Source organism: Athene cunicularia, assembly GCF_003259725.1.
Source record: "Athene cunicularia isolate RWA chromosome 2 unlocalized genomic scaffold, athCun1 chr2_part1, whole genome shotgun sequence".
Taxonomy (NCBI): Eukaryota; Metazoa; Chordata; class Aves; order Strigiformes; family Strigidae; genus Athene; species Athene cunicularia.
In genome coordinates, this window is record NW_020799095.1 from 133,852,651 (window position 1) to 133,918,390 (window position 65,740).

The 65,740-nt window shown below is 38.5% G+C and overlaps 2 protein-coding genes across 8 annotated transcripts in view; one reads left to right on the forward strand and one right to left on the reverse strand.

Moving 5' to 3' along the window:
- OXR1 (oxidation resistance 1) overlaps positions 1-24,722 on the forward strand; it is a 244,979-nt gene extending 220,257 nt beyond the window's left edge. For 4 of the 7 annotated variants that reach the window (XM_026843730.1, XM_026843731.1, XM_026843734.1 and 1 more), the window contains 6 exons: positions 9,247-9,327; positions 12,596-12,721; positions 13,417-13,569; positions 21,151-21,246; positions 21,860-21,933; positions 22,708-24,722. In XM_026843730.1, the coding sequence (XP_026699531.1) occupies positions 9,247-9,327; positions 12,596-12,721; positions 13,417-13,569; positions 21,151-21,246; positions 21,860-21,933; positions 22,708-22,843 (666 nt within the window). In that variant the 3' untranslated portion in view covers positions 22,844-24,722. Of the gene's footprint in view, positions 1-302; positions 405-9,246; positions 9,328-12,595; positions 12,722-13,416; positions 13,570-21,150; positions 21,247-21,859; positions 21,934-22,707 lie in introns of those variants that run through there. The other 3 variants (XM_026843735.1, XM_026843736.1, XM_026843733.1) reach the window with 3 other exon arrangements.
- A 4,590-nt stretch (positions 24,723-29,312) lies between these two features.
- Positions 29,313-41,049, reverse strand: ABRA (actin binding Rho activating protein). The gene is made up of 2 exons (XM_026843619.1): positions 39,566-41,049; positions 29,313-33,260 (listed from the first exon to the last, which is right to left on the reverse strand). Exons 1-2 carry the CDS (start codon positions 40,315-40,317, stop codon positions 32,783-32,785), a joined length of 1,230 nt encoding a protein of 409 aa, XP_026699420.1. The 5' UTR covers positions 40,318-41,049; the 3' UTR covers positions 29,313-32,782.
- Positions 41,050-65,740: the final 24,691 nt, after the last annotated feature.

Here is a 65,740-nt window from a genome sequence, read left to right on the forward strand (position 1 = left end):
AAGTATTGTGTAAGAAAAATTAAATTGTTCTGTATCTTTAAATATTTTAGCCTTTTTAACAAACTAGTGTTCTGCAACCACACTTGAATACAGGCAACCTTCCTCCTTCTGTATCGTCATCATTTGCGATACATCCCCCCACTGTACAGTCGTTCATTTGTTCCCTGCCATGTCAGTCAAATGTGTGCATCTAGCAAACTATCCTGTCACCGTCGTGGGGCTCTGCCTGTGCCTGGAACTGCCAGCAGGTACAGAGAATGCTTTCAAACAGCCTTGAATGATTTTTTTTTTTTCTTTTTAAATTTCTTTGTTAGTTTCATTTTATATTTAGAAAGGAAATGTCTCGTCTTTGGTATGGGAAGAAGGGAAGAAAGCACCAGCCAATTAATCATAAATATGCTCTGGTAATTTTCAGTGTAGTATGTTAATTTCTGTTATTGCATTCTTATAAATTTGTGGTGCAGAGACAGTTTCTGGAAGTTTAAATTTTGAATGTGTAAACAGGATACTAAGTCACAAATTTTCATTACTTTTAGGTGCATAACCTAATTGCTGGTATTCCATTGGCATTAGATAAGAGAAACTACTTTGAACATTAAGAGGCTCAGCAGTTTTAGGGTGGTGTTTTTGTCTTCTTTTTTTTCCTTTGGAGTAACTCTTTTTTATTTTAAGAAAAATGCGATTTACAGCTAAATACCATGAACAGTAGTTCGCATTGGCATTTAATCAGACAAGTGTAGTTACCATTTGATTATACCTTCTCAGAAGTCATTCAGCATTTTGAAGGTGTGATAATACTTCTGAACTGATAAAAATTAGGATGCTGTAGTCCCACTCTCACATTTATAATGAAGGGGAGAACAAATACCACTGTTTCTACAGTTTATTAGATTCATGGAAATAACTGTAGTTGTTTTTCCCCCAAAAGACTTAAATTTGTAGTAGTATGTAAAGGAAATGTTTCTCAGTGAGACTTGCAAAATGGTAACATCTTGGGGATAGGGAGGAAGTGGTCTTGACAATATACTTGTGTTTTTACCAGCTGGTAGATCTGGAAGATATTTTTTCATGCAGACTCTGCCTGCAACAGGCTTTTTAATGTCTTAAGAGCTACAGATCTCTGGGTTTTGGTGCATACTTCTTTCAGAGGTGCTGTTGACTTGGTTTTTATTTTTATCTTTATTTGTAGCCAGGTTACTTACAGAATATGAAATTGTCACGTGGAAACAAATGTGTGTTCCTAACTCTTAAATAATAGACTTCATTTTCCTCTGTGGCAGTGGATTGTAGAATGGAGATGCAATTCCTAAATTAACTCAGATTTTATTTGAGCATACACTAGCAATGTAAAAGGTATCTGAAGCTTACCAAGAGTGTCTTCTTTAATATAAAAATATGTAGATATATCATGTTGCCCAGGTAATTAAAAAAATGGTAGTATTCCTTGTTATAATTGTTTCCTTTGGGACCAACACTTCATTTTAGCCAGAGTCCAACTATGCTAATAAAAGTAATAGTTACCAGCTCTTAAGGAGAGATTGAACTGAAGAAGACTGTATGGGAACCTTCTTTGCTGTGAGAGAGGTAGAGAACGTGTTGGTTATTTTAATGTGTAAAACAAGTCAAATCAGAAAAAAGAGCATAGAAATATCTACAGATGGGAGTATTTTTAAAATGTTGCTATGTCGACAAGGCATGCTCTATTCTTGAAGTTGTTTTTTTCCCTTCAATGAATTATAAAGCTAATGTCCAATTGTAACCTCCTTACAGAAATGATGGAAGCAGTATTGGTACCATTACTTCTGTGTTATGCAAGACAAAGTGGAAAGCATATTAAAGAGACTGGCAGCACATACAAAGTACAGGTTTTTAAATGTTTCGTTAGTGGTTCTGAAATTTGGATGAAAACCCATCTGACATGAAATAACAAAACTGCTGGACCAAGTTGGAGTGCTTTAAAACAAGAATGTTTGCTTGAAGTAACTAAATTGCTCTGGATTATTTACCTGAAAGGCTTTTGTTATTTTCATGGTGATAAAGTAAATTTGGGCTGAGCATTATTGGAGTTCAGTACACAGGATAAGAGATCAAAATTTTGGTGATTTACCAATACATTATGCTCTGCCTTCAAAAAGCCAGTAATGTTGGCTTCCCACTTTGTTTAGTAAATCTGTTTGATACTTGCTGTGTCTTTTTATTGTACTTCAACACAAGAGATGCCAGTAAGTTTCGAGAATGTCAAAAATGCAGGCAACCATTCTTCCTGTCAAAGCACTTTAGACAAAAGACATCAGACAATGCAGGAGAACAAAAGGTGGATTGCTTTCTTTGGGAATGCTTGCCAGAATGCTTTGCAGAGCTTCCCTAGGCAGTGTAGCCAAAGGGGACAAAACCAGCGAAAACTTCTCTTTGGCTTTTATGTTCTTAAGATATTATGCAAAGGGGATTAAAGTAGTGTTGATTTTAATAGCTTGAATGATTTGAGACTTGCACAACTTCTGAGGTTCTTGATTTATTGGTTAACTGTGGTTGGTAAGCTAATGTTTTTTGGTTATCATGGAGATATAATAATAGAGGCTTTCATGTGAAAGATGAGAATTCAGTACTTCATCCCTGTCGATGTCAGAATTGCAAGGTTGCATCAATCCAGTAGTACTGCTACAAAGATCTTTCTAAAGTTAGCTTTCCAAACTAAGTTTTGGGTTAGAGTAATAGAATGAGCTGATGATCTGAGTCTCTTCAAAATTACAAGAGCAGAGTGCAGTCCAGTACTTTCTTAGCCTGATCACGAAGCCTAGAACCTTTCCTTGATGACAGGTATTTGCCTACCCACTCCCCTAAATAATTAAGGGTTTATGCATTGTACCTTGACTAGGTCTTCCATTTAATTATTAGGTCTTACATTGTTTATGTTTTTTTAATAATTGTGAAATATTAAGCCTCACTACAAATAAATTTTAAAGTACAGTAGCAGATGAACATTTAAGAAGGTTATTATTATATGTTGCAAGAAAAGAAAATTAGTAAAGGCTTATATTTTCTCTGTATTTTTTTTAATGTTCTGTGCAATCTGAAGTTGATCCTTAGTTGATCCTTTTTCTTATTAAAATAAGAGATAAATATTTCCATACTGGGCTGTGATTCAGTTATTCTATGCATACACAGCACCTTCTTGTCATACCTGAGAGCATCTCTGCATGACACTGTCAGAACTGAGATGTAACTTTGCTCAGCTTGCCTTCTCCTGGAGTGGCAGCTTGAGATCAGGCACCAGGTGCTGTGGTTTCAGCAGCTGAACCGCTGGTTTGTCTGTTTGTTAGTGCTAAAACTTCCTTAAATTGTTTTGCAAGAGATCTGGGTTTTATTTGTAATGCTGCTACAGAGCTTTCTTTTCTTTGGACAAAATGAGTCAAGTTGCCTGGCCTGTTTTTTTAAGAAAGTAATTTGCATAAATCTAATTCTTAGTTCTTTGCACAAACACCCTAAACTTTGTTTAATGCTTACCATGTTAGTTCTCTTGCTGTTATTATCATCTCTCTCAAATTAGTGATTTCTCATGTCTTGAAAAAATTACTTATAAAGGCTTCCAGACTTGGTGTAACACTTCCCTGCAGGCTTTGGTTGCCTTCTTCTCAAGTTCATTTATTAATTCTGATTATTGCAGATATTTTAATTTATCTTCAGTATATCTTAATTACAGATTGGTAGAGTTGCTGTGAATTGAGAGCACTTTGAGACCGATACTTAACTGTGCATTCTGCAAAGCTATGGAGACAATACTGGTCACAGGGAGAATGTTGCTGTCATACAACACACTAGGCTCTTCTGTCCCTGCTCTGGAAAACGCCTTGGTGTGCAAAACAGTTCTGAGATGGCCAGTTTTAAAGGTATTGAAATAGAGAAAGTACCATGGTGCTAGCAAATTCAGGAGACTGCTGTAATTCTCTGCTCCCTCTCCTCTGTCTAAAAGGTCTAGCTCTTCTAACATTCCTTCATTGTCACTAGTAGAGTGACAGGGAGCTGAATTGGCTGAAAACCACACCAGGCAGAAAATGGTTAGCTTTGCAGTTACACTCATTAAAAATTAATCAAATCAAATTAGTCTCAGTTTTTTTTTTCAGAATGATACTTTTATAACTGGTTTTCTGATGTGCTAAACCTCATGTATTAATGCATTATTGTAATGTAATCAAGTATGTCCCAAATAATTGTATTTGTAATGGAAAAGACTGCTTCTTCAATATTGCTTTCTCTCATGCAATGTCTAACATTTTGGGAAGAAACACTAACTTTGAAAAACAAAGTTAGTGTTTTCTCTTAAAATATTCATAATGGCATTCAGTTCACAAATACACCTCTTATTTTCTTTAGAAGATACTTACAGCCTTTAGAAAAGGTTTGATCCTTTCATCCCCCTTCCCATTTACTGATAAATTGGAGGTGGACTGATATTTTCGAGTAACTGTAAATGCCCTGATAAAATTACATTGGCATTTATTTTTTCTATTAAATATTCTGGAACTTTAAAGGTGAAACTTTTTTTTTTTTTTTTTGACTTGAGAAATAATGTTCATGAAGCTTGCAATTCACCTGATTTTACGCAGATGTATTAAGATTCAAAGTAAAGTTGTTCAGCTTTCATTCTCTTTAATATTTATTTCATATTCAGTTAATCACGAGAGTATAGATAACCTATGTTGAAGAGAACTATTTATACCATTAGGCTTTCTCCATTTTTATCTTTAAAAGTAGTATTCGAAGTGAACAGTGTCTCAAGGACTAAGCTCTAAGACCCTCACTTTCTCTAGGGAGACAGTTTCAGAGTTAACAAGTAGCTGAAAGTTTATCTATACTTGATTTGATGGCAGCAGTTACACCACCTTGTTAGCAAACATGCGTTAGGTGAGTGTCTGTTAGTCACCGATGGATTTTAAACTGACAGAGGAATGCCTTTCTGGTGTAAACAGTTTTCATGTTTACAGCTGCATATAGCAGATTTATATGACTAGTAGCTGAAAGGGCTGATGTGTCACCGTCTGTGTGGCAAACTGTCCTTTGTGGACATTCAGACAATTGTAACTGCGTTTTCATGTTCTATGTTAGGAATTTTGGTTTCTGTTTTGCTCCCTGCATGTACCAGTGTAGCTTGTGAGAGTTAGGTACTCTGACATACTTTCAGAAAAACATGGTTTAGAAGGATGAGTTTCTCCAAAAGGAGAATCCTAAGCCTCTTGATTGGTTGAATCATGCAAACTCTCACTTTGACTTACTGCATTAAATATTAAAACCGTTGTGTGTTCTAAGTGGTTAACTTACGTATATGGTGTGGAGAGTCAAGCAGAAAGGCATTCACACTACAAGAGTCACGTGACTCATCCCATGTTTTCTCATCAATGTTGCTATTATGAATACAGCAGGTAGTATTAGATCTCTAACAGTATATCCCATGTTATTTCAAACTTGATTAGCCTTTGGAATTGTCCTGTGGTAGACTGTTTGACGTCCTTAACCAGAATAACTTTTGCCCTGAAGCACAGAATCTCCTGGCTATACACATTGCCTCAATCTATTCCAACCAGTGCCCAGATTAACCATAAGAGGTTTAGCTGTTGTTCTTCCCTCCTGCATTCTTTCTGAAGCAGAAAATAACTAGAGAGAGAACAGAGGGGTCCTTCAGGAACACTTTGTGATTCTCAAAGTAGCCTTGGGTATCAAGGAAGCTGGATGCTGCTATGGCATGGTGAAGAAAGCACAGTCAATAAAGCACATAGCAAACTCCTACAGGTAGGCCTGCATTTTTATTCTGAGCAGAATGCTTGAGTTGCTACAGTTTTGGGTGATTTGGCGGTTTCTGTGTAAGGACATGTACTGTATTGGAATTTGGAAAGCCTTGTCCTGTACCTTAGGGACTTAATATAAGAATTTGTCCAGGTTGACTCAGGACCTTGTTCAGTCAGACTTCAAAAACCTCTAAGGATGGAGATTCTGCAGCCTCCCAGGGAAACCTGTTCCTTAACTATCAGTAATATCAACTCTTTGAGCCATGTGATCTAGCCAGTTTTTCAGGCATATTCTTCACTCATTTGACACATAAGTGATTTGATTGCAAGGCATAGGATAGAATCAAAAGCCTTGGTGAAATACAGATAAGTGGCATCCACTGTTACCTGCTCAAAAATGAAATAATTTTATTACAAAGAAACATTCAGTACTGAAAACCACAGTCCAGTATGATGCATACAAATCTGCATTTGTCTTTCATGAATGAAAGACCTTTCTTTGAAGGTCTTAATACTGTGTGAAAAAACTAATGAAGTTCTGTGTTTAAGAATGAAAGTTCAAAGTGGAATGAGGGAGCAAGTAGCTCCTGGAATGATCAGAAGACAGCTGATATAGGGGCAAGGGGGTGAAGGGAAGAAAATCTCTGGTTTATTTAGCTTGGTGAAATAGAGAATTAATGTCACTACAAGATTCCTTTATTTTCCTTCCTTGATGGAAGATGAAACAGCATAAGCAGACTATGCTTTAAACCAGGTTATAAAACAGAATAACCTTCTAACTAATGATAGTACTAAACTTTCAAAACAGCCCTCTCGAGCCTTGCAGGGAAAAAATGGTAGCTTTTTTCAAGATACATCTTGATCAGTTCCTGAATGAAGTTGCAGAAGGTAGTTGCTAGTAGGCTTAGACATACATGACTTCATGATTAAATGAGCTACTGAATCCTGAAGTACATAACCTTGTCCAGAACAAAAATAAAGCATGTTGACCTAAACTGTAAGCATATTATAGAAGGTCAGGTACAGTAGCTGAACTGTTGAGGTATCTTAATGTACTCGTTTAAAAGCCTACTTAACTGATGAGTGAATGTTGCGGTTTGAAGCCAGTCAGCCGCCGATCGCCACGTGGCCAGCTATTCACCTCCGCCCTCCCCGATGAAAGAGGGGAGGGACAAAGAGAAGAAAAGTCATAAGTTGAATATAAGAAAAAGAATTTACTAAGAGTAACAAGGAACAACTGACAAATGTGAACCCAAACCGGATAAAATGGAGCAGTGGCTTACCAAGTGCGGCAGCAGGTCCACGGCCCGCCTGCCCAAGGAAGGTCCCGCCATGCTGGGAAGGGCACGTGCCAGAGAGCCCGCGTCTGCCCGTGTACTCTGAGCATAGCGTCACGGGGTACACCATGCTCCAGGGATCCATCCACACCATCCCTCTAGCTGTGCTCCCTCTCAGCCCAAGGAAAGTTAACTCTATACTGGCCTAAACCAGGACAGTGAATAACCTTGAGACAGTTTGTCTTGTGGCTTACTCACAGAATTTAGTATGGAATATATATATATATATATATATATATAAATATAAATAAACACCAGGCTTGAGAGGGTGGGTTCCTTGCCCTTAGTTTTCTTTTTGATAGTTTGACAATCTATGACATGCTATTTATGATGTTTGTCATTGCATACCAGAGGTCTGCCCCTATGCAGGCTTTTATTCACAAAACAGATATAAAGGTATACTGTGACGGTGTGTAACAGATTCAGGATGCCAAGGCGCTATTGCATACATACTTGGATAAGTATTCATGTTTCTCTCAGGTAAGAAGTTTATCTAAGTACCTTGTGCATGCTGTTTTGAGGATGCAGACACCCCCAGTGGTATATGACAAGGTGTGTCAGATCTTGATCACTGAGCTGAGTGTTGATCAGCAGTTCCTAGGTGCGGGATGGTGATAGGATATGCATTTGACAGGTCGAAGGCAAGATGGCATTGCCTGTAACAGTGTCTACATTCCAGTATGTGAAACAGCAACTATATAATGGTGTCGAGGATGATAAAGTAACCACACATTTATGGCCCATTGTAAGTTAACTACTGCCTCTCATCTTATAAGAGCTGAGTTTACAGGATCAACAAGGCTAAAGGGTCCTGACGTTATTGCGTTTCAGGATTACATTCATAAAGTGCTGGTGTAAACAATGTAATTTGCAATGAACTGTCATAGTAAATCAAAGAATAAAGTTAGTGTCACTTATGTGCTTGAGTGGAATACTGTTAAAGCTTTGCTTGTACCTATTTGATTGAGAATATACAGACAAACCAATACAATTTACAACAATTTTCATTATATTTAAGAGGACAGTAGAAAACTGAAAATAAATTGAGTGCTAGCAATTACTGATTATTCAGTAATAAAACCATATGTCACAAGTATTCCTTTTTCCTTGCCTTGCAGTTGCATGGGGTAGAGTGAACCGTCGCTGCTCAAGAGCCAGTCATGCATGACTGTGGGCTCTGTACTCAGGACAGTGGCGAGTATCTGGCCAAACTCCTTGTAGTAGGGGCAGGTAGATGGGGAGCTGCTGGACTTGTGGTTATCTTCCTTTGCACTGTGGTAGGCTCTGGAAGTTTTTAATACACTCTTACTACATGGGACATCCATTTAATCTCTCCACCAGCTGTTTTAAGATGCTTTCATACAAATGATGATTTTGAGTCATTCTCAAAATCACATTATTTGCTGTAGTTACATCAAAATGACTGTTGTAGTCCTTTAGCCAGCTTGTTGCACCAGGGCAGCATGTTCTAGAGGTTTCTCAGTAAAGGCTTTCTGGCTGTACACCTGCTAAATGGAGGTGCCATTTGGAGTGAATGTGTTGACAGATGAGTAGCTCCTGAAGCTTTGGAGGTGAATAGAAAGTCTAGGATAAAGATATTGTGAGATGGTATTGGGGAGTTACTAAACTTTAGTCCTGCTATCTTGCCTTTAATTGTATCTTTGCTGCCAGATAGAGTCAGAACCTACTGAGAAGCCTGAGGTTTGCATCTAGTCTTTATGCAGGAAGGCAAACCAGGTTCACAGGATTCATTAATCTGAGTGTAAAAAGTGAGGACTTTGGGCTGAAGAGCTTGGGTTTAAGGCATGCCAGATTGACTTCTAATTTAGCATCCTGATGCTGGTAACTTTATACACTCCTGTATCAGTTCTATATTCATCCTAGAGCAGTGAGATATATCTGACTGCTAGCACCATTAGTGTTTAATTTGTAATTCTGCTGTGTCTACTCATATGTCTAAAATCACCAACATACGCATTGTCCTTGCAGAAACAAACATCTTATAGCACTTCTTGTTTGTTATCATTGCACATTTTCCCTTCATTACTCTCCTCCACTTTTTTCTTTTGTGCCTTTTTACTTTTCTTCAACTGTCAGTGGAATTATTGTCTTCCTGTCTCCATATTCAGGTAGTGTCAGTGGCTGAGTATCACCGCAGGATCGATGCTCTAAATAGCGAAGAACTGCGCACACTCTGCAGACGTCTCCAGGTGCACTCTTCAGTAGTTTAAACCCCATCTCCAGTTACTAAAACATCTTTCTTTGTAGTGTCTTTTGATCAGGACAAGTCCCATGCTCAGTGGGTTTGTCATGTCTACAGCACTACAAGGAGCCAGCAGAAAATTCCTTTGTTTTGGATGTATTTAACTGTGCAATGCTATGATAGAATTGGTGATTTTTATGATGGAATTATTACTTCCAACTTTTTCAAACAGGAATTTTCTGTCAGAATTTGAAAATTTATTCTCAGTACTGCTTGACTTGGAGTGATGTGTGTTAACTTCCACTTTAGACTGGTGTGTTGTGTTAGATAGAAGCTTTCCTATAAGAATGCAAACCAGGTGAAGAATCCAAAACCTTGTTGCATGGGTGTTTAATTTTATATAGGAATCTTTCATCAAGAATCTCACAATACTTGGCAAGTATGAAGCTTCACACCTTCTGTGGAATAGGTAAGTATTTTTCCTGTTATGCAAGCAGGTAACTAAGGCAGTTTGACACAGAAAAGGTCATCACACAGAAATGGTAATGGAACTGTCTTGAAAACAGTACTTCAGATTTTTGAAGGTTTACTGATAGGGACTTAAACTGATATTTGCATTCTCTTTAGGTGTTTCTTAGTTCTCTGACATTTATAAAATTGTAAGCTGCTGCGTACATCATACATAACACTGATGGAAAGCATAGATCAGATCTCCTAGAAGCATTGAGTATTTTGTTTTCCTGTAGTAATTAGCTACTGAAACTGTAAAAAGTTTCAGTTGCAGGTTTTTTTATTACTTTGATCTTGTTTTTTTCACCTATTACATAATTGCACATAATAAAATATTTTCTTAGCTCTTATTTCTCTTTATTTAATAATCAATAATTAATTGCTTTTGAAACGTTTTGTAAGTAGTACAGTTACGTAAATCAATAATGAGGATGAACCCAGAAATTGCAGTTCTACAACAACAAAATCAGAAATCTTGAGAAGAAAAAAAAAAAAAATTCATTCCCACTTAAGAACAAAACAATTCTGATTTAGGCAGGTGGTAGTGGAGAATCCTTGCACTAATACCCTGAAAGTGGAAGAGCTTTTTTGAAATCCCTTTCACCTGGATGCCCAAACTCGAGGTTTAGGCTGACTTGAAAAATCTGATGTGATGAGCTGCAACCTATATACTCTCTGCTCTGAGACTATTTAAATTTGTGTGGTGTAGACTCCGGGGTTAGTAACTGCAATGCAGGCTCCTGGAATCTGACTACAGGTCAGTCTGCTCTGTCAAAGTTTAGAGGGAAATAAATTCACAAGTTTCAAAACTACGCTGTGTTCTGTCAAACAGATACCTTTGACCAGACCTAGAAGACAGTTGCTTTACTGTAACAACAGTAATTTTAAAAAGGCAAAAAATTCAACCAACAACAACAAAAAACCCAGTCCACAACCCCCTCCCACTGCTTCAATCCAAATTATTCATGTTTTGCATGGTGCACTTTAATCAGAATTAAAGAACAGCAAAGGGAATAAGCTTTCTGCTGTACACTTGTACAATGCTGAACTGCTATGGATTTGAAGCAGTAGTATATGATGGATGAAAGTCGTTTAAGGTGGAAAAGAGTTGGATTACCAAATAACATAGCACTTCATGATGCAGTCTGTAGGTCATCTTTTTGTACATGAAACTGTGTGGATAAATGCGTATATTTTTCGTTGTGATATGGCAATTAGTGCAGAGTTTACATTGGAAATTCTTGTTACCTTCCATTGAAAAATGGAAGCTTTGAGCTTTTTGCTTGTTTGATACTTTAAGCACACCTTTTCTTGAGTTATGAATTAATATTGTAATTTATTGTAATTTGATACTTTGACTTTATAAACCTGGTTTTAAGTAGCAGGAGTCTGTTGATAGTACCTTTTTTCATAGCTCATAAGGGAGAGGAAAGGGTTATCCTTTTTTTGACTCAGATGGATATAGGTGTTTAAATACTTTTATCTGTGTTTCAGAGTTTTCTTCGATTTAGCCTTTCTTTCATTAACTAAGAAAGCTCTCTCTGCAAAAGCTTGGCAAGGTTTATCATGGTGGTATGTGAAATACCAGAGTTGTGTCCTGTATGTTTAGAATATAAGGTATGTAGCAAACACTGGTTATTCTTCTGGAGTTGACAGGTGGTTTTGGCAGGTATTTTCTTGACATTCTCAGGATTCAGGCTTTCAGTAATTTGGACAATCTGACTTTCAGTCAAACTTGATTCAGGCTGGTAAATTATTCAGATGCTTGTTAAGATTTTTTTTTTTTTTTTTGTTAGCAAATCTCTCAACATCTTTAGTCTTGCTACAGTGGCTTAAGTTACAAACTTCCTCTACTTTTTCCTGCTCCTCTTGTCAGATTTCGTTGTCCCCACAGCAAGTTTTAACTATTCATGCAGCAAGATTTATAGAAGGAAACCTGTTTGTGTCTCAGATAGTCTAGTTCTCAGCAGTGTCACTTTCAAGCTGAAGTGCTAATGAGCGTGGACTGGGGTGAGCAGCTGTTGTGTAGTATCTGATGAGGAGTTTTGTGGCCTTCTGCCACCTCCACTAAATGGTGATTTACAACTCAATTGGGTAGTTGTATGGGGCATTTATTTTACAGGATCTTCATGCATAGTGCATCTTTGCCAGACCCCAAAGCTCACTATGTAGCAGCTTTTTCCTCACCACCCTCTCCTTTCTTTTGTGGTTCCCATAAGTACTGCAGCAGATCAGCTTATGGAGCAGCAATATTCTTAGGGTTCCATTCAGATGCTTTACTCAGAATACTTGACAGCAGTCTTTCCACATGTCTACTGCATATCTGAAAAACTGTCACAAGTACTCTTAGAGTATTGATTCAAAACAGAAATGTCCATGTTGAAGTTTCAATTTCTTTTCTGTCTGGGTTTTTTAATCACATATAATATAAATGCTATGTTGGTATTAAAATGCAAGCACTGTGTAAGCTGACCTCTGAAAAGCATTTGAAGTCCTTCAGCTGTGTATAAGGACTTTTTCTTTTTTAGCATAAAACCATAGCTTTCTTTTGAGTAGCTATCTGTAATTTATTGTTAGTATCTAGTTTAAGTACTGGCTTGCTATTGGAAGCAGTGGAATCTTGGTCAGATCAAATCTAATGGATTTCTTAACTTCTGAAAGAGTTTCATAACTAAGTCAGTAACTGCATGATTTTAAACCTGCAAAGTTTATCTTCCTTGCTAATAGAATTGCAAATACTTATTTTCTTGTTGTTCTTTTTGTAGATAACAACAAGAGAAGATATCAATTCAAAACAGGCAACAAATATCAAAACAGACCTGGAGCCTGAAGCATTCCGGCCAAATCTTAGTGATCCCAGTGAATTACTACAGCCAGAACAAATCGAAAAGGTATTAACTTATACATGTCACTCTTTAGTGTTGTATATTAATGTATGACGAACACTATGACCATAGTGTAAAACACATCAGGAGGAAGACCTTGTGTGATATTAAATGCATAAACACAACACAACTTGTAGATAAACTGTTGCTTTTTTCTCGTCATAACTTTCAATACACCATGACAACACTAGTCTGTATTCATGCTTAATTCATTCTTCCTTGAAAACAGCTTGGCTTTTACTGCTTTTGCAGTTCTTGCTGTTCAGTCCAAAGTTGTCTCATTAAATGTGTTTATTGAAGGTTTAGATCAAGAGTGATTGCATTCAAAGACACAGGAACAGGAGAGCAAGCATCCTTTACCCCTGTTGACTTAAATGATGTAGTTCCCCAGTTCTGAGACACGGTATTGTTACGCACAAACAGATATGTGGTTTTACTGTCTTCAGATAAACCTTTTGGAGACCTTACCAAACACATGTTCATCAGTTGGTAAATCATTATTCTTCAGGTCACTGGTAGAGCTAGGAAAAGAAACCTGCTTGAGAGACCAAGGGTAGAAAACATGCAGGTGAAACTTCAGGGTTGGTCTGAAGTTTTAAACTACCTTTTAAGGCCACTTGTAGTTCAGAAGAACACAATCAGCTTTCATTTACATTTTCAAAAGTATTCATTAAGGAGGGTTGTTGTTACCTTGTTAACAGCTCACAAAGTCTCTTCCACCACGGACCATTGGATATCCATGGACTCTTGTCTACAGTACTGCAAAGCATGGCATGAGCTTGAAGACTTTGTATCGAACTATGCTGGGATTAGACACACCTGTGCTGTTGGTTATCAAGGACAGTGATGGACAGGTAGGAAAATGTTTACATGGAGGTAGGGGACCCATCAAGAAAATGTTTGAGGAGTATAAAGGAATAGCTGAAACTTCAGTCTGTCATGGGAGAGAAAATTACGTGCATCAAGGTGATTTTCCCCTGGTAGTTACCTAGAGGCTTTTAAAAATGTGTTTCACTGTCAAGCAGTCCTTTGACATAATACATTTCTAGGAAATACCTTAATGATGCAAGTTCATTGTCATAATGCATGAGTTTCATAACACCCAGTTGCTGAATTTACTTTTAATATTCTTTTTTTTAAATTCACTTAAAGCACGGGAAATATAGTCTCCAAAACTTTCTGATTGTGGAAGATCTCGTTGAGTTGGAATGTCATTGCCAACTGTGGCTAATGCTTCTTGGTACATTCTGTGGCTGTAGCCAACATCTCTCACTCAAGGGCTGCAGGATCTTTGCTGCGTAGTAAATTTTTGTTCTTTGAGTCTCTGTAGGTGTGTTCTATTCTCCTTTGACTGGGGTATGAATTCCAGGACGTGGATCACATCTCACCATTTGAATAGCAAACATCCTCTCTTGAGTATACTAGTAACAGGTGAACATTACAGGCAGCATGAGACTTTGATTCTTTCTGAAACTCATGAAAGCCAGTTACTGCAGTCATGAAGAATTGAGAGCCACTGCAAAATCTGTAGCATTTACTTCACTTACCTGTCTCACTTTGGTAACCACTGTTTTTATTTTCAGGAAACATGGGCTCATATCGCCTCATATCATTCAGGGGGTCTGAAAATTGTGTATGAAGGGTATGTTTTCTGATTCAAGTCACAACTTTTTTCCTTCTGTTTCCTGTCTCGGAGATCCCTTAAAAAGTAAAATCCCATCCAAATCTCTGCTGGTAGAGCACTTTTTCCCAGAAGTTCTTTAAAAGGGAAATTTTCTTCATTTACTTTTTAATCTTGAAGACTGAAACTGTGCAGTAGACTTGAGATGTCTCAACAGTCTCTTCAAATGTACTTAAGTAACTTCCCTTCTCTGATTCCCTTACTAGCTTCTCAAGATTAATTTGTAAGATACCTACTTCCTAGTACCTAATGCCTGTGTCCCTTTTCTGGTAGGGCTGTCTTGCCACCAGCATGTAGTATTGCTCTGTTGGTGAAAGTACTCAGATGACCTTCCATATATGACTATCTTGACTTGAATGTTCAAAAACTGTCATGGTTTTTTTTTTTTTTTTTTTTTTTTTTTTTGTGAAACAAACAATGACAAATCTTGTTTATCATCTTCATCTTGATGATGCCCAGGAACATGCACGAAAGTGTTCCTTGGACTTTTGAGTCATATAGCCACTGAAGTTATCGTTCACAGCATATGCCAGGTCTTACCTACGTTCCACACAGGAGTGAGTGAAATCCATGTGTATTCAGCAAGCAACATATGCTACAGAAGGAAAGTTTCAGACAAGTTTTACATGCTCAGTCCTTCACCAGTGTAGTGAATGGTGTTTTCAGTAGTTCTGTCTCTCAAGCTATTAATGAGAATTTTATGAAAATTTGCATTTGACAGCAGAAAATTAGTTTTACAATATCTTTGCTTTCAGAATCTATGGAAATTCACTGTAGAGTCTTCTTTCTACTCTTGATGCAAGGTTCTACAGTCATGAAAAATAAAGACAGTAATAGCCTACTGTGCCCTGTGATGGTAATTAATCAGGGTCATCCATTTTTAAAAGAAGCTATTGATTTTTTGAAAGAGGTTAATTTATCTTTAATACATTGTAGCTTCCTTGCAGATAGTTGTATAAAACTGCTTTCCATGACTTAAAAAGAACCTGACTACTTTTGTTATAGGAGAGTGTATCCAAAATTAGTTTACTAGCAATACGCTAAGATAAATACTCTTTATGCCCTTCCAGAATGTGCTTTAAGAAAGACCAGGTGTTTTCATATTTTATACTCCAAGATCACTGCCTGTTTTCTGAGCTATCTGGTTTGGAGAAGATCCCAAATGAGATTCAGCCTTTTTGAAGAATGACAGAATTATGACCAGATAGTTTCTTGCCACTTGCTGAACATACCTCCTCAGTCCTTTTTGGCATTCCTTGTTCTGCTCACTTTATAACGTCTATGTTTATGAAAGATACTGGGTTTGTCTTATACTCGGGTGAGGAGGTACTTTTCGTTCAAATTAGAATTGATTTCCTGGGCTATTTTCTCTGAGACCCTGTTCTTTGTTCTCCATGTTTAAGAAGACAGCCTTTATCTGATGTTGACAATAAATTGAGTAAGAAGCAAATGTATCTTGTAACTTTTCATAATGTGGTTCTTTAAAGGCTGCTAAACCTCACCCTGTTTTGTCTTTCCAAAATCTTCTCCAATCTTGATTTCTTTTTAAAAATCAGTTAACAATTTTACTTAAAGGGCTGTAAAAAAACCCAACAAAGCAAACCAACCAAACCACCTAGCTTAAACAAATAAAGCTTTATTTGTTTAAAAACTGAACATTGAAAGTTGAATCTGAAGCCATCTAAATTGCCTGCTGGAGTCAATTCTAGGAGATCCTCTAATAAAAGTGCCCAAGAAATCTATAGATATCTACGTTACAGTTGTTACCGGACTGTCTGTCTACCTACTGGTATGTGTTTCTGGTGTCTACTCTGACAGCCATCTAAAAAAAATTCACACCTAATTCCTGAACATGAGTCACTAAACAAATGGTGGTCCAGAAGTGGAATTCATGCAGTTAACCATGCCAAGGACTGTCTAGTTTTATGAATCATTCTTTAGAGTGTATCATGTACACTGCAAAAGTATGAAACGTGGAGGCTAGAATTGGGCATTTTAGGTACTCAACAACTAGCTACAGCAATCTTATCTCATTCAGAAACCCTATAATCATCAACCTCAAAGGACTAAAATAACAGCTCTTTTGCTGTAAAGCCCAATTCGGTAATGCTGTTTATAGCAACAATGTGATCTTTCAAGACCCAGTTTTGTTGATGAAAGTGTAGAATATGTACAGAGGTTGTGGAATCCCAGTTCCTGGAGGTACTCAAGACTGAGTCATGAGGATGAGGAAGGATGGTTTTGTTATAAATACAGAGGCAGAACCAGAAAATAACTTTTATAAATACATTTGAAATAAGAACAAGCAAAACAAAAAGGTTCAGCACACTGGGGAGCAGGGGGGGTTTCTGCTCTGCACCATCGGCCCCATAATGATGATGATGGCGATCATCATAACCTGCGAAAACAAACCCCTCACCCTTTAAAGTGTTTTCTGATACATATTCATGAGATGGGTGTGTTTTAGTTCGCACAAGCATAATGGAGTTTCTCAAATTTTCTCAACTTTTCTGGTGTTGAGGGGAGGTTGTCTGGTGTTTTTCACTCTATCCTGCATGCGCAATCCAGCGTTGCTGGGGGCTTCCGACAGGGGTTCCTCCAGTGCCCCTCCACACTCGCAACAACAGTCCATATGAGTCTGTGCTCATGCAAGGAAGAAAAACCCCCAACCCACACACATAGCAAAACACTAGCAGCACCCATGCTCCACATATTCAAGTCACTATATTTTTAACATGAATCACCACCATATTCTTCACAGTTGCATCCAGAGGGTAGTGGTCAATGGCTAAATAATCAGATGGAGACTGGTTGACATGCCTGTGGGACAAAATTTTTAGTGTAGAAACTGTTGTGATAGGACAAGGGGTAGTAGTTTTAAACTAAAAGATGGTAGATTTAGGCCAGATTTTACAAAGAGAGTGGTGAAATAGTGGAACAGGTTGCCCAGAGAAGTGGTAGATCCCCCATCTTTGGAAACATTCAAGGCCAGGTTGGATGGGGCTCTGAGCAACCTGATCTAGTGGAAAGTGTCCCTGCCCATTGCAGGGGCTTGGACCAGATGACCTTTGAAGGTCCCTTCCAACCCAAACTATTCTATGGAAAATATTCATGCAGTTACTTAAACCTAGAGTTTTCTGTATTTCAGCAGCCTATTTTGTTCTGTTCATGAATCAAACTTTCTTAATTTTAATTCAATATGGACTTCTACCCTGAAAGATGCTCTAAATTCAATTACCTGCGTACGTTCAGCAATTGAAGTTTGCAAAATGTTTGACAGAGTAAAGTTAACATCCAAATTTCTGAAGTCTAGCCTACTGCCCCAGACACTTGAAATCATAAGAAAGAAAAAATCTCACCTATTCTGCTTTATAGAGAATACATGTACAAAGGTAAGAAAAAAAGGAAGAAAACAAACAAACAAAAAAAAGAGTACTGGTTTCTGCAAACTCTGTCAGTAGACTACAGCAATTAAATCTTCTAACTCTTTTATCTTTTTAATTTTTAACCTTCACAGTTACAGCTAGTGTAACCATTAGTAAAGATCAGGTAAAAATGAAATACTGTTTTGAAGTTCAAATTCTATTGTTGCAGAAGATATGTATGAAGTCAGGGTTGGAGGTGATTGGTTTTGTGACACAGAAATAACATTCTTTTAAGGTTTTATTTTGTTATGTGCTAAACAACTCGATAGAAACTTGAAGATCAGGGTAATCAAATAGGTATCTAAGGCTTTGATACTTGGTCAGTTGTCTTTGAAGGACAATGAACCAATAATTCTTGAAGTTCTTATGGAAGACTTGATTTTACAAAGAATATTAAAAGCCTTTAGCCAAAACTAAGTAAAGCATGCATAGAAGAATCCCTCTCCCAGCCTTTCCACTTTGAGACATTGCAACAATACTCAAAGTACCCGCTTAGAATGACTTACTACTATGTCTAAAATGTCATTGTCTAGTCTGAATCACTTTATGAAATCTTCTCATTTGAAATACATTTCAACTGAGCCAAGCCTATTTTTAGAAAAAGGACTTTAGCAGTAATATTCTTTCTAATAGTACAACTATTGTTTCTCTTAACTTAAAACTGCTGTTTCATTTCATGTTTAACTGCCTTGTCTGTAATGTAAATTTTGAGTTCTTCACAAATTATGGGGGAAAAGAACGCTGCAAGTCTTTGTAGGACTAAATGAGTGTTATGTTTAAGCCAGCTGATTTTCCACAAATGTTGAATAACAATGTTCAGATCTACTTAGTTCCTAATTTCGTTTTCCTCTTTCCCCTCCACTCCATATTGTTGTTTTAATAAACATTCCTCACCTCACTCATGCCAGAGCTGAGATAGACTTGCCTTTTTTTTTTTTTTTAGGACTACTGTTGCTGCTCTTTGATTATATGATCATTTAATGTTCTGTGCATGATTTACTACAAATCCTGCACTGGATGTTATATTTGGTCAACTCTCACTTGAACTTTCTCTGACCTATAAGGCCATTTAACTAGGAACGGGCTAAAAAAAAGTATAAAAAGCTGTAGTTCTTAACACTGGGGACTCATTTCAAGACTACTTTAAAAAAAAAAAATGCTGAGGAAAAAAAGACAAACCAAAAAAAGCCTTCTGGATTGTAATAGGAAAACAAACTTTTCTTTAAAGAATTCCTTGATTTTGGTCTGATTTGGTGTGATTTCCCCAGAAAGCAAAACATAAATAGTAGTTCCTTTCTCTCTTAAGCCAGTTATTGCTGTTTAGACTGCGGCATAACAGAAATGTCTTGCTAGCGTTTGATCCTATATATTCAATGAAATAAATGTCTGTGCAAAAAAAGGCTTGGGGTAGTTTTCCTGTGAGCTTGCATTAAAACAGAGGTACAGAAACTTACACCTCATTTCATGGAACTTCAAGCTTTTAGACTGAATTTGCTATTTAATAATGTATCTGGAGCTGATACAAACAGGTCTTTGAAAGTGAACACCTTTAGCTGTCTTACTTCATTTCATCGCTTTGTGAGGTAAGTTTAAAAATTTCTCCAGAGAATCAAATTTTAGAGTGTAAATATTGGTCACAGGTATGCTCAGAGGTAATTCTCTTCACTTAAGGAGCAGGAGTAAAAGTATCTCATCAGTGTAGTGATATCTTGTTCTTAAAAAATACATAATATAGATGATAATATAAAGAAGCTTCTGTAAGTCCTACCTATCTTCTGCTCTGTAACACTGGGGTCTCCACAGTGACTTCTAAAATGTGCAGTACTACCCGTATCAATTTAATTTTGTTTGCTATTGTACATACTTCTTTCAAAATTATTAAAAGTTTATTGCAAGAGATGACTGCTTGTATTTGGCAAAAATATTTCAAAACATCTGCTATTGGCATGATTGATCCATTAGACTTAAGACCCAGTCTGTGCGTTGTCAGGATGTTTGAAGAAAATTTATCCCTGATAATCTTTAGAAGACTAGCAGGTTTTTTTTTTCCTCATAACTGGGCAGTGGAAGGTTGTGTCTTGAAGGCAGGAGGATGTTTTGTTTCATAATGAGCACATCATTTCTTTTCACGACTCTTCATTCAGTCTTGCTATCTTCTATTTCAATTAGAAGTTTCTGAACAAGACACTTTCTGAACCATATAACATTCCTGAAAAACTAGAAATTTTATATCAGTGGTTCTGAACTGGAACTCATGATTGACCTGGGGCAGTTCTTAGTTGTATATAATATTTTAGTTCCTGAATAGAGCTAAACATGGAAAGGAACACTTGGAAAACCTACCTGTGGTCAAGGAGTTTCTTACAACGGGCTGAAGAAAATGGTTTCTACTTTATATCCTTAACATAATCTAAGTCAAGACGCTTAGCTTTAATGTCTTATTCTCATCAGTCTCATGCTTCTCAAACTTACTGTTTAATGAGAACAAAAGCACAGAAACTTCATTTTGTTTGTTGGGTTTTTTTTTTTCTTTCTCATACAGACAAATGAGAGAGTGCTAGTGGAATGCTTTGGTACTTATATCCACTCTGTTCTTGCAGATGTTGAAGCCAGCTTCCTACTAGCAGCAGAAATACTGATTTTGGGAGGGTTGTACTTCATGGGGTATAGTTAATTTTGCATAATTATGCAGAGGAGTTTTTTTCTAGTTATTCTAGTTCCTGAGAAATTAATGCTACTTCAGAAATCCAATAATCAGTCCCATAGACCTTAACAACTGTTAGAAAGTTCTTATTCTTGAATATTATAAATACTCTTATTACTCAGCAAAAGCTTAGTTAAAATCTCTCAGTTGTAAGACACAATAACCAGTGTTTACCTGTTATTTGGATTGGAATGAATAAATTAAATGAAAAATAACTCATAATGCAGCTAGAAAATTACTGAAAATAGCCTAGTTGAAATGGAAGAGGTGTTACATATGAAGGAGCAGGACCTTTTGGTCTGAAATTTTAAAAATATGTACATTGTTTCTGAGAATTTCCAGAGTTTAGTTTTTAATCCTTTTTTTTTTTTTTTTTTTACCCTGGGTTCACTTTTTATTGAGGAAGAGTCCTCTTAACTTTTCTAAATTGTACCACAAAGCACCATGCCATATCTCAATCAATGTACTTGGGACTGTGATACCATGTAAGGCTTATCCTGTAAAGAATTCTCAATCTGGCAAGATTTACAAGCTTTTTTGTGTATCAGTTGTTATCATTAGAGATTGCAGATGTTGTGTAGTTTTGCTTAAGTATTTTCTCCTGCATTTTTTTTTTTTTGTACAGGTTTTTGGTGCACTAGCATCTGAACCATTTAAAGTGAGCGATGGCTTTTATGGCACTGGGGAGACGTTTATGTTCACTTTTTCTCCAGATTTTGAGGTAAGTAGTAATAACTTTATATGCTTTTGCTTCCCCCTTCCCCCATGCATTATATTAAAATAATTACTGAATAAATCTAACAGTAAATAATCTGAAAGATTCTAGGAGTTGGCCCAAAAAATGTCACCATACTAGTTTTTCTATGGAATCCATAAGCATGCAGTAAAACGGTAGAGTTTGCATAGTGAAAAACATGTTCAACCTGACTCTTTCATTGGGCTGAAGGTTTTTCTACTACTTAAAATTCTACCAGGTGTCTGCCTGAAAACACAAAAGCTACATTCCTTTTAAAGGGCATAACATCTAGTCTAAGCATGATTTCTTGGTGTTTTTTATTGTGTAGAAATTCTAGTGCTCAAAGATCACATCTTGGAACTGTTTTATTTTAAATGGTATAAAACATAAGAGATTTTTTGTCTGCATGTATCTGTTCCCTGAATTTTCTGTGTAAACTTGGTAACTTCATAAATTGACCTCTAACCACCCATAGTCTGTTTTTACTGATGTTTGGTTTTCCTTCTGCCCAAATGAAAAGTTCAGGTATTTTAACTTGCTAGTCTGTTTTTGTTTTAGTTTGGGGTTTTTTTGTGGTTTGGTTTTTTTTTTTTATTAGGTTTTCAAATGGACAGGAGACAACATGTTCTTCATTAAAGGGGACATGGACTCCCTTGCTTTTGGTGGAGGAGGGTAAGTTATTGTTTCTTTTTGTTTTTAGAGACTTTTAAAAATATGTATGTCTGCACTCCTTTGAAAAGAAAGCTTGGAATTGACCTCAGCTTTGATAACTCAGGATTCAACAGTTACCAGCGGAGAAAGATTTAGTATGTCAGATGTTTGGAGTCCTATGTTGAGGAAAGTTAAATAGGAGGATTGTCTTTAGCATAGCATGGTATCAGGTTTCAGCCCTGCAAGTTTATGATGGCTTGCATGCTCTATTTGCATGTGTGTCTTGGTATACTCAGAATGGACACAAAATACTACGATTCTGAAGGTATGTAAATGTGAAAACTATATGTAACTAGACGAGGCTTGAATTGAAACTCTACTATCCCCAGACATGCTAGTGTCTTTGGAAATTATACTTTGTCTCCCCCCCCCTTTTTTTCCCCCGTGGAAATGCGTAAGCTTCTGGGATGTTTCACTTATTCATTATCAGCATTCTCCTCGCGTTTAAGAGCACTGTTATGCCTTTTTCTTGACACAAATGGAAGGGGCTGAAAACTGATGAATTCTAGTCAGCTTTTTATTTCGGAATAGCCGAAAGAGGGATATTCCCAAATTAATAATAAATAATTTTTTTAAATCTTTGCAGCTTCAACTTTATCAAGAGCTATGAGGTGCTTCTGTTGAAAAGGAATTCTATAATTCCTCCTTTTTCCTGAGTTCTGAATGAAAAATACATTCATAAGTTTAATGCTTACTCCCTCAGTCTTTTGCTTTAATACATTGTCTGTCTTACAGAGGGGAGTTTGCTCTTTGGCTCGATGGTGATCTCTACCATGGAAGAAGTCATTCATGTAAAACATTTGGGAATCATACACTTTCTAAGCGAGAAGACTTCATTATTCAAGACATAGAAATATGGGCTTTTGAATGAGTATTTTAACTATTTCTACAGGGTATTGTCCCAAACCTGACATGAATCGGTGCAGCTCAAAAATCCTGAGGAGCAATATAATACACTGGTTTACCTTTTTGATTTTTTTGTAAGTTTTTGGCACATCCATCTAGTTATTTTTAAATAGCAGACTTTTTTTTTTTTTCCATGCTCTCACATCTGTAATATACCGTCCTACTTTTTCTAAGCTGTAGACACTTTTACAAAATACAGACCATGTGGACTAAAAAACTAACATTAGTTACTTTGAGCCTACTAAATTTTCTTATTACAGTTGCCTCCCAGGTTTCCCACACACATCTTTCTGCAATCCTGCTAGGGGGCTGCTTCATTGAATATAGGTTATTATTTTTGTATTGAAATTATGTCTATGAATGAAGTTGCCCTCTCTGAACCTATACAAGAAGAAAGCTGCGTGTGGGTATTTGGCAGCTGTACTGCAGAGATTGGTCTGGACCAATGATGGATTAATTCATATGGTGCCACAAAGAGATGAGAAGCCTAGCATTCCTTCTTAACACATACCAGTACACATATGGTGAAGTTAGAAGATACTCAAAGTAAACAGTGCCACTTGTCTTGTTTATTGTTCATGCTTAGAAAAAAGTCAGTTAATATGTGTTCTAGCTGCATGCTGATTGTATTAAAGACTGTTTTGCACATACTGTTAATGATCTGCAGGTTTGGGACAAATACTGACTATATTGAGCTATGTGGCAAGGACTTATAAAATAGCAGGGGAATGTAAGAATATGATATTTCCACAAAATCAAGAGGCTAAAGCAAGCAAAACTTGGTGAACAATTTGTAGCTATAGTAGGGCATTAAAAGTACAGAAACAGATGCATCTTTTTTCAACATAAAGTGTCAGATATATACTGTTATACTGTTGTAGCCGTGTAGCACATCAACTCCAAGAATATAGCTTATTCCTGTCCAAAGAAAAAAATAGTTGTTGATGTTTTTGAGTGGGTCTATGTTGTAAATTTACAGTTAGCACCAGCTCTGATTAAAATGAGATAATGTACTATAGGTAGACAATATTGTAATTCAGTAGACTCGTGGAATATGCAAACTTACTGTCATGTGACCTCAAAAAAAATGACAGGCTAGAATACAGTTCCAGTAGCTCTTGTCCACTTTTGTAGGAAAATTGATAAGCCATTGTGGCAATAACAGCTCAACAAAACCGTTTGTTTCAAAGCTTTTATTCTATGTTCTGCAAAAACAAAACAAAAAAAAAACCAAAAACAAAAAAATTGCTGTTAAGTGTGACAGTGACTGACTTTGTGCTGAAATTTCAGCTATTTCAGATGAACATTGTATATTATCTTGTAAATTAATGTTTAAAGTAGTTTTGTTATTATAGAAAAGTGTTGATTGACGGGTTGCTTATAGCACTTTAAATTATTCTAGAAATGGAATAAAAGCCAAATGGGTTGGCTTAAGTAGATGTAGTTGTATATTATTTCAAAACATTTACATCTTTGGAAAGTTCTAAAAACTTATTTGAAGACAGCTTACTGCTATGGTAATGAGAAAGGGCAGATGTTTCATCTATAATATGCTAATGCTCAATGTGAATAGAAACACAGGGCTTTGTTTCCTGTCTCTATGTATAGCTCTTTATCCTTATTAGAACTTAGTACAATGTGTAGACTGAATGTTTACAAGATAAGGAACTGTAAATAAATTGAAATGGCTTTTCTCCCCTTTGGTCTTCCACAGCAGTATTATTGTCTTTGTGGAGTTAAGACTGATTATTACAACAACAACAAAAAAATCCTGTAATGGATTTTAAGTACTATAAGGTCACAGTGATGTATAGCAAATAAATCAAAATATATGTAAAAATAAACTTGAGTTGGAGTTTATTTAGAAGCACAAATGCAGATTATTACTGTTCATTTAATAATGTTACTGTGTGTATATAGGATGCACTTGCTCATCCTTTTGGGGATTTTTGGTTTTCTGAAAGTCCAATGGGAAGTGGGTGAGAGTGAAATAGGCTGTCTTCAGCCATTTTCAAAAGGCGGGGAGGGTGTCTCAGATTATCCTTGCTGACAAAACCCATTAATTCCAGTGTTTAGTCTCTATCCTAAGATCATATTGCAAATAAAGCCTATTTTAAATGCTACTGTGAAGAATTTTATAAAGAATTATACTTTGAGGAACTGCATAAAAGCACAGAAAATACTCAGTAGCTGAATATCTCTGAGTATTGGAGCAGTCTTAGGCACTGAGTGGGGGTGGGGGATGGAGGACAGAAAGTGGAAATCAAGAAGAGTATAATAAGCAATACAGTAGCAATCATGCTTGTAGAAATACTAAATTAGTTAAGGAACAGAAAGAGAATCAAAAGTATAAATGATCATGGTAACACTGAGTGATGTGACTGGCTGTGTAAAGGATCTACTAATGTTTGTTTATCAATGAAAGAGGGTGAATTTTGTTGACTAAAGGTGTAGTTAACTTCTGCGTGACACATAAAAGGTGAGATCAAAGGCACTGTCTTGGTGTACCTCCTGTTTTCAATTCAATACAGATTTTCTGCAGTATGACTTCTTTCCATCTTTTCTGGCAAGGTTTGCTTCTGTGATTGTAAAGAGTTGAGGTTTGGCATATGCTGGAGGCTTTATGAGCTACACTTTGAAAGAGTTTGGTGCCAGAAAACTGTCTCATCATACAGTACTCAGATGAATTCATTGACTAACTTCATGTTTTGCTCAGATACCTGGGATTCTTACCACATCATCTTTCAGCTCTAAATCCTGTCTTTTGTTAATTACGGCTTTTGTAGAATCTGCAAAAGGCCATGATTTCTCACGTATGGCTTGTGCTTGCACTCTCCTACTTACCTATCTATGCTACATTAGATTTTTCTTTTTGTATGGGAGTTAGCATGTCTGCATGAAATCCAGTCTTTGAAGAGGGGTAAAAATACTACTCACTCAATTTCAAATTAAAAAAAAATAAAGTGATCTGAATACTCCACAGTATTCCTCACTCAGGACTTGAATCTTAAATCTCACTTTCATGTTCTTCCTCTGTAAATGAACACATCATCAGTGTGTTTTACTGTTGTCACAGCAATAGAGAGCTCAAGGGAGCCATAAGGAGCTCAACCTTTACTCTTTCTTCCCTTATGAGTACATGTTACTGCAGTATGAAATAGAGCTACACTCTACTGGAGCAGAGGGAGAGAGTCCAGGTGAGTGAATGATGAATGCTTATTCATAGCATGGTAATGTATAACCCAAAGTGGTCCTTCTGGCAGTCGCACTGCAGCATCGCCCATGTCAGGTCTGTTTAAGCTCTGCTTTCTTCTGTCCTGCTTACCTGATAAACTTTAATCCTTGTTGACTTTCTGTTGTAGTAGTTATGCTGCTAGCAGTACACATGGCATTGAACACTAGACTACTTCGTGTGCCCTGTGGTGACAGGAGTGACTTTAGTTGAGATGTTGGTGTGGTGCAGCATGTACATAGCAGCTGAAGGAGCTGTGGCAACAGGGCTTGCCAGTATTTGTTCTGTGTTCAGTAACAACTGAACAACTTGCCACAAATATTACACTTTCCACTACAGCTAATTTTATTTCAGTAGCCTTCCCTTGTAATACTGAATCTCGGCTGTACAGAAACATTTTAAAGAAGGAATTACTACCATGGAGGAGGGACCTGATTTCTAGTGGGTGGGATAATATGTCCAGTGAAGCATCCACTCACTTCATCCACTGAAGTAGCTGTTGTATGACTTGAAAAAATACAAAGGTGTGAAAGTCAAATTTATTTATTCTGATACAAATTCCATACTGTCACTTAAGCAATAAAGATATGTTCGGAATATGGAAAATGCACCTTACTGTACCTACAGAAGAACGTTTCAGTAGCAAACTACACAACCCTTGCAAGAGCAACACAAGCCTCAGACAGGAAAATGAGGGAGATATGTTACTTATCAGAAGAAAAGTTCTTGCAAATAAAACATTTGGGGGGGTGTGAATGTAGTATTTAAGAAAATAATATGCAACTGTAAGCTAAATGAGATAAACTAAGTGTTGCTCACTCTTAAGGGGTTTATTTTTGAAGCAAGTCAGAAATAGGAAAAAAGTAAAATCTTAAAATCTATGAAGACTGCTTCAGCCAAGCAGGTTTTGACCTTTATTATCTTACTACTTAGAAATTGTGTAGAATATTTAAATTTGACAGAGGTCACAGTAGTTTCACAGGACTGTAACAGTTACAATGTAGTAGGAGAGTTAGACTGGATAATTTATGGGGTACTTCAGTTGCTTTTTAATGAATTCAGATTTATTTTCTCCATCTATTTTTGCATGGATAAACTTGTCACATATCTTTATGTAAAAAAAGTTATAAACCTACATGAAATGCTTCCATATATCATAAATTACATCAATATTTAATATTTCTCTTACATAAGAACTGTAAATACTTTTCCAAGTTTAAAAGGCTTTTCATGGTACTCCGAGTGAAATGATGAAGAACAAATGAGACAAACCATTAGGCATTGCATATGTGGTTTTCTTATCCAGTTAGAAATGAAATACTTTGGAAAAATCAAAAAAGGTGATTTTTTTTGTTGCATCATTTTTTTTTAACATTGCATTGGGTTGATTATGAACACGAGGCTTAAATCTGCAATGAGCTATAGATTTCTGATGTATAATAGTGATTGCATTGTTACACAGCTGATCTAAGGAATTAAAGGCAAGGGGAGGTTTGAAGAGAGCTTGTGAGCTTGAAGGGTATAGTGGGTTTTTTTCCCCTTCAAATGTCATTTGATCTAATGTTACCTTTCTCTAAACGTATAATCTTGGTTTTATCCTATATGGTAAGTATAAATGCCTGTATATTTGAGGGTTCCAATATCCAAGGAGACATCATTGTTTTTATAAATACATTAGCAACAAAAGGAGGGCCAAGAAGAATCTCCATCCTTTCTTTGTTGCAGTGGGAAATGGTGAAAAGGCTGAGGTACTTAATGCCTTCTTTGCTTCATTCTTCGAGGGTAAGACAAGTTGTTCTCTGGGTACTTAGCCCGCTGGGCTGGGAGGCAGGGATGGGGAACAGAGTGAAGCCTCCATAGTCCAAGGGGAAATGGTTAGAGACCTGCTACACTGCTGAGACACAACAGTCTATGGGGTTGGATGGGATCCACCCAAGGGTACTGAGGGAGCTGGCACAAGTGCTCACCAAGACACTTTCAATTTATCAGCAGTGCCAGCTAACTGGGGAGGTCCCAGTTGACTGGAGGTTAGCAAATGTAGTGCTCATCTACAAGAAGAGTTGGAAGGAGGATCTGGGGAACTACAGGCCTGACAGTCTGACCTTGGTTCTGGGGAAGGTTATGGAGCAGATCATCTTGAGTGCTATCATGCGGTATATGCAGGACAACCTGGTGGTCAGGCCCAGTCAGCATTGGTTTATGGAATGTGGGTCCTGCTTGACTATCCTGTTTTTCTTCTGTGACAAGGTGACCCTCTTAATGGATGAGGGAAAAGCTGTGATTGTTGTCTATCTGGACTGTAATAAAGCCTTTCACACTGTTTCCCATAACCTCCTAGAGCAACTGGCTGCTTTGGGCTTGGATGGATGCACTCTGCTGGGTAAAAAATGGGCTGGATGGCCGAGCCCAAAGAATGGTGATGAATTCAGTTAAATCCAGTTGACAGATGGTCTTAAGTGATGTTCTCCAGGCCCCAGTACTGGGCACAGTGCTTTTTATCAGTGATCTGGACAAGGGGATGAAATGTATCAGTAAGTTTGCAGACACCGAGTTGGGCAGGAGTGTTGATCTGCTTGAGTGTAGGAAGGCTCTATAGAGGGATCTGGACAGGCTGGGTCAATGGGCTGAAGCCAATTGTGTGAGGTTCAACAGGACTAAGGGCTGGGTCTTGCACCTGGGTCACAAAAACTGCCTGCAGTGCTACAGCCTTGGACAAGAGTGGCTGGAAAGGTGCCTGGCAGAAAAGGACCTAGGGGTGTTCTCAACAGCCGGTTGCATATGAGCCAGCAGTGTGCTCAGGTGGCCAAGAATGCCAATGGCATCCTGGCTTGTGTCAGCAATAGCGTGGCCAGCAGGGACAGGGAAGGGATCTGAGCCCTGTACTCGGCACTGGTGAGGCCACACCTCGATTCCTGTGTTCAGTTTTGGACCCCTCACTACAAAAAGGACATTGAATGACTCGAGCGTGTCTGGAGAAGGGCAACGGAGCTGGTGCAGGGTCTGGAGCACAGGTCGTACGGGGAGCGGCTGAGGGAACTGGGGGTGTTTAGTCTGGAGAAGAGGAGGCTGAGGGGAGACCTCATCGCCCTCTACAGCTGCCTGAAAGGAGGGTGCAGAGAGCTGGGGATGAGTCTCTTTAACCAAGTAACAAGTGATAGGACAAGAGGGAATGGCCTCAAGTTGCACCAGGGAAGGTTTAGACTGGATATTAGGAAAGATTTCTTCACTAGAAGGGTTGTCAAGCATTGGGACGGGCTGCCCATGGAAGTGGTTGAGTTGTCTTCCCTGAAGATACTTGAAATGTATGTAGATGTGGCACTTAGGGACATGGTGTAGTAGTAGACTCAGCAGCGTAAGGTTAATAGTTGGATGCAATGATCTTAGTCTTTTCCAACCTAAATGATTCTTTTCTGTGTTCTGTCAGTTAAATGAAATACTGAGATTCAAGAAGCAGAGTGCCACTGGTCTGTTCTGTTGCTGAATGTGTTTGAATAAAAGTTACAGAAGTTCAGTTCTATTTACTACATTGCATAAAGGATAAAATAGGTGAGTTCCCCATCTCCTTTGTCACTGAATTACATTTCAGCTGAGAAACTTGCCTTGCAGCTTAGTTTGTCCTTGTCTCTCTTGCCCCTTGTATTAGTATATGCATTATAAGAAACAGTTATAGCATAGTCTTGTCCACAGTGACTTCTGGTGGGCACGCAGGAGCCTTCAGAATAGTCAAATGTTGGTAATATGTTGCTCATAAATGTTTAAACAAATGAAACTTCTATGAATCTCAGCATTTACTTATGTGTAGATATGCTGAAATTTCAGATCTTAAGACTGGGTCAAGATCAGTTGTTGCCTCCAAAGTAAATGCTTAACTTGCCCTAATGAACTGGAGGAAGATGACTGCATCTGAGAATGGCAGCAGTTTATTTGGTGCAAGTCATGAGTCTGCCTCCCTGCATCATATGAGGCCAGAGCAGGAAATGCTAGAGTTAAATCTGTGATCCAGTTAGCCCAGCCGTTTTGTCATCAGGCATGCAACCAGGCAAAGATGGTTCTTGTGTGAATCAAAATTGTTGGCAACAATTGCTGCCTTCCTTTTGTGTAACAATTTCTTCATTAGAAGATAGAGTAGAAGAGGCACTTCACACTTCCATGTTCCTATCAAACAGGTAAGAAGAAGTAGGAAAACTTAATTTACTCTAAAGTACAAAAGGCAGGCTACTTTGTTGGCTCAAGACTTAAGTCAGGAAGATTTTTTTTATTTTTTTTTTATTCATACTTCAGCGGTGTGTGCCTAGTTGTATTCCAGATGTTTCCCTGAAGTACTAGATGGCATAAACTTCATATGAAATCACAGGCTCTTACTACATGCTTAAACATGCAGAGTATTGAAATGCACCCCTTATTGGTATACTACAGTTTGTTTTGGTACAAAAATATATCATTCCTACTGTCTTGGTTCAGTGAATGTAAGCAGATGTATATGATTCCTCACACAATGGTGAGGTGCTCTTGGCCTTTTAAGTCACACATAAGCATAACACTGAAAAAAACATCTGTGGTGAAACTCCATGTCTGCTGTGTTGCCCTGTGGTAGGATGAGAGTTCTCACGAGCAGGAGTATGTAATTTACTTAACACTTATGTAACTTTAGTGTGTGTTCTTTGTACAGGTATTTTGTGTAAGGACTGTTTCATTTCCATGTATTCTCAAATCTTGTTCTGGTGCTTTGGACAGAGAAGCCTGCACAGGGAAGTATTTTAACTGCCTGGAAAAAGGATAGCGTACTTATATTTTGAAACAACTTACTGATGTTTTACTTCACAGAATATGCACATGTATTTCTTCTTTAGTGTGTGAGAGGAATAACCCAAGAAATAATTAATTAAGGGATTTATTTATAGTTCATGTATTCCTTTGACAACTAAATTTCCTCAAACGTTATAGACATCTGTAAAGGTCGTTATATAAAAACATAACAAATAAGAACATGCAGATAAATATTACGATATGTAAGTGTTACACTTAGAGGTCAGTTTTGCAGGTCACCTTAAGTAGTCTGAGACATTTCAAGAAAACATTGCTGAATAAGTTCCATCTTACAATTTAGATTCACAAAATACAACTGTGCCTAAAATATTAATGATTTACATAGATTCACAATAGACATAGTAATCAGTTCTTGTATCACTAACTTATAAAATATTTATTCACTGGAGCTTCAAACTGGAGTACCTGTACTCTCATAAGAAGATAGCAATACTTGTTTTATCACAGAAACAAGACGTTTATACACCTTTTCTTCTGTAAGAAGATAGTTGCTTTTCAGTTTGAAAGAATTTTACAGAGAAAAAAACTTACTTCTTTTTCATTATGCAAGTTACTTGACCAGCTGTCTTGCTCCGAATCAAATGCTTTTCACATGAAGCACATATTTATCGTTTTTACGGTAGTAGTTTAGAGAAACAGTGTTCTATATAATCCAGTAAGCATTATAGACTTTACAGAGGCTTCAGATTTGTGCGTAATACAAACAGGTTTAAGACCTAGAAGTATTAGTTCATTACCATTTACTCCTCTTCAGCATCACCTGGACTGAAATAGATTATTTCAGTGACATAAGAATGGTTCAAACACAAATGCTGTAAAATTAGGCCAGTGTTTCTGTGTAATATGAAACACCATTTTCCTTAAAGTTAGTTGATTTTGAGTTATGAACACTGTTTCCGTGACTTTTCTCACAGAGGTATACTTTAGTGGAAGATGCTGATTGTAGTCGGTCACTTTTTTGCTATATGCAACAGTAGAAGTATCTGACTATTTTATGTTATTTTTCCCTGTATTTGTAAGAACCGTATTTACGTCATCAGATGATACATTGCAAAATGTTGCATAGGAGGTATTTTTGATGTGACTATATATTCAGAACTTTTTTGTGCATTACACTGTTTTGGGTATTTTCACTCCCAACATCCATAACTCTAAATATGAAACTATCTAGTAACTTAGTTATATAAATACAATAAATATAAAACCTTATTTATAAAAAGAAAGATTTTGACTTTTATGTGATATGTAAGAGAAGGCTGTGTCAATAGTTGCCACAAGATAATACGGCAGTTATAGTTGCATACCCTGCTTGTAAAGGAAACAAATGTGGTATCCTTGATTCTTTATTCAAATAATGTTATTTTTACATGCATTTAAATAAATTAATCAGGAAATATGTGCACAAGATCACTTTCACAGATCAAACACGGTCTGAGTTTATATTGTCAATCAACTTCTGATCTGTTATGGTTTATATTCTCGATATCCCAATTTAGTTGGGAAGGTCTTGAATGTAAGAACAAGTAAAAATTGGAGTTCACTTGTAGCTATAAAAACCCATATTGCTATGGGTTTTTATAATCAACTGCTTATATTCAATACAGATTTTTCTCTTTATTTTTCATGTGGTAATTGTAATGTCTTGCAAGCTCTCCTTGTACAGAGGAAAATCCATTAAGATGCTTGTATTATCATGCAGCAGTTAAATATATATTTAGAAAAATGCTGTCTTTTTTTCTGTGTGGGTGAATGGGTGGAATCTTATCTTCAAACTGTGCTAATGCTAATAGCAAGGAAGAAGTGGAGAAGGGTTTTCCAAAACGAGTTGTTCTGGTTGTAGCATGCTTATTTTAATAAAGTAATTACGACATTATCATCCCTTCCTTGCCATAACATTTCTCCCTCAAAGTCCACCAGCCCGTGTTTCCTGGCTCTCATGAGAATCCCAACAACCTTATCTGAAATACGAACATATCTCTCAAAGAGTTCCCCAAAAGTGACTTGGATCTTGCCATCGGGCCGTGGCTTAGCCATTGATTCAATGATGAAGCACATGTCCCTAATCTCCCGGTGGATATGGGCCTCGGCTCTCTTGGCCCTTTCAGCAGTTTTGGTTCCTTCCTTTGGATGGCCATAGCCTTCATCTCCTTTGTGCAGGCGCGTGGACATGGCCAGCTCGTGGTCAAATTCCTCGCTGAAGGGATTCAGCTTCTGCGTTATGATGTGTTGGTCGGCCCATTCTTGCCATCTGTCCTTCAGGCTGTTAACGGGGCTGTATTTCCTGTGGGCTTTGATGCGTGCTTCTTCGCTAAACCTGTTTGCGCTGAAAGAAATAAAAAGGGTGTTTGAGGTTTGCATTACATCATTTAATTGCATGGTTCTGCTACTAATCTCTTGTATTAACACGGTTACTGTGTTTTTCCAGAGGAGATGCTAACCACCAGGTGGCATGAGTTCACTACTTCTAAATTAGTGCTTTGGGGTGTTTTGTCTGTGTTCCGGTCTGCACTCAAAAGCAAATTTGCTGGTCACAGCTTGATCTCATCAATGCTACCACCCTCCAGCCTAGATATGAGCCCATTTTGACAAACTTGCCCAAAATTACTTCATTCTGCATGGGAGTGAAGCAATATGTTGCTGTTTACCTGCACTTTCTATACCTTTGGTCAGACATGCAGCTCCACATTTCTGCCTGCCCAGCAGAGCCTGAAATCAGTCTGCCCTGTTATAGGTGGCAATAACTGTAAGTGTATGGTCTGGGTCCTCAGCTATTCTTGAGTGAAAAACAGAGGGTAGTGTCTAGAAAAATCTGTCCCATGTAGTAGATGTTGATGTTTAAAACAACAACAACAACAAAAAGCTAATAGAGTGCAGCAGCTCTGCCTATGCTTACATTTTTTAAGCATGGTTCTGAAGAGTTATTGAAGTCCAAAACTCATAGAAACTTAGGGCCACTGAGGTTTGTGTCAAGGTCAAAGGATGATGAAAGACCTTCAGAAGTCTTACTGATTTTTATTTTGTGTGTGTCTGCATAGCAACATCATATTGCTGAATGACTCCAGGCAGACAAATTGTTCATGCTCTTTCCTTCAGTGGCCAATCTCACATGTTTCGGAGGAGCTATAGATAGTCTTTGTGCTGTCCGCATCCTGTCATTGTGTCTATACAGAGCTCAGCTAGGGAGTATGTTGTGCTGTGGCTGTGTCAAAGTAATTTGTTTTCTAGAATTTTTACTTCCCAGAAGGCTGCTCTGAAACCTCCCCAGTCAGCTGAATATTAACAGTAACACCAGAGAACCAAAATGCAGTTAGCAAAACAGTACAGAGGACTGCAGAAAAAAAAAATGTTTCTCTGCTGTTGGGTGTTCCCTTGTTTTCTACTAAGCCTGTTTAAAGAATAGGAGTGATCGAGATGTCACCAGTTCAGGTCTGTGCACCAGAAGGATGCCAGTCCTGGACAGCACTCTAGTGCTAAAGCAAGAAGTGCAGAAGCTTGATGCCAGGGATAGAAAAAGGAGTAGTAACACAGGACCACTCCTTTAGCTGTGGAGTTGCCATTAGCTTGGCTTAGCTGTATTGAGAAAGTGTATTAAAAAAGCTCCAAAATACTCCTTCTCAATATGTGAAAAGCATCAGAAGAATTGAGCATATTCTTCTGTGGTGTGACTGCAGAGCATCCTGAGAGTAGGCAGTGTATATGTATCTGTGGTTTTGTGCATCTAAGTGATTAATAGGTAAGTGTCGGCAGGAAAGCATTAAAATACATCAGTGGGGTAAAGCTAGACAGTTTTGTTTCCCAACAGTAAACCAAATCCTACTGTATATAATTTGTTGTCATACAGATAAAGGGAAAGCTGTGATCCTTTGCCCCTTGACCTGAATTGTGGCTTCATTGTCCAGTGGATTGTGGGCACAGGGTTTGGTTACTCATGACAATTTGCCTTCTGAACCCAATGAATCTTCCCAATGCCATAGAAACCCTGTGCCAGAGCAGTTCTAACTCCAGATGAAGCTCACATTGATTGCTTTGCCAGCTCTTCACATGGGAAGGTATCAGTGGAGGGAGGGGAAAACACCCAAGTGAATCAAAATTGTCTAGAAGTGATACCAACAGTCTCAGTAGAGCTAATGAGCAGATACTGTCAGAGTGCTTATCCCTCAGCCACAGCCAGCTGTTCCTCCTTTTCTCTGAGGGACATGACCACTGAGAAAGTCCTGGAGCTTCAGTTCCCCAGATTGAGAGGAAAGAAGACAGTGAGTGAGATGGCATAACTCTGACTCTGAAAAGACTATCTGCCACAGAATCAGCTAGGTTGGAAAGGACCTTGAAGATCATCTAGTCCAACCATTGACCTCACACTGACAGTTCCCAACTACACCAGATCCCTCAGTGCTATGTCAACCCAACTCTTAAACACCTCCAGGGATGGGGACTCCACCACCTCCCTGGGCAGCTGTAGAGGGCGATGAGGTCTCCCCTCAGCCTCCTCTTCTCCAGACTAAACACCCCCAGTTCCCTCAGCCGCTCCCCGTACGACCTGTGCTCCAGAGCCTGCACCAGCTCCGTTGCCCTTCTCTGGACACGCTCGAGTCATTCAATGTCCTTTTTGTAGTGAGGGGCCCAAAACTGAACACAGGAATCAAGGTGCCTCTTACCTCTTTTTATTTAACTGTCTAGTAAGTAGTGTCTCCTTTTCCTACTGAAACCTTTAATTATCTTTTCTAGTGGAATAATATTATAACTATTTGTAATGTGAGTCACTAATGCATCTCTGGCTTCATATGCTTTGTTTCCACTAATACCAGTTTTGGGGTTACTGTAGTCATTGACTTCCCTTTGTGCACTAAATAGTAAATCGGATCTCATGGTGAATCAAAGAATTGTATCACTTTTACTGTGCCTTCAGCTGCTACCTGAAAGATGGAGATAAAGGACATTGCTGATGTGAGCTAGAAGGTATTCCAAATTTATTGCCTTGAGACTTGTGTAAAGAGATGCTCGTGTGGAATGTAAGTATCCTTGGTGCTGATTCTGGGTCTTGTAGAAAATGTAGCAGGCATAATCTAACTATTCTGATTCTAGCTCATAATTGGTTTGTGGTGTCTGAGGAAGGAGCATCCAAGCCTGACTGAAAGACCTTACCCCTCGGGGATATAGGTCCTACAGTGATAGATTTAAGTTAATGTCTGGACCAGATGATTTTCAAGGTCCTTTCCAACCTAGCTGGTTCTGTGATTCTGTGATAACCTTCCTTATCCTAATCATATTCTCAATGGTTGAAAAAAAACCACCATCTTATCTATTCTTTTGCTACTATCATGCCCCATGTGGGTTTGGAAAACTTTACTATCTTATTTTTTAATGCATGTTCTAATTTAACCATTTCTGGTGCCTGAAGTGCAATTTTCCTCATTGTTTAACTCAATGAAAACACAGTAAACTGTATACACATAAAAGCTTTTTTTTTCATGTTTGTACCACACCTACAGAATGGATTGTGGATCCAAAGTGAAGGCTGTGAACATTAATGCACTGTAAGAAGTGCTTTACCTTTAGCAATCAACTAAGTTAACATATTGACCAAAATTATCACCCTAAATGCATTCTGAACTTCTAGGAGGACAATGTCCATGTTCCACATTCCCTCTGATTCTTTCTGTAGGAGCAAGGTATTTAATGTTTTTAATCTTATTAATGTTTTGAGTTTCATATCACTGTTTGATCCCTTTGGCTTCTCAGCAGGAAGAAAATAGTGTTTCCTATGCCTGTAGGAGTTAATGTGCTTTCTGCTAAGGAAGCAACCTTATTCCAGTAAATATTGCAGCTGGAAATCATGAAGGTGCTGATGCAAGGGAAAAAAAAAATACTGGTGCTGATGCTTCCTTCCAGGAATATAGAGAGGAAAATGGGAGATTTGCTTTAACAACCATGTACTTATGGCCTTTTTGAAGAAGATTAAGCCATATTGAAAGGGTCATAAAAGTAACAGGCTGAAATAATGTATTCTGAGGCTTAAAAATAAATTTTTAAAAATGAGTAGTTAAAAAATCCAGTCCTGATAACAGCACTGTAAGCGCCCAAGATTACTTTTGTGTCAGATTTCAGTAGAAGAGAAAGCTGTAAGTCACACAGAGTATGTTATTTCCATCACTGGCACCTCAGTAAACAAGGCTAATCATTTTTTCCCTAGGTAGAAGCACTAAAATTAAAGAAAGTTTAACACGAAGATAATTACTTCATTTCTACTACAGCATTTTTAAAGTGAGCAATTTGTTTTAACTGAGGTTATTTACAGACAATATCTACTGCAAATGTATCCTCTTTTCCCACTGTATGTGTGAAATCTTTTTTTTGAGGTCCTAATGTCTGGCAAAGTGTGGTGTGCACGGTCTCTCCCAAAAGCAGGGGCCACAAACTCTCAAGCTCTAGGTTGCTGGAGAGCCTTTTTTCACTGTGGCTAGTAACCATTTGCTTCTTGTGGGAGTTGACTGGTTAGTTGTGCTGCAAATCATTATTCTAATCTCCAGCTTGAAGAGTTAAAAACAGTATGTGTTCAGATAGTTGGTACTTTTTAGTACATACAGCTGAAATCCATGACTCTGTTAGTCATAGCCCAATGCTGGTCATGGTAAACACTCATTAGCAGTGAGGTGTAACACCTGAGCAGTGGGAATGGTACAGCCTGCGTGACTGTCTGCAGAGGGATCACAAAGGCTGTTTTGGCATTTTCATCAGTGCTGGTCCCAGTTTTTCCTTTCTGAAATGGTGATTAGGATACAGTATGAACATACTGGTCCTGATCCCCTGATTCCTGCTGCCTTGCTCATCCTTTATACACAGGCTGATTGGGGGCCTTCTCATCTCAAATTGCCTCCTGCTCAGCTCATGCTCATGTTGTATGCATGTCGTGATGTGAGTAGAAGCAGTGGAGACCCACTGTAGCCCCACTACATGATGGCTCCTTGTAGGAGCCCATGTCCCAGTGCCAGCCTCTTCCCTCCCTGAGGGCTCCGGCAGTTGAGCCCTGCCAAACCCTGCCTCCTGCCTTGGTTTAAATTTCACCTCCAGCTGTCCTCCCTGCCCAGCAAAGCCAGCAGGCAGTGTGTCTGCAGTGCCTTGGCCACAGTTCAGTGCACCCTGGCCTTAGAGGCTGCGCTCTCTTTCATCACAATATTACAGTTAGATGTGAGGTTTTACACTGAAACAGTTCAGGCTCAACCACACATTCCTTTCTGCTGTCGCTGTTCTGGGACATTACAAAGTTTATAAAAGAGAGGACTGGAGCAAACAGTGTATTGTATCCGTAACAGCTGCCTGCAGTTTCCCATCTTGCAGCATTGGACATATGGACCTTTTAATCTTTTATCGACAAAAGAGTGATGAGTTAGTTTGGCAGCTACCCATTGGCAAGTCTGACCACAGCACAACTGTTTGTAGCCATCATCTGGAAAGATGGTTCTGCTGGAGATCTCTGGGAAAGGAAGCTAGAGAATTTCTACCAGCCTTTGCTATTTCTCTCCTCTTCTGGGAGACTTCCTAAGGACTGCGTGGCTATGGCTGAACTTGCTTACTACCTGGGCTTCAAATTTAATACGTGCCTGTTGTTGTACATTAATCTTCAAGCATGAACCTCTTACTGAAAGAAGTATTACTCAAACTGTCTGATGCTCTGAATCTGATTGCTACTTAATTAAAAATTTTAAGTAGAACCTGTAATAACTCCTCAGGTAAGTTAACAGATTCTGTTTCCTTTTTCGTCACACCATTTACAGGCATAAGGAAGTTTGTATATCAGAAACTTTTACTTCCACAACATATTCAATGAATGTACTTCCTCCACACCCTGCTCCTTATAATAGTGTACCTGTAGAGATCTTGAATTTGAAGAATCTATTGATAATTCAAATGCTCTTTTTTGTCAAATAATTTATAGTATACAACATGATTCAAATCAGTCCTTCAGATGTTGACACAGGCTGGATGATTTTTAATGTATATTTGGGGTCCCAGCTCCTGTGAAAGCTTTCATTCTTTGACTTGATGAATTCCAAATCCGTGGAAAACTTCCAAAGAGAAGCAGGGATCCCGTCTTTTGTTAATATGCACTTAAAGGTAATTCCTGCAATGTCTGGTTTGGACATTGTCTGCAAATTACTCCCAAGAATATGGACAATTTATACTAAGCAAAATAAGTACTTGGAAATATTTGTCAGGTACATTGCTTTAGACTTAACATTTGATGAAATAAATTAATAGCTGTGGCCTCTTGATGAGGTGATTTTAATCTGAAATGTAGACAAAAGTATTAAGAAGTAGTCATTTCAATGAACCAGTAAATCCAGAAAATTAAATGTAATTAACATTTCCCAAATATAACTTCCTGTGTCTATTATGTATATAGCACATAAAACCTAAGGCTACAGTCGCATATTGTTGACTAACTACTTAAGCACAGAGATACGTGCAAGGTTTTCTGTTTGTTTGTTTGTTTGTTTGTTTTCAAGAGTAATAGGTTCTCTTTGACCACTTCCTACCAATTTTGCTTCTCCCTTCTTCCTCATGGAAACCTGTACCTGTCTCCAGGTCTGCTGACCATTTGTGATACTGTAATAAAGGTGTTTTACTTACAAAGATGGCACAGGTCGTTTAATCCTGACAGCTGTCACCTCTTGGTCACTGTATTCTTGCTCCAGTTTGTCCTCTGCCTCCCCATAGCCACTGTCCTCTGCATCCAGGCTGTCATCATGACACTTAAGCAGCAGTTCTTCCTTAGCCCCCAATTTGTTCTCTTGTTCCATCTGTTTCCAGCCCTTGGTCAGCTCTGACACCATGTTTGAACACTTTCTCGTTCTGGTTGGAGATAATTTGCCGCTAAGAATTTTGTCAATAGCACTTGATTCTTCTTTGATCTCTGCCATCTCTGAGCTACTGTTGTTATTCTCATATCTTCCACTCAGGAGACTAACATCACCTCCTCGTTCGTAGGCTTTGCTTATAACTGTTTTGGTCACCTCTTTGCTTTTAATGCTGAACTTTTTGAGGGCTTCATCTGATTCCCTTGCATTTTTTTCAGCATCTCCTATTGTCACTGATTCCTTTACTGAGGATTCTTCATTGTCTTTTCCTTGGTCCTTCTTGGCAAATGGAATTGGCCATTTTTCGAAGGGTCTTTCTTGTACCGGCTGTGTTGATGAGTCTTCTGCAGAGGGCATCCATCCAGAGGGCTCTTGGGCTTGCTTTACATGGTGCTCAGATGCCCACTGCTGCCAGCCTTGTGCCAAGCTGAAGACTAGGCTGGCCATTCGGATCTTGTGGACAGCCCTTTTCACAGGAGTAGTGCTCGGCTTTTCTTCAGGACCCATGTTGCTGTCTGCTGCCATGCTGGCTTTTCCCCTTCTTACGCTAAGCACCTTCTGAATGAAGTTAGCAAAGTGAATAATGTCCCCCAAAGAGACCTACAGAGATTTAAATAGAAGCAGGAGGAGTTTGTGCCCATGGAAAATATGTGAAACACTTCTCACAAAGATATAGTATCCTCACTGTTACGGAGGTCTTTTTTTAAAACATGGGGTTGTGTTTCATCACAGCAGATGAATGATGCATGATGTAAACAGGGTGACACAGACCTGCACTAGAAATAGTAGGAAATTAACAGCTACTTTAGTTCCCCTTCCCTGGGACTGCTCAATTCTTAATTTGTTGGCAAGGGTTTTGTTCTTCTGGAAGTACAAAACTTGGGTTAGAAATACTGAACATTCTGAAACTGCTAAATGTGAGGTGCTGTCATATGCTGACAGCTTTGGGCAGAGTAGAGACCCCTCATCATCACAAGTAAATAATGGCTCTTTTCATGGAGTGTAAAGCCAGAAGCAGGCTATAAATGCAAAATTTTAAGAAACAGTCTCTAAAATTATTCTAGGTGATTTCTTCTTATTGCTCATATGCCCAAGGAAATCCAGGTTTGTTAATTTTTTAAAAGGTATTTATGTGTTCTGTTCCCAGTCATTATCTATTAATGTCTGTCTATTTAGAATGTACCTTCAGGGGGGTCTGGGAACACTATCGTGTTTGGTGTCAGAGCTAAGGATGAGGGAATCACTACCTCTAGTCTGGTGATTAATATAGTAAGTCTGACTTTATCAGATAGATGAATGATCTAGTTTAGGATTCTGAAAAAATAAAATATAGCCTATTTAATTCCTAACTGCTTTTCAAGCAAGTTGTATATAAAACTCAATGTTTACTTGTATACTATTTACAGCAGAATTATATTTATTATGTACAATATAGAAAAAAAAATCAAATTTCCTATGGAACTTCATGATTCCTTCATTCCGGAGGACTTCCTGGAGTATGTTCATATTTGAATTTGTAAATTTTTTTAGTGAATTGATACATCATTACATAATAATAAACAGACATTTTCTGAATACGGTCCTGTGCTATCTTATTTCTTAGTATAAAGTTTCCTAAATAAGAACGGAAAATGGCATTGCTTTTTCCATCCATCATACATTGCAGTTTACAGGATGACCTGTGGCACTTGCTGTATGGCACTCTAAAGCACACTGAACTTCAAGGAATTCTGTTGGCTTTGTTGGTGTTACATCAGAGATAAATATGGACTCTTGGTACTCTGCCTTTACTCTCTATTAATGGCTGGACTGTTTGAAGTAGGTTAGATCATATCTAGCTCTAGTTTAATAATGTAAGACTGTATCATACCTTTGACTTCTAGGCACAATTTCTCATTAATCTTTGGGGTCATTTCCTCTTCAAAACTGATGACATCATGTAAGTTAGTGCTGCTATTATTTTAGAAAGAAATGTGTCACCTCTGTACACTGTACAATCTTAGCTATTACCAACTGCATCATAACTGTGAAATGGCATTGTGAGGTGTACTGATGCAACTTGATTAAGAGGCATGTGTTACCAAACATTTATTTTGGTGACATTTTAAGGCTAATCAAGAATGGGAGCTTTTTGTGTTTAAAAAGTACACATTCACATGTATGCATGCACCCAGGGTGGTTTATATTGCCTCATATACAAAGAAGATGCAAGTGAAAGAAGAGAATAATGAACATGCAGAATAGGAGTATGACACCAGCTCATTATATCATTCCATGTGATTTCTTGAGTGTAAGTGTGGCCAAGGCTTTAGGAATAAGCTGAAAGCTAAATACAGAGGTAAGAGGTGAGGCCAGGGAAGGAGTGCAGTGAAACTTAAGTGCCTGTGGAATGACAATCATGGAGTGTAAGGCCAATAGGGACTGCTGTTGTAAGGTAGGATCATCTCCACCTGCAAGCGTTCAGGTTCCTGTTTTACCTGTTCTTAAAGACTACCAGCAGTAGATATTCCATGCTTTGCCCAGGTAATCTATTCCAGTGGTTAACTGACTTAAATGAAACCTTTTCTGAGGTCTAACGTACCCCTCTGTCACAGCACTTTAAGCCTCTATCACTGTCAAGAACAGACAAATCCCACCCTTTCTGAGGCAACCTTTCTTTGTGAAGACTGCTGCGTTCCTCCTCAGTCTTCTAAATGACCCCACTTCTTCACTGTTTTTCTTAATCCTTGATCATACTTTTGCCAGCTTCTGGATTCCCTACACTAGGTCCACATCTTTCTTCAAGTGTAATGCCCATGGTGTTTGGGTTTAAGATTGCCCATAGCGCGGGAAAGGAACAGGAGTTTTGTATGTTGTGCTCCTGATTCATATTCTACTTGTAATCCACAAAGGTTCCAAAGACTTTCCTGCTAAATGGAGATCTGTATTCATAGAGCTGACTGTTTGTTCATATGTGACCATCTTTGTTGTTATTAAATTGTGCTCTATTTTGTTCAGATAACTTTTTCAATTTATCATGACCAATTTCATTTTTAATCCCCATTCCAGTGTTCTTGCAATTCAATTCATATTTCCTGAATGTTCTGTCTATTCCACTTTTGGAATCACAAATGAAAATAGTAGGCAAGTATAAAATAGACACAGTTAATAAGTACATTCAGTTTGATAGAGAGATACTGCTATTTCTTTTCATGCAGTTTTCCAGTTAATTTTGTACTATACCAATGAATATTGCATATGTGATAAAAATAAAAACCTTGATGAATATCAAGATGTGTAGCATCTGCTGCTCTTGCCCATCTTTGGGGCTTGGACCAGACAACCTCCAGAGGTCCCTTCCAACCTCAACCACTTTGTGATTCTGTGTTCTTCCAAAGCCTGCTACTTTGCTGTAAAAAATAATTAAGATTGGTTTAAAGTAATTTGTCAAACCAAAATTGCTTGTAACTCTCCTTGTTACAAAGGTCTCTGCTAGGTTTATTACTGAAATTATTGTTGAGGTTCCTGGACAATTTTACTCTCATACAGTATTGAAATTTATGGGACTAAAAAAGGATTACATTCCTGAGGAACGTTTGGAAATGACAGCACATTTCAAAGAACTTGTTAATGAAGAGACTTTTTTTTTTTTCCTAATGGACTTGACCTTGGTGTACTGGTCATAGTCTCACAGACTTAATGCTTACATAGTTTAGATAAATGGCAATGAGAAGTTACAGACTAATGAAAAACACCAAGATTACATATCTAAACTACTATTAAATCCATGTTGCACAACAATATGTTAAACAAATGTTTACTTTAAATTGGTCACTATTTTAAGCTGACACATATAACATCACAGACTTGCCCAAAGTGTAATTATTCTGAGGATAACTAAATTTAGGATACTTAATTTTCAGGTGTACAATGACGTTGCCTTGAAAGTGTTGAATGGTGCCTTATTTTACATAGTGATGTCGCCATCAAGAAGTTAATCATACAAAAAGTATAAATAATGTCCAAGTCATCCAGCCCGATTCATACTTTGAGGGTTGCGTACTTCACAAATGTTTTACTGCAGTAAAAGTGAAACATTACTTCATGTTTTTTAATTTTTATTCTTAGTGGAATAACAGGCCAAGGCACATCGAACCTCTGTGCCTAATTTCCCTACTGACACCTCTAAAATCCCATAGCCAGCCCTCAAGGCACAGGTATGTTTTAGGATGGCTGAGCCTGGACCATTTTTTCTGTGGGTCTTCTATACCTCACAAGGTATACTCCAATGCAAGGCAAGGCTCAGTGAAGGTGACTGTGTCATGGGCTTTCAGAAGCTCAAAAACTATGCTTGAAGTCAGAGTTGAGGGACCATTTTTTGCAGAAAGTGTATAGGAGGAATAGCAATTGGAGAAAGTAAATAGATGAGCAGGCTTGACACTTACGTTGAAAGTTGTAAACTTCCTCTTTCTTACATCTGGCTGCCTACAGTTCTGTGGTTTAATCTCTGACACCTTGACACAAGTCCACACATGTTCCTAGGACCTTGTTGCTACTTTTGGATTGCTGCATTTCACTTAATACCTCTGATTTCCTAAATCCAGGGTTATGAAGGACCAGCTGAGAGGTAGTCAATGTTAATGTTAAAAGTTGGGATGTTTTTGTTTTTTTGGGGTTTTTGTTTTTTTTTTAATTATTATTTTTTTTATTTAGTTTTTCCTGGATAGACTATTCTCTGTATAGTTATACACTATTGAAAAATCCTTTTATTTTCTCTCACATGCTGTGGAATATTAGCAGTCTCTGGGAGACCAGTTTGTCATTAATTTTTTTAAAAACTTTTTTTTTTAAGGATGCTTAATTTTAAACATAGGACTGTATCCTTCATCCATTACTTTACCTTTCCAAGTATAAGTTATATAAGTTATTCAATGTTTCTGATGCCTTAAACCAATAATTTTCAGCTAATTGTAAGTATATGAAAGATGCTGTCTTCCTCCACCGAGTTAGTGGTGAATAATGAGAACAAGCTGTGTTTCATGGTAAAGTGTAACCAGCTGCCATTATCAACGGGAACCTCAAGACTGAATGTTCTTTTCATCATGACACTGTTAAAGTACATTGTGTCAGACCATCACATGTTGTGGATCACAGAAAAACTGGGCAAAGTGTTAGTGTTCTGGATTTCCTTATTTTTAGAGTTCATGTCAAATATATCAATTTTAATAACAGTAATGAACACCTGTGTCTTAGTGTGTAGTTTTGTGTACAGTCCAGGTGTCTGAGTTCTGAGAAATGGACCTCTCCTGAGTCTTTGGACTAGGTCCTCTCTAGCCATTAACAGAAAGCAGTCTGCACATTCATGAGTTCAGTGTCTTGTGTTTGCATCCTGTATAAAGCTATAGCCATTTTTTTTGCTGAAATTCTGTTGTACTGAGAAAACTATCCTGTGTAATTAAGAGGGAATCCTGAATCTGCATTTCATTATGTGTCATTTCAGGATTCAACTACATGAGAGATTGGGGTTTATCCATGGCCTATCATGACAGATTGGCTTTGTGAAGAAAACAGACCAAACAAACTGCCAAGAAAACCCTGGTCAGAACCAGGGCTGAAAGACTCTTAGTTGCAGAAGAGTAGTGGGGGGAGAGGGAAGACCACTATCCAGTAGCAGCAGCTATAGCCAGTGAATTGTAGAACATAGCCCCAGAGCTCCTCTCAATTTAGGTGAGATGGACTTGAATGCAAGTCAGCCAAATAATAAAAAAACAGCCCTGTAGAATCTGAACTGGCTGAAGATGAGAATTCAGCAAGATTTTTCAACGTAGTCTGGTAGACCTGGCTGTTAGATCTGAGAGAAACCAAACCCGGATGCAGAAAAGCATCTATATATCTTCAAGCTTCTATACAAGCCCTTCTACTGTAGTCACAAAACTCTGCTGTCTTGAATATCGTCTTCCTCTAAAGTTGTCTTCACTTTACAGAAGAAGAAAACTAAGATAAGTATGTAGATCCTTAAAGCACTTTGGCACTCCCTCCCCACTTTTGCATATAGTGCCCACTGCTTTTCTTGGGAGTTGGATGCCTGCAAGGATTCTGTGCAGTTTAACCAAATTTATACAGGAAAAAAAAGCGGAGGTAAGATCAGATGCTTAGTCCCATTGTAACTTCAAGCATAAATAAATTTTTTATCTGAATATCTGTAGGGAGTGAACAGAAACAAGTAGCAAGCAGTATTGAAGCAATTTCATTTAAAAGTGTAAGCAAACATTTGCAGGAAATAATTTGTATCAGGCATTCAGTTTTATTTGCATTATGAGGGAATTTCTGAAGATTGTGAAAACAACATAGTCTTTAAAAGATACCTACAAATATGTTGCTATTCAAGTTTATATTGATCATATCTCTTTATCAATAAATAGTTATCTTTTTCTGATAAGAAAATTATTTAGTATTATGAGCAATTAAATTTTTTAGTTCCAACTTGCTGACATATTTTAGTTTACAGTTTACCAAGAAATAGTTTTAAGGCTTTAAGAATGTGACATTATTGGCTGCTATTGAAACCTATCCCTGAGCAGAACATTGGATACAAGGAATTTAAAGTCTTCACATAACTTTGCAATACGAGACGGATGGGAGCCATACCAGAAGAGGAGAACCAGAAATCAGATACGTATGTGTAAAGTGATAGATGATAAATGTATTTCAAACATCTACAAGAAAGAAATAACAAGTGAAAAGAAATCAGCACAGTTCTGTATAGACAAAAGATGTTACAAAATCAGAGATAAGTGGTATAATCAAATCACCATTTTCCAGGTTATTAATAAGGCAGTGTTCCCACACATTATGGCTTTCATACTTTTCAGTTAAAATTAACTGCATGTTTCTGTTGGTATTTCATAAATTTCACGGTGGCAAATGTGAGACGAAAAAAGAATTTTCACAAATTTAAAAAAATTTTTTCCTTTCAGAGGTAGTGTCTTCTGCTTAGGGGGGTACAGAGCAGAACTAGATGAATAACCTTATAAGTTCAGTTTATCATCAGTGCATTTAAAGTGCATTTACTTTCAGGTACTACAGGGTGTGTTTCACTTTGTTCTCCTGTATTCTCTTTACAGTCTACCAGTTTTGTATGAAGTCTGACAATACAGAGTATAAAACACACACAATTGTGCCTTTGATGCATATAGTCAACCTACCACAAGTTTTTGAAGGATTGTTGAAAATTTAGGTTTAACTTGAAACAGAGTTGCTAATTATTGTCATTATATTGTAAATCTTGCAACTTAAAAAAAGTAATCTTAGTTTCTGAAATCATAATCTGAGGAGGAAGCAAAACACAGACTGGAAGTTTTAGGAAACATGTTTGAACACAGTAAAACCTACACATAGAAAAAATATGGAAAAACAGAGTCTGTATATAAAATAAATCCAATATAATATTGTAATTTAGGATCAGGCTCAGAACTGAGGAAACAGGCCTATCTCAGTATATTTTCAGTATTTTAATGTGAAGGTTTTTTAATATTCACTGAGGGAAATACCTTGAATTAGGAAAAAAAAACAAAAACAAAACCCTGCATTTTAAAAAAAATCTATCAATTAGCTAAAGAAATTGGCATATTTTCAATACCTCACTCAAAATCATACTCAGCTCTATCATTATTCCATATCTTAAAAGGTCTTGACACAAAGGATTTTTTGAAACAAGTGACGTTATGGCCCAGATTTGGAGGTAGCCATGGAAGAGAGCAGAAATCCTCTTGACTAGTTCATCACGTTGTTTCTCACAGTACAGGGGATCTCACTTTAAAAGTGATACTGGTGTACTGAAGCTGTGAACTGTGGCTGTGATTCTTGACCTTTGGGTAATGCAAACGAAGTCTCCCGAGTGCTGTTGGCTCTGTCCGCTCCCCCCGCTATCGCATTCCACTGCAACAGGCGGGACATACCGTTATTTATTAGTTCTCACTTAACCACCAACTGCTCTAACAGCATGCAGCTGTGTTATTGTTAGTAGAGGTAGACCCCTAACTTTACTTGTCTTTAACTGAGTGAAAGTCCCGTGGCCAGTCTACGAGAGGAGTGCTGCTCTGTGAAGTTACTGCGTGAGCCTGGTTGACATTAGGTGTCAAGAAGTGAGCGATGGGAATTGCCAGGAGACTAGGCAGTATTTACACTGTTGCATGGGTATTTCTATGGCTCACGGCTGGGCCAGTGAAGTTAGAGCTGATATTCCCTAGGCTCTTTTGGGGTTACTTTTGATCAAAAACTTCAAAAACTTGTTAGATTAAGTTACACAGCTACCTCATTTTTAAACTACTCTTCAGACATCTGCTTTATTTCTTACATTATGTAAAAGTCATTAATGGGCCAGGATTAAGATGTAAAATTCTTTGCAAGTAGAAGATGTGAGCAGAGGAGTGGGATCTTGAGGTTATATCCCACAGGCATTATTTAAAACTGCCCATCATTTGGCTCGCAGTATGGGAGCAAGCTATGCTTTCCATTTGGATACAAGAATAAATTGCTGATAGAAGCACTCAAACTTGAATGAACTGTTCTGGAAAGGGGTTACAGGTATATCAACTCAATTTTTGCATCAGCTTGGTTGTGCTAATCGTGTGGCTTCCTAATGCTCTGCTCTAGCACATGTACAGGTATGCTTATGTGAATGATTTAGTGATTAAAAATATAGTTCAGTGTATTAACAGAGGTTTGGAGGGAAAAATCAACTCCCCCTCCCTTTTCTTGACTGAACCAGCTCAACTTCCATCACAAGTGGCATCAGCCATTTGAACACAGTAAATTTGAGGAGGTGGTGAATTTTCAAGAGTGGCTTTTGATTTTTGAAAATGTATAACTGGTTGGTTTGAGATGGTTTTCTTCTCAGGCAGGTAAACTTTCTAGCTGCCACTGGGCTGGACCTTTCTAGCTCTTTTCCTACATCCCTAGTCACTGCTAACTATCCAATGTTGTGTATCTCAGGAGATGGTTAAGAGTGGGATTTGACTGAACAATAACGAAATCAGCATTATTTAACAGCCACATAATGGTGCCTCAGCTTTTCTGCTCTTTAAGAAAAGAGAAAGGAGAAGCACATGTTTATATTTGAAGAATGCTGTTGTACTCATATCACTTGACTAGGTACCGTAATTTTGGGGCTACTGCATTTGCTTCTTTTATTCTGTGGAGCCTGTTAAGGTTCTGTGGCAGAGGCCAGTGGATCTGTCCCTGAGGACTTAACAGATTTTCCAATATGATAACAATATCAGAAACTTAAGTCAGACCTAAATAATCTATTTTTGCTGTTTTCTTAGCCAGATGATTGCCAATATTTTTTTTTCTTCTGAAATTGCTGCACTGTATCAATACTGATCTTTATTTCTCTCTTGGTATTTCTCTTCACATAGTGATTTATAAAGTTACAGATTTACTCAGGAAAGAAAGAGAAAGTGATTGGGAGATTCTGAATGGTAGAAGAAAGGTAATAAAGATAAAAGACTTCTCTTCATACACTTTGAAACTCATTGGGAATCAGATGAGAAGCTTTTAATTGAATGAAATCCACAAGCAAAGGCTGGCACCAGGCAATGCAGAGCCTGGATACCTACTCTCAAGCTCTCTTTTAAGGGCTCTCCTGTTTTGCAAGTTGAATAATAAAAAGAGCAAGGTTTAGTTGAGTCCCAGGGCTACAATATTCCACACGTTTGGCAAACAGCTTAGGAAAAATCCTTGGCAGGCAATATATCTGCTGTGTGTACATTAAAAGTACAATAAAATTGTTGGATGTAGGGAGAACATTTCTCACTGTCATTGTTTGGGAGGTGCTGGTTATGAGCCTTCAAAGACACTGTCTCATGAGATTCACCATGGAGATACATGAGGGAGGCCTTGTGCTGTGATGAACGCTTAGTGCAGCTCCTACCCCTCCACCTCTGTTATCAGTTCCCCACCGTGTTGCACTCTGAAGAAGTGTACAGTCTTTTGGCTCCTTGTGCAGCCAAACGAGTCCTGCTGCTGCTGTTGTGCGGGTGGGACCGAAGCCACGCAGAGGCCAAGGCTGAGCGCCGCTGCTGGCGAGTGCCTGCGCTCTGTGCCTGAGCACTGGAAATCTGTCAAGAGCATCACGGGAAGAGTCAGGTTCCCAGAGCAGGGGTCCACCACAACTGGCCAGCTGAGGAAGCGAAAGGGAGGAAGACCTTCTTCTGTTGATTATTAGTGAGATTTTTTTGATTCTGAGCTGGTTACTAGGAATAATATTTAGTAGTAAATAAAGTAGGTTAATAATACAGAACTTCTAAAGGAAGATTTTATTTCTATGACCGCATAATGTTATCTAATCTCCAGCAAATAATTGTACAGAGTGATTGCACCTTCCATGTTTGTGCTACTGCCTCTAGTTTGCGATGGTACCTTGGCATTTATTAAAAATAGACCAGAGACTAAAGTCCAGCTGTGAAACAGTACTTTCAGGAAATCTCAGTATTAGACACAGATCAAAGTACTGTATCTCTCTTATTTAAAAAAATATTATATTTCTTCTACATACAAACAACACTGGATTTCTTACTTTATGCATATTTAATGTTTTAGTACAGACAGCGGTGGAAATCTGGATGGTTCAGGTTCTGATGTCTATTGTTATTGATTAAGGTTTGTTATTCGGGGAGCCCCAACAACACCAGTGAAGCATACTGGCAAGGTGAGTGATCATTATCTGATATAATGAACGGTGGTGGCCCATCAGAAGATGAATTGATGAGAGAAGATGAAAGAGCTAAATTATGACAGTGATAAATGCACATATCACGTGCTACCAGAAGATTAAATAAACATTACATGATCATTCAAATAAATTTGAATATATGATCAAAGTTATCTTAAGTACTGGACAAATTTTCCCTGTGGAGGACATGGTACACCTTACTATATCAATTTTAGGGAAGTGTTCTTCCAGTTCATTTGGAAACTGCTAACTTTAACATGTTTGAGAGTAACAAGGGCAACAGTTTTAAAAGTACCTTAGTGACACTGAAAATCAAAGGGGCATCAATGTATCATGAGTTACGTTTGGAGCTATTTTTGGAGGTTACAAAAGTTAGCTCCTGTCCACTCCATTCTAACTAAAACTTAGTTTGTCTGTCTTTACTGTCATGAATAATCCTCAGCATTTGCCATAGTACATTTAAATACACAACTCTAGGAGAATAATCTTTTGTCAAAATGAAGCTGTTGATCCAAGTTGCTCAGTTACTTCTGTAATGAAAATGCAGTGGCTTCAGTTGAACAGAATTTGTAATAAGCATATGAAGCTTTGTAGCAATAGCCAGCACACTTCTCTGCCAAATTCACTTCTGATTTTGCTTTGGAAGGTTTGCATCATCTGTGACTCTAGGACAAAAGAAGAAGCAAGGCCCCTTGCACCTGTTTTTACTTTAACCATGACCAGGGGTTGTAGAAGAAATAATGACAGAGTTATTTCTACATTGATCCAGATCCCTTTCACTGGCCAAAGTCAAAAATGTTCTCCCATTAATGAGTGGTATGGGTAACTTCTGTATAAGCAAGAATGGAGCTTGCTACCTCTTTTTCCACACTGGTACTGCCTATTCTTTCTCCTGCTCTATATGTTCCAGTTACAGCTTAGCTCTTCTTAGCTCTTCTCTAAATTTCACCTGCCTTCTGAACAAGGAATTTCCATAGTCTAGTTAGGACTAGTTCATATCATTGCATGACTGCAGTAAGTTTCAAGTGTCACTTTCAACATTTCTCATAATTTTCAATTTTCTTGCTGAAATTCCAGATACCAAATGAACTCACATGTTAAATTGCTTTGTACAGCACTATCTGTGCTATATTTGTATTATTAGACCATTACAGCATCTCAAAAGAATAGATAATCCCTATTCAGTGTGACTGTCTTTAAAAAAAGGTGCTGACCTCCAAGCCAACATAAATAGATCATTTATGGAAATAAATAGATTACTGTTGGAGTCAGATGTCCCAAATTCTTCTGTGAGTGGAGAATTGGACATAATTGAGAGATCAAGAGTCATGAGGTTAATGAGGTCATATTGCCAGGGTCTGGTCTGGGTTTACTATAACATGAAAGACTCAACTCTGATCCTAACTGGCACGTTCACAAAGTTCTTGGGTTGAGACAGACGCCTGGGACAGAGGGGGTGCTTAGCTACTGGCTGGGGTTAAACCACGACAGCAGCAATACCATCCTGGCACCAATCTGTTCAGAAACCTGAAACCATCTTCAGTGAGCTGTTATCTTGCTGCATGACACCATCAGAAGACATATGTTCCTCTGCACATGAAACCACTTAGACCATCTTACTCTGTGTTTTGTGTAAATGTGTTTGTTAAGGAGAGAGAGTGACAAATGGCCCTTCTTTTTAAATGTGGATGGACTGTAAAGTTCATCCAAAAGGATTATCAAAATAGTAGCAAACAGTGTTTGATAACTCTTATTTTCACCTAGCTGTCAATGAGCTCTATATGAACTACATAAACCACCATGTTTTATATTGTACATTAGAAAAAGCTCTTACAAACTGTAGCTCTTATCTGAGTAACAGGAACAATGTGCCTCCTGCTGCTGAATGTTTTGTAAGAGCTGACCAGTACCAGCATAGAGAGCTGTCTTGAATATGTTTTCATTGTTGATGAGGATAGTGTGTGATAACAAACCCCAGATAGCAAAAATATAGTGGTTTGTTACAAAACACTTTCTGCCCTGTGGACTGAATGAGGAGAGGTTTCTGTGGAATGAGGACAAAGTTCTTGGGTTGAGACAGATGCCTGGGGCAGGGGAGTATCAGAGCCGCAGAAGCATATGCTTTTTTACTTTTGTATAGTAGTACTCCTAATACTGTGCTTCAACAAAAGCAGCTTTTTGCATGCTACAAGACATTTTTTGAAGTTTACTAGAAAATTTTCTGTGCACCACTTTTTCTATTGGAATATAAACTTATGTAAATATCAAATGTTTACTGAAAATAGTTCAGTTTCAACAAAATTCTGACAGAACATCAGGAATTTTCAAAACTGCATCTTTTGCTGCCATGTAAGAAAGACCCTATTCTTTACCTGCCCCCCCCTGAAGCCCAAAGATTTTGTAAGGAAAAACTGAAAATGGTAAAAATTCAAATAATTTCTCTTTCAGAGCCTGAAAATGAAAAATATTGCATTTAATTTTTCAGTGGTTTATTTCAGAATTTACTATATGTAATATTAAATGTAACTTCACATTGTAAACCTTACTTCTGCAGGGTAACAAAAATAAAAGCCTTTTTTAAAAAAAAAAATTAGTTCTGCTTCCTTCATTGATTTTTTATTTTGGAAGGAAAGCGGAAGACTTTATTTTCTGCTACATCTAAAAAAGGGAAGTAATTCATTTTGTCCCTGTATCTCCCAATGTCTTGCACATATGCACTTTGTGAGCACTGCCAGCTGCTGAACTAAGTTACTGCAGTCCTTGTCAGATTCGTTGCCCTCCCCTCGACTGTCTCTGACCAGACTTTGTATTTCCAAGATAAAACTGATGAGAATTGCAGTACCTTCAGTAAGCAGTTGTCAGGCCCTCTGACACCTCAGCAGTTCTGTAGTCTCCCAGAAATTCTGGAAATAACCTATTAATACATTTCTATAATGACATCTAGTGGAACTTCATTTCCACATGTATCTCTGGCCTTTTTCATCTTGACTTGGGGTAGTGGAGCTCTGTGAACAAAAATATCTGTTACACTGAAACTAGGTTGCTCAGTAATTCTGTTGACTAAGATTTCTTTGATCTTTTTCCTGTGTCATTGGCTGCACAGGGTGGTTTTTCACCAGACCTCAATAAGTCTTACGATGATTTAAACTTAATAATGCAGTGTATATTAGTGCTGTAATAATTAATTTAGATTTTACAAAGTGTTATGGTCATGCTTTATGTTTAACTGTCTTACTGTACCTGGCTGGTTCCCTCTTTGTTGTTCATTGGCATTTTCATTTGATATAATGTTTGTAAGCAGAATCAGCTTCTGTGTGATGGGATGTGATGAAAGACTATCTTAATGGCATCTTGATCCAAACCTTGTGACTTCCATAATCTTTCAGCTAATATAAGAATCATGGAGAACTGCTGCCACATTTGATTAAAATAAGCACCACATCATTCAGAGAGAACTTTCCTATTTCTATTGCTAACAGATCATGTAGTGGGGCCAGCACTGAAGAAATGCCACCTAGCACTTCTATGGGGTATCAAACCTCCCATTCCCCAGAAATCACAAAGAAAATGCTAAGATTGTTACAAGTTTCTCTAATTGAATGTAACACTTTAGATCAGCCACAACATGGATTCAGGTCATGACAAGGAATGGAAATAATTTTAGACTCAGTGATGGATGGTCCCCTGTTGGTAATAGATGCTGGGCAGGAACTGATCCTCTGTTCTTAGACCTCTCTGCAGACCACAGAAAAACAGTAAGGCCTTGAGAAGTGTACTAAAATCTGATAGATTCTTCTTGGGGGTCCCCAAAAGGTTAAGAAAGGAATGTTTACCACTAGACCTTGTCTTCTTCCTACTGCCATATTCTGTAAATCTCTTTTTTCTCCACAAGTCTATCAAAATTTGTACGAAGCTGTGAGGGGAATAGATGAAGGCTATGCTGGATGTCAGCTGCTGAACTCTGTGAAAGCCATGACTGATATTAGCTGTCATGTTATCATTCCCTCTCTGCTCCCATAGCTGTTTATCACCATTTACTGGGCAAAGCAACACATGAAGACTCCTTAAAAAATGTAAGTCTCCTTTCTCAGCCTTAATAAAACAAGTTTTCTACTTCTTGTGTTCCAACTTGATGGATACAAAATTGTCCTCAGTTAAGCATGCATTCTTCTTTAGGAGCCAGATGACATTAATGGACATATAGCAAAGCATATTTAGGAAGCCTTAAACAGCAGAAATCACTGCTGCACAGCTTACCCATGCCAAATGTTTTTATAAGCACCTCAGACCTCTCCTGTTAGTCCACATCGGCTTTCCATAGAAAGAATGTTGGATTGGAGACCTTGTTCTTGGAAACAGTAAAATGTTTTTTTAAATGATTGCATAAAGCTCTAGGATGAAGATAATAACTGAAATAAATAATTTCCCTGGTACAAGGAAACCTTCTATTGCGATAATGATATGTGGGAGGCAGAGGACTTTCCTGGGGCTGTTCTGTCTGTGAAATGATTTTCCGCAAAAGCAAAGGGTAAGCCTTGTTACCTTCCTCTGAAAATGACTGTGCATATCTTGCTGTCCATGTACAGTGTCTGCTTACCTAAACTGCTTCTCTAGGCAATTCAGAGCAGCCTTTAAAGTTTAAAAGGCACACATCAAGGAACCATGACTAGTCTGTGGGAACAGTCTCAGTCAATATTGATTTGCAACTAAGGGCAGAACTTGGCCAACAAACAATCACACAGAGCTGTTAAAAGCAAAAATGGAAAGCTGCTCTATCTCCTTCCTATAAAAGACATCAATGGTTGTTTTGCTGGAGGCAGAGGATAACTTCAGACCATGTAGTGATTGTGAAATTGCACCCTGGGCAGAGGTGGGCACAGTTGTGCTACCTTAATTGTGGTTCTTGCTGCTCTCCTATTATCAGCGACCAAAGCTGGTGTCTGGAACAAGCTGCTGTTGTTTCTCTGTCAGTGGCACATAACTCAGCATTGAGAGCACCAGCTGCAGCCTTTCTAGTCCTAACATCTTGAAATCATGTTAAGGCTACAGAACTGAAGACTGGGGGAGTTTCACATCAACAGCAAGGTCAAATCCTAGCTGGTATCACCTGAATGCTTCTCAGCCACAGCCTGATCCTTAGAACTGTTCTTTTTATTTCTTTTAAAGACTTTTTTCTGTTAGCTTCATTTCCCACACACACACACACACACGGGCTATGATTAGGGCTATGATCTTTCTTTTTAGGGATGAGATTTGATCTCCTGCCTCTAATTTTCATGGAGGTACAGCATGTGCAGAAACAGGAACTTTTCTTGAAAGAAGCTTCAAGCTATGATCAATGAGGATCTTGCACCTTGTGCAGCACTCATTTCTTCCTACTGGCTCCTGCCAAACTTAATCAAAAGGAGCTTGACAATAAAGTGTCACAGCTGTAGACTATTGCATAGGAGGTATTTAGCTGCTCCCACTCTAACATCATCAATAACACTGGACTACTAATGTGAAAATACATAGAGCCCCCAAAAATGCATGTTATCAGCCCTCAACCAGGCTACTGGCTGAGTATGGGCAGGGAGAGATTCCCATGGCTAAGGGGGATGGCATAACCTAGTTTGCATTACTTTTGCAGTTCCTTGAGGAAAGGGGGAGTAAATATGCCAGCTCACTCTAAAATCACTCTTAATCTGAAATAAGGTTAGAAAAGAAGTTTAATTTATAAAAGATGGAGGGGACGCCCTAGATCAGTCTAGAGAAAAACAGACTGGAAACACAATAAATATATCAATAAATACTTGGTACTTCATTGCAATTTCAGCTTTTGTTTTTTTCTTTTATTCAGCTAATGGAGCTGAGCACTGATGTGGATGGACATGAATCATCTTGGATGTCACAGATGGTTTCTCATTCTTAAACAAGTCACATTCTCCCAGTGTTGTCTTTCCAGGTAATTATTAGTGGTATATAGAGGACATGCAGGTGTTGTACCACTGCTCTGCAGTAATATTCTCCTCTTGATATGGTTCAGATGGGAGGGGAAGTTCTAGTGGTTATTCAAGATAAAAAATGTGATTCTGTGGAGAAAGAACTTGCTCCTATCATTTGAACGTGAGGTAGAACAGGGTTCTGTTCATTTTATTCTGAGTTTTTTCTCTTTTGGAAAGTACAGAATAATTTCTGAAAGCTCTTAACCAGTTAAGTGTTCTTTGACTTCCCAGAAATATTTCAGCTAGCAAACTATGCCAGTCATCTGATGAGAACTCAGGTAAAGGCTAAGATTAATAAATTTGGGGCTATATTTAATAGGAATGAAAAACTGAAAAATGCCACACTGCAAACAGTGCCACTCTGTGCAAATTGTGCTGCCAAGCTTTTCATTTGGCTGTAGGGTGCTTGGCAGTAGCTCCGTTGGGATTTTGCCAGTGAGGTGCTCTGCAACCACAAAGAGAGCTTCTGGTTGGGCACTGGAGCTCGTGCTGGCTGGACGGAGCAGCAGGGCACAACTCACCTTCTCTCTCTCTATTTACACATGGGTCTCTGCGCAGTGCAAGGTGAGTGTGCAGGAGGCCACGCTGAGGCACAGTGTAGGACCCTGAAGACCCTCGCAGTATTCTCTGATCATTAGCTTCCAAGTCCAATGAATAGCTGCCCAGTCTATTTCATCCTTGCACATAGATGTAGGTGACTTCTTTTAACAAAAGGCACCAGTGGGCACTTCTGAAGATGGCTACCTAGCACAGCTTGTGCAATGCTGCCTCACCCAGCAGTGTTTAAGGAGGAAAACACACAGCATTCAGCCTCTGTCTCTTAGAAGCAGCCAAAACAGCTTTTGGCACTTATCACTAACTGCAGCAAACAAATCAACTGGATGATAAAAGCAACAACAGCAACTACCAGCTCTAGCCTTTTATTTCCTTATAACTTAGAAGGATGAAATATTTGATCTTTGAGGTTATTGATGTGTGACTGCTTGCCCATTCTTGTTTTCCCTTCTCTCTGCAAATCCCTTCAACTAACTTTCAGGAGTAATTTTCCATTCCCGTTGATTTTCTTTCCTAGACACATTGCACAGTTTAATGTTCTCAGCTGTTGCCAGGGAAACAGAATTTTGAACCTAGCTTGTCAAGCAAATGAAGGAGCAATTATTTCTGAAGTATTTCTATAAACTTGGATCAAAGATGATCACATATTTTTTAAGGTAGTGTTGGTAGCACTTTTTTCTAAGATTGATCCACACTTCCAGTGGCAACCCCCTGTACTGTAACTCCTGCTGTTCAGGATGACGTTTCCTTTGGGTGCCTTATTTGGAAAGTCCCAGCCAGCCTGACCCAGCTGTTTCTAAGCAGTGAGCACACCAAATTCTTACATATGTCTCCTCTGTGTGTAAAGCTGCCACTCTGGTGCAGCAAGGTGAAATTTTCTAGGAAAGAAACACCCTGGCAGTAGAGTCTTGGAGGTATGGGAGGGACAATTTTTTATCCTGGAGTCTGGGCCCATATTTGTGCTAGCACCTTTCTGAGGTGGAGCTGCAGCTATCCTTTTAGGTGTTTTCTTCCCTTCTGCTGCTCACTGGAACAGTGTGTGGACGTGTGGGCAGGCATTGGGCTCCACTGGTGCTGGCCTACAGGTGTACACTGGGAGATGTGCTGTGTGGACAGCCCTGAGTCCTCTCCTCCATCCTCTGATGCCCATGTGAGCACACAGCTGCTCTCTGCTTTGTGTGGTGTCAGGCCACATCATCTTAGAGATCAGGAAGCCTCCGATGCTGTAGATGCAGGAGGGAAATGGAGGGGTGGACATGTTAAGCTGCCACTGAGGTCAGCTGCAGCCCATGTGATATCTCAGGGTTGTTCCCAAGACTCTCTTCTGAAATGTGCAACTCCCCATGAGGTCAGTGGGTATTTTCAGTTCGTGGCTGACCGCCTGCACTTTGTCATGCTGACTGCACAACCTCGTCCAGAAGTAGCAGGTTGTTTCCAGTTTGTAATGTTGCTATCTGTAGAGCCTTCAAATCTAGCATTAAAAAAAATAATAATTAAAAAAATCAATATTATCTTGCACTTCATATAGCTATCTCAGGAAAAGGATCCTAACACACCCTGAGACAGACCTTTAAATGAAAACAGTATGCACTGCTTTCTCCAAGAGCCTTCTTGTACTTTATGGTATTTATGTTAACTTCATGAGGCTTTTTTCTTTTTTCATCAGGAAACTGTCAATGAAAATCATTATGCACTCAGAACATCTTGCTAGTGGAGTTACTAAATTGTATAGGTATTGGATTTTTACTGGTAATGAAAAATGTTTCTGTAAAACTGAGAATCAGAGTAAAAAATATACATGTATATAGATTTTTGTTTGTTTAAAACAGTTATACTGCTGCCTTGTTATACTTCAGTACAGAAGAAAGAAAGAAAGAAAAAACAAAGGGAAAGCATTAACTCATTAAGGATTAAAAAGCCTGACTCATTTAATCCAGAATAAACATTCTGGGAAATAATGAGACAGATTTTAATTTTTCTGATGACCTTCTAATACATTGTAGTTGCAGGTGGGTAGCATCACTGCTTCATGGGCCCCCATGGGATCTTTGTCTAGTTTGGAACAAAAGGGATCCCTTTTGTTACTTGTTGTTATTTGTTTTTACCCTTGAAAGTTTGCCTATGTAAAGCATCATGTTTAGGATGGTTGGACTGTATGTTTTTTCTTGAAAATGGCTGAAACTCTGTCCCTTCTGTTTCTTCTCAACTACAGACCATACCTATTTGGCCATTTCTAGTAATTGGTAGTCAAATACTCCAAATGAGAAATTTGTTTTTTATAAAAGGCTCTTTCTGCTCCTGTTGTGAGAATTAATTTTGAAGTAGTCTCAGTGTTGATTTTGTTCTGAAGTGTTCTTTACTCTTGGTGTTTACAGAAGCCAGAGCTGCGGTGCAGGACCCATGCAGAGGGCTGATGATTGACAATTAATCTAGCAGGGCAGTAACTGTTAAGTCTTTTTAGCCAGACTTGTCAGGGTTTTCTTTTGGAAGACAGAGATTTAAATAAAGACTTTGATAAACAAACAAGCTATCAGAGGACATACCATGTTAGCTTCTCTATGGTAACTATCTTTGTGTGCTTTTCAGCTATCAGGCACTCTTTAAGAGATGAAAAATAAATTAATTTTCCCCTTAATTGAGAAGTAAGTCACTTTCAATTAATTGTCTCATATTTACCATGAGGTACACAGACACGAATTGACTGGGGAGGTAAAGAGGAGAGTTACAGCAGTTTCTGTGTTAGCGGAGCAGGACGTGCGCCCCTCTCCCCTCGCTAGAGCAGCCGCTGCGTGTCCCCCGCCGGCACCCTCATCGCTTCCCGTCTGACTGGACCTGACGGCATGCTCGCAGGCCATCCCATGCCCGCAGCACTCAGCTGGTCTGTCACAACCCTACAGCTTCCAGTAAGTTCCCCAGTGTAAAGATGGGGTGGCCTGGACAAGCTTGGGTGCCAGGGTGGGTAAGAGGGGCCCTGCGGTGTGGCAGCGCCTGCCCGCTGCTCTGGCCGCCTTTGCTCCTTTGCTTTCTGAAGTCAGGCAGAGGAAAGGGCTCATTACTTCATTTAAGCTAATCGCCCACTCAAAAAGTCGTTTTCTTCATCAGTAAAGGAGTCGTTTTTTCCATCTGTGAGCAGGTTCTGCCTCTCCTGGAGGCCCGGGGCCGAGTGTCTGCCCCATTCCCAAGCCCTTGCTGACACCTGCTGGCACGAACCTCGGGGGGCTGGGGACTCGGGGTGCAGGAGCAGCTTAGTCCACTTGCCTGTCTGCGTCTTGCTGCTGCCTTTGGGTCTCTGTGTTATTGACTGTTGAACCTTTGGAGGAGATTAGTACCTTTGGAACGAGGATTTGTTGGGCTAAGCCTACTCATGCGCATGGCATAAGCATACAGGGTACCTCTCCTCAGCATCTGGGAGGACTGTAAATATGACCCTTAGGTGCTTCAGCATTTTTCCTATGCTCTTCTTAAAGAGGGACTGGCCATGCTGGTGACAATGGAGCAGAGATCCACACCCTTGGCACCAGCCGCGGGGCTGGCTCAGCACAGGGTGAGGCATCCCACAACCTACCCAAGGAGGCAAGAGCACCAACAGAGCTGTACAACTTAAATTGGTTCATTATGTGTTCAAAATAAAACAGTAGTGCTAGCAGTTTGGCATCATTTATGGTATGTAATTACAAACCATTAGTTGTTAGAACCACTTCAGAGTTTCTGCCTTTACAGAGGCACTCGGTACAATACTGGGGTCAGACAGACATTAAGCTTGATAAAATTCAATATTTGCTTTCTAGCAAGCCTGAGATACGCAAAGACCTAATTCCTCGTTGCCCTGCCTGAAATACACTCACTTATTTAGTGTGCTAAAACAGATGTGAAATGCAAATAACTTTATAATTCTCTAAATTACAGGAGAGGCAGGACAGTAGGAGGCATCGTCCAAAAGTTTGAGGATAGGATTACATGCCCTTATTCGCATGTGAGTATCCTGTAACCTGAGTTAAAACTAGAGTGTTTCTTTATTCCTTTGACAGTTTCAAACCTCAAAAACTGTGACATGCAGTACAAACCAGTTACAATTACTTGCTGGACTTAGACAAATGGGAACCAGTGCTGCTCCTCACAAACCATGCTGTACTGTGTGGGATTGTTTTGGGTGTGAATAATAACTAGAGTCACAGGGTTAGTCCCTCATTTGGTTATTCTTCTGCTGCGATAGCACCTGCAGTGTCAGGGTGAAAGCAAAATGCTTTCAGTTGTGCTGAGGAATAGCTGAGCAGAAGGAAAGAAGAGCTGCCATCTTGTGTGGGGAATTGAGACTGCACTAAAGAAGGCTAAAATTAGAAGACATTAAAAAATAATGGAAACTCCTTAAGTAAACATAATTTCTTTTGTAGTGACTAGTTCCATACTTTTTTTTTTTTTTAAACTAATACAAATGAATCCCTTTGTCCATAAGATTTTTCTTGCTTTGGCAGTACTGCAAACTTTTTGAGGCAGTGGGAGCACTGACCCATACTTTGTCTGCACCAGCTAGCAGAGCTAACTGGCCACGGAGCAGGAGTTAGGTAAAGACCTAATTCTCCATTGCCCTGCCTGAAATACACTCACTTATTTAGTGTGCTAAACCAAATGTGAAATGCAAATAACTTACGGCCAGGAACACAAACCCTATACACAGAAAATATCTTTGTGTAGTTTCATATACAAAATATGGTAACCACAAACAAGTCTATGGTGTGATACATGGTGCTAATGAATCAGATGGTAGTAGCTTCTTTGTAGGCTCTGGATCCATTGCTTTTTTTTTGTTGTTTTTTTTTTTTTTTTCTTGATGGATCTGGATGCTCAGCACAACCAGGCAAAGAAGTGTCCTTGCCAATGCTGGAAGCACAGAGATGCTTTTCCAGTTTCTGGTTTCCCATTCCCTCCTAATTCCTAAAAGCAAGATTGAATATGGTAGCTATAGTATCAAATTATGAGTAGACCCAGATAGACAACACTGTATGTGAAATCTTCACCTGCTCTCCCTCTGGTTACCCTGGACCAGGAAAGTGGAATGCTCTGTTTCTGGAGTCCTGCTACAGGCAGCCTGGCACTGTCCGTCACTGTGTCATTCACAAAGTAATTGATCCTTTGTGCACCAGCAATGGCTGCATTTCCCGTCTCCACCAGTGAACAAATGTAGCATGAGGTGTACAGTAACACCTAAAGAGGCTATCCCAGATGTGCTGTTGAGAATTTATTACATCCATACAGATCTCAGATAAGAGATGATCATCAGCATTACCGCTGATGAGCAAGAGGAAGTATTGCCCTTTGGTTTAGTCAAGGATCTTCTCCTACTGCATTACACCGGAATGAAGCTGGAGTCTTTGCCAGCCACTGAGGCAGCAAGAGGAAGTATAGCAATAAAACTGAGTGCATATAACACCTAGGCAGAAGAAAACAGTTCCTCATGAGTGTATGCAAGTATGGTAATGGAGTCTCTGATCATGCTAAGTGGAGAGACAGAGGATATTAAGACTACCAAAGAAGTTGTATTCTTAACCCACAAATCTAGATAAAAATACGGGGTAGTGTGTGTCAACATCTGTATTTTTTCCCAGATGGAAGGCATTTCCTTGCAAAGCAAAATAACACCTTAGCCAGTGCACATAGCATGTCTTCATGCTGGAAAGGTAGACTTTGTATCTGTGAAAAAAACCCTTTTGGTATTTGGGAGTAAGCCCATTGATTTTATCATGACATCAAGGAAGCCCAAAATCCTGAGGTGACAACCCTGCAACTGCTAGCCAGGAGACTGTCAGACAGCACAGGTCCTCACCAACCTCTGCTTGTCAAGCACCCAAAGGTTACTAGAAGGTGTAGTTTATTCTGTCAAGCTTACTTTTCTCCAAATGTCTTTGCCAGTGTTAGCTGTTCCCTGCTATAATGTTCCAACTGAGAATCAGACAGTGAAGGCCTCCTGGAGAAGAATTTATCTGATTGCTGCTACATCCTATTAGCAGTAGAATTAGCATAGAAAGGGTATACTTGAGGTCTGTGAGCATCAAAAAAGTGACAGATAACCCATGAAAACTTTATTCCTGTAGGTGAGCTACATAGAGAAATCCTGAGAGAGAAGGTCAGTTCTTCACAGTGACAACTGTATGGAAAGTCTACAGAGCTTTAGCAATTATCGAACAGCAGATGTTAGTTCATTATCTGGTGGACGCTGAATTTTGAAAAACTGTGTTGACAAGTGTTATGTCTGTGGGCTTACTGCTAAAGATTTTGAGAGAGAAGCCTTCTTCATTCACTGGTTAAATCCAAACCTGAAAATATGGGCTTCTAAATCAGCTACCTCTTGTAAAATCTCATCATGTTTTTTTTAATTTGGAGTTTAAACACAATACTTATGGTGGTCTTAGTCCTCATCAACTGGCTGTGTCAAGTTAACACTTTATGTTAATGCAAATAAATAAACAGTATAGTCCCTTATTCCTGGATTTGTGGAAACAATTCAAACTGTCTGCTGTTAAAATGGTACTGGGAAGGAAACCAGCTGAGTTAGGAACTTAAGGTGTCTCAACACCAAACTTGCTTATTTCTTGTTAAAGTTGACCTTTCTGAAGGCCTTACCCTGAATAATTAGGGACACAATAGAATTTACTGGGTCATCTCACCTCACAATGAGCCATTTGAGTGTTTCTTCAAAGACCACTGAGAAAGACCAGAGAGGAGCCACTGACACTGTTCTTCTGGTCTTAATACCATCAGTGACACTTTGGCTTTTCTGCCCTTCCTTTCTAGTAACTGGTAAGTGGAAGAGAGTCTCTAACTTCCTACTTCTGCCTTTTCCTGTAATCCTCTTGAGACCCAGCACTGTTTCACTACAAACAGATAACTACCTTCAGTAAGCCCTACATGTATTGATGAGAACAGTGGATATCATCTACCTCTCCCCTGTAAAACATGATCTACTACGATTACTTGTTACAAGGAAACTGCTTTTCTTGATAGACAACAGTTCATTGAAAAAAAGGACTTGGACTCTGCCTTACAAAGGCTCTACACAAGCTTAGCTAAAATCTATTAATTCTTTCTATTCAGGGCTTGCAGGCATAGAAACCTCCTGTCAGACACAGCTGCCCCAAGATCTCCCTTCACATCTCATCGGTACCTTATGAAATGGTATTGACACACCCTCTGTTGGAGACAATTACCTATCTACATTGTAGCTTCACATTTAGATTATAATATTTCAACCAGCCATTTTGGATTGCCTAAGCACCTCTCATTTCACATTGTGAGCCTCTTCCAATTACTAGGCTTTCTGTACATGGGCATGCACCTCGAATTCCATCCTGTTCACAGTACTGTTCCTTATGTCCATCTAATGCCAGTGATTACCAGTTCTTCTATGCTATTTTGTTCCCCTTCTGGTTTTGCTTTCCAATTATGTGTCATTGACAAGTCTTACAAGCATGCTGCTTTTTACAACAAAATCTTTAATGAAGCTCCTCCCCAAACAGCCTTGCAAGGCTGCACTGTAGCTCCTTTTCTTCTCCCAGCCTGATACTTCATCTTTTAACACTACCCACAGATGTTTTCAGCTTTTCATAACTCTTTCATTGTTTCTGTATTTTATTGTTTATCTATTAATATCTCATGAAATAGTCTATCACAATCACTGAAGTCCAGATACATAATAAACTTGCTCTTCTCTACCATCATTTGATAAATATATTAAAAATCCATGCTAGACTGTGATTCCATGTCCCTATTCCTTCAGTGTTATATGACTGAAGCTCATGTCTCAGTTTCTTAATTTGAACATAAAGACTGTATTACCCTGAGTGTGGGTGTGAAAGAAATATTTCAGGCTAGAACTAAAAGTAGAATCTAGTGTGTCATTAGGAAATTTACATTACTGTGCTCAGTCTGACCTGTTCTTAAAACCATAGAGAAGCTCTCAGCACGCAGGCAAACACAAATCTGAATGACATCTGCACATTGCCCCATTTGCTAGTATGCTAATGCTTATACGCATGAATCAAGGAGCACTCTAATTGCAATCCTAACCACATCCCAGAAACATCCATGCTTTTAAATGTAAAGTATGTGTAATCAAGTTTCAGCTATTTAAATTCAGTTCTAGAAGCAGATGTAGTCAGTCTATTTTAGTTTATGGAAGGCTATTAACCAGTCAAGATAACTTCACTTGCATGTCTCAAACAGAATAAAGGAAATTTACTTTGACTCACCTAAATATTTGTGTCTTTTTGTGAAGTTCCCTCCATGGATCAGAGAAGCTCAGACAGCAGGAGCAACCTGTGGTTATAAACTATCCTGAACTTCAGGTTGTTGTAACCTGTGACAAGTTTTCAACTGCTTTGTTTTCATATTACGTGCTATTTGGAGAAAAGAATATAGGATAAAAAAAAGTTTGCTGTACTGCAGAAACCACTAGAAAGAGAAATCATATAAACAGGAAATCTTATCAAAACATGACTGAATAAAAGTTACTACATAATAGTTAAAGTAGCAAATAATAAAATAATGAATGAGAGAAAGTAGAAGGATGTAGTAGTATCTGTCATATTGCCAGTACACTGACAATATCTGAGGTTGTATCTTTTTGGCCAGATCTTTCAAAGTGATGATAATCTTGTAATTTCCAATCTTCTTTTGTAATTCTTCCCCCCCCCCCCCCCCC

Bases quoted from the DNA above. Each gene is read 5' to 3' on its own strand.
- ABRA (XM_026843619.1), bottom strand. From the start codon at position 40,317: ATGGCAGCAGACAGCAACATGGGTCCTGAAGAAAAGCCGAGCACTACT. The intron at 33,261-39,565 runs GTAAGTAAAACA...TATTTCTTTCAG, and splicing joins AAACGACCTGTGCCATCTTT to CGCAAACAGGTTTAGCGAAG.